Genomic DNA, 72,089 nt, shown 5'->3' with positions numbered 1-72,089 from the left:
TTATGGATGGATTTTCCGGGTATAATCAAATAAATATCCGCCCACAGGACCAGTCTAAGACTGCATTTATTTGTCCGTGGGGCACATTCGCTTATCGAAAATTACCCTTTGGTTTAAAGAACGCAGGGGCGACGTTTCAGAGGGCAATGAATTATGCCTTCCATGACATCAAGAACATCGTTCAACCTTACCTCGACGATCTTCCGGCTCATTCGCGGAAGCGGACTGATCATCCGCGGCATTTGAGAGCAATATTTCTACGTTGCCGACACTACAAGATAAGACTCAATCCGCACAAGTGTGTGTTTTGCGTCGGTTCTGGTCGTTTACTTGGCTTTGTAGTCTCTAAGGATGGGATTCGTCTCGACCCTTGTAAGGTTCAGGCAATCATTAATTTGCCTCCACCTTCAAATTTGGTTCAGATTCAGAAACTCCAAGGGAAAGCAAACTTTCTGAGGAGGTTCATTCCAAATTACGCAGAACTTGCCAAAGGTTATACTCGTCTTTTGAAAAAGGATGTACCTTTCGTCTGGGACCAGGTTGCGCAAGCTTCCTTTGACGCTCTGAAAGATTCTCTAGTAAGAGCATCATTAATGTACGCCCCGGACTATCAAAGAGATTTTAACCTGTATCTAGCTGCAGCAGATACGACCATTGCGATGGTCTTAGTGCAAGAAGTCGATGGAATTGAACATCCTATTTATTATTTAAGTAAAAACTTAAATGACACAGAAAGTAAATATTCCTATGTTGAAAAACTAGCGCTTGCTGCTGTTCAAGCGATTCAAAGGTTTCGACATTATATCCTCTTTAGGAAAACTACCATTCTGACAGATTGCAACCCCATGACGTATATACTGTCGCGACAGTTGCTGGGGGGCAAATATTCGAAATGGATAGCGATCCTTCAAGAGTTTGATCTGGATTTTGTAAAATCCAAATCGAAGAAAGCTCTAGTTTTCGCGGAATTATTGTGCGATCTCCCATCGTCGTCCAACGATGAAACATCAGAAGAGTCAATCGTGGATGAAAATTTGTTTCTGATATCAGTAAGCGATGAGTGGTATGGAGACATCATAGTTTATCTCCAAACCCAAAAATTTAGGCCTAATACCTCACACTCGGAACAAAAGCGTATAATATACCAATCTAAAGACTACATGATCGTCGGTGATACACTTTACCGTCGTGGTGTCGATACGGTTCTGAGGAGGTGCCTTACCCATGAGGAGGCCGAGAAAGCCCTGAATGATTGTCATTCAGGCACGTGCGGGGGGCATCAATCTGGATATGCAACAGCACAAAGAATCTTACGAGCAGGATATTTCTGGCCAACTATGTTTAAAGATTGCATAATAGCTGTCAGAAGTTGCCATGCATGTCAGATCTTTGATAGCAAAACCAGGAGACCGCCCGCACCTTTGCAGCCTATAGTTGCTGTTGGGCCTTTCGCCAAATGGGGCATCGATTTCATGCAATGTAACCCCACCTCGACCGGGGGGCATGGGTATATTATAGTCGCTGTTGACTATTTTACCAAATGGGCCGAGGCGATGCCTACATTGGATAACACTGGTGAAACAGCTGCCCTTTTCTTTTTTAATCATGTAGTCGCCAGGTTCGGTGTTCCGCAGGCTATAGTGACAGATCATGGATCGCATTTTCGCAATCACATGATGGTTGAGTTAGCTGCCAAACTAGGGCTATCGCACGACAGCTCTACCCCATATTATCCACAAGCCAACGGACAAGTTGAGGCAATCAACAAAGTCCTGAAGCGTATGTTGCAAAGGATGATCGGGGTTCACAAAAGAAGATGGCACCTACTCCTGTACTCAGCATTGTGGGCTTACCGAACCTCGGTAAAGAACGCCACTGGGTTCACACCATTCCAAATGGTGTATGGCCTGGAGGCAGTCTTACCGATCCAGTGCGAAATTTCGTCTCTTAAACTCGCAATTGACCTCCTCCCCGGAACCTCAAAAGAAGAGGCTCGTTTCTTGGAATTGATCCAGTTGGATGAAAACCGTCGTGACGCCGCTTTGGCGAATGAAGCCCATAAGAAACGAGTCAAAGCACAGTTCGACAAGAATGTCAAACCTCGTATCTTCTCTGAGGGTGACTTGGTTTTGCTTTACGACCAAGAATCCGACAAATTAGGAGCAGGAAAATTTAAGTCCTTATGGATGGGTCCCTATATTGTTAAAAGGGTGTTAGCAAAAGGAGCCTACGAGTTAATGGATTATGACGGGATACCACTGGCGCAACCCCGCAACGGGTTGTACCTCAAGCGTTACTATGCCTGAATAGTAACCTGAGTGCTTTTGTTGTATTTTGTTTTCGCTAAAGTGTTTGTTTCGGTTTAGTAATCCACCCTTCTCGTTTGTTGCAGATGTCGAATTATTCTGAGACATATGTGGGATATGCCGACGGAGCGAGTCGTAGTACGCGGAATTTGTCCTCCGCAGCCTGGGCCATTTTTGATCCAAGCGGCGAGTTAGTGAGTTTCAGAGGTGTGTGTATTGGACAGTCAACGAACAACATCGCTGAGTATAGCGCGTTGATTGAACTCCTCTCTGATACCATCGCTCATGGTATACGCCGACTATTTGTTAGGCTAGACTCACAACTTGTGATACTACAACTCACTGGTATATATTCAGTCCGCAATCCAGCCATTTATCGAATGTTTCTAAGGGTTAAGATTTTGGAAAGAGAGTTTGATTCAATTCAATACCAGCATATTTCCAGAAACTTGAACACATTAACAGATTCATTAGCAAACTATGTATTAGATAGACATTTGCAACATATATAAAAAGAGATGCATCGGTGCTATGCAAGTGGATCACAAATAAACCAAAATAAACCCCGAAAATCAAAATATATAAAGCTGTTTATAGTTTGTACATAATGTGCTGTAATCAAAACAAAATTGGTCGTATGACCTAGAACTCAAAAAGATGCTAGGGGGCACCCTAGCCTAGTGGTGCTCATGATAGTACGTCACGGTCTGTGCAATCATGCGCAAGAGACGAGTCCATCGTCTAGGCACGCCAATAGTGTGCCGCTGCAACTGTAAAGGTAACTCGTCAATCTGTACATCCGGAAGACCACGAGTAAGGCTCTCAACCTGCTCCTGCACAGCTGCAAGTATCTCAGTATCACCAAGGTCGCGAATAACAACTCTCCTAGCAGGCTCTGCTGCTGGGGCAGCAGCTGGCGATCGTGGACGAGCTGCTGGACGAACAGGACCAACATCTGCATGCACCCAAGAGTTTGATTAGTTTTGCACGGTAACATCATGAATAAAAAAAAAAAACAGTGATATGGTCAGAGATTTTACCAATAGCGCCCCATTGCTCGCCATCCGGTAGCACCAAGTCCGGGTCACCTCGGTAGTCCATACCCACATATGGATACTCAGAAAATGCCATCTCCTGACGCTCGAACCACCTAAAGAAGGCCTCAGTGAAAGTAATCTGAGGTTGACCAGCGTGTCGGGACATGTGGTCAACCCACCTCTGCATGCGTGGCTCGGTCGGAGAAGGCAAGTCAAGTATGATGTACTGAGGCTGCATCAATGGGATTTTCTCCAAGGCGAAGGCAGTCAGAATAGAACCAAATCCAAAGTTCTTCAGCCTCCCGTCCTTTACCTTGGTCAATTGACTTTTCATCTGAACAAGTACTGCATCACACCAGTTAAACACTTTCGGTTGGAGACACTCCAAGGCGTGCTGCATATAAGATCTGTTGGCAACATGTAAAGCTGCGCTACCGGCCATCCTACCAATAGTAAACAGAATGGACCTAAGAGACCTGTCAGTGATGTCACGGATATTGATCTTGCCGTCTTTGCTCGGCTGTGAACCTTCCCGGCAATACTGACGGATGTAGTCTCTGGTGGAATTAGTCCCTCGAGCCGTACCTGACAAAGAAATGGGGGCACCCCGCCTTGACAACCCAGTCAAGAAGTACATGTCCTCTATGGTCAAGGGGATGGTTTTCCCCCTAATCTGGAATACTTGGTTAACAGGATCCCAAGCATCAAGCATATACTGCAGTAAAGAAATCTGTGCTCTCATGCTAGAGATACGGAAGAACTTCAGTAGGCCACAGTTCCGAAGCGCGTTCACCGTGACCGGGTCATGGAGTGCAACCATGTCCTCTGCTTCATGTTCTCGTTCTCGCCATGTAAGGGACATTTTGTTCAAAGTTCCCTGCAATCAAACAAGAGAAGGAGTAAGTTCCTAATTTTGATGAAAAACTGGCGAAAAATCATCAAAAATCACATGCAGGATCAGTTTTTCTAGGCCCAGCGCAGGCAGAGAGTCTTCCCCTTGCGCTGAGGCGCAGTCTGCCTTAAGGCTACCTGACATACAGCGCAAGTTTCGAAAGGAGAACCTGCGCTGATGCCAGGGCGCCCTGATGAAACCCCTGGGGCTCAGAAACCCTGAAAAATGTGCATGAAACTGAAAAAGGAAACCATGAAAGTGAAAGGCTAAGGTTTAGCTCCTACCTGGTCCAAACGGCGCCGAAAATCGTCCACAGAATCTCCCAGAATCAGCTGGTGAAAATCAAGGAAGAAGAGGCACCTCCAGAGCTCCAACAGGCAAAATGCAAATGAAATGGTAAATGAGAGGTAAAAACACCTTTTTATGACTTTTTACACAGTTTAAAGTTAAATATTAGGGTTATAATCTCATTTTCATGCAAATATTGTCCATTTCTAACAAAATTTGTTGCAGCAATTGATGGTGAAGTACTACATTTGAAAAGAGAAAAGCTAGTAAAAGTAAAAAATCAAATTTGACCATGAATCGAGCAGTTTTACCACGGAATTTATGCTCGTTAAAAAATAGAAAAGTGTGAGCAAAAGTTTCCACCAGAGTTCAAGCTCATTAAAAAATGAACCTATCTCAGTAAATAACCATTGCGATCGTAAATTTATCAGCCTTAAAAGCCTTGGTCGTGTTTTCATCCATCACCTCCACTGTCATTTGGCCGGTCGTTCACCCCCATATGTGTGTTTACCTCTTTTGAGAAACAGCTGCGAAGAGTGATTTCACCTAGCCATCCTTGTGACACTGCCGTAATTGGAAAATTCCAACCTGTACCTGGAATCTGCGGCTATCCCTGTTTATCACTCGTTCCTCAAAAGACGAGTCTTCTTTGAGCTCTTTTCACTGACTCGTAAAATATGAAAAGTTTGCCGAGTTTTGGCCTTCCAGCTCGTTAAACGACCGGAACGCTATCCCTCCTCTAGATTTTAATCTTTTTGGACCTGAGGGATTATTGCACAAAAAGATCGAGCGCTTGTTTTATTCGGCTCGTTAAAGCAATCGAAAACTCATCCCTTCTGTATTGTTTTATACTTTTTCGGACTTAAGGGATTAGATGACGAAAAAGGAATTATGGAGTTAACTTTCTGTACCTTTTCAGACTCTCTAAAAATGAAAAGGACCGAGTTTTCTTTGTCGTTAGACTCGTTAAAATGAATAAATAGCGACAAACTTGTCTTTAGACGAGAACGAGTTTCCCTATCGCTAAGCTCGTTAAATCATAGCGATGGGCTTGCCCGAAGGGCAGGGTATAGAACAAGCATATGTTATCCTCCTCAAGCTTGACAAAAATAAAGAGGTACTGGTCAGAAATGACTGGGGAAAAATTGGGAGAACATCAAAGCTTAATGGTAGCAAGTCGCTCTTGAACATGACACTTTTCCTCCGTTCCACATCGGGTTGGGTTGTTTCATTCACCGGTCTCATCACCATGGTCTTCGCCAAACCATCCACATTTGGGGTAATGCTACCGATCCATCGCATCAGTGTCGTTATATGTTCGAGAGAGGTCATTCTGAAAGTGTCAACCGTGTCCCATCCACTGCCATACATTATCCTTCATCCACTCATGATCGCCACCCTGAATCATATGTCACAGTTTGTTTTCACCTCCACTAAAATCATTGGCTCCGTTCCGTGTCATTGATGTGGGATTCATTAAGGCCCTCCTTTGACGGATCGCTTCTTGTCGACTACAGCTCATTATCCAAGAAGTTGATCTAGGAACAACCCCATCAGTACTTTGAAGCTTGCATGCCTCAATGGCAAGTTTCTCACTTCCGGCGACAGGTATACATCAATGACCTTCGACCAGAAGATTTTGCGTGGCGTTCGACGCCAAGTCCTTTATTCACGCCACGTGAATTGTACTGCGGTACCTTGAGGGTCATTATCATTATCGGTGATTCCTCTCGCGCTTGTTAACGGTTTTCATTATTGGCCGGTAATCAAGCGATGTCTTTCCATGTTCGACTTCAGCGCAATTCTCACATGGATCGACTTGTACTTAGAGTGAATATCGAACGAGTTTGAAGACCCCGGATCTAGTTTCATCCATCCGGGCTGCGATATATATTCAGGAAATATAAAAGCATTTGTCATGTACATCATTGCAGCAGATGATCATCCTATTCAAAGGATGATAATTTCAGCAGAAAATTGTCAGTCTACCATCAGACGATCGTCTGTTATATGTACCAAAATGTATTTATAAAGCTGAGCATGGGAATGCCCGCCTCAGCTAGATCATGAAATCAGAATGAAAAATAATGTATTGTATTGTATTGTATTACAGGGCGCCTCCTCAGCACTGGAATGAACTTCGGACCCTCTAGATAAAGCATTTCACCCGATAAACGGCCTCATACTTTAGGGGGCAACTGTTATAGACATTTTTGTGCCTCGCAGCATGGAGCATGAAATGCCAATAATTACAGGGATCCTCAGTCCCTAAACATGTTGTTCTTACCCCTAGAAGAACAAGGTCAGCAAACCACAGCACTTCCCCTCAGTTCTCCACCTGAAAACACTCAAAAACAGGCTATTTTTGGATCATGTCAGCTGCTCCACTGAGCATCTGCGCTGGAATGCAACTGCTCCTCCTTGTACCTGCGCTGAAAGTCAAATCTAATGAAGGCTACCTGCGCTGGGCGAGATTGGCCAAGTGGCACAGTCATTCTGCAAGGTGTCAATTGCCCAGGAAGCTTCCAAACTGACACTTGGTTCAAGGGATTCGCCCTGTGATGAGTAAGAGGTACTTGATCTCCATGTGTAAGCAAGGATCTCCAAGTGGACTCAAGAACTGAAGTTTAACTGAAGAGGGAAAGGACACAAGGCAGCTTTATGTCAGTCTCAAGCTGACTCATCCTCTCTTCTTCTTTCCTATATATAGAGCTCTTCTATGAGGTCTAAGGAGGCTGGAATTTTGTGCAAAGCAAGGAAGTGCTGTTGGTTTACAGTTAGAGCTATTGGGTGATTGCTTTTATAGAGGTGAAGAGGAGATTTCTTGCTGCTGGGGAGGTGCTGCTGGATTGGAGCCATTGATGGTTGTAACCTTCTCAGAACCCTTTTACTTCTATCAATAAAGCTTTGAATGTTCTCCTATATACTTGTATTGCATTGATGTATTGTATTTACTTGTATATCTGATTCACTCTAATCCATGCATCAGTTATGAGTACATGTTTCTTGTAGTTTCCCTCTCTTGTTTGTGCAGGATCTGTGTGTAGCTGGGCCAGCAAAGGGAGCAAGGAGCTGGGAACAAGAGACAAAGAGAGAGGATAGGATCGACAAAAGCGAAAGACATCGGTTGGTCAATCTTTTCTTCCTTCTCTGTACTTTCATAAAGGAAAATATCAAAGCTTTACTTTCAGTTGTTGCTAAGGACTGTCACCCTTAGAGTAGGGATAGGGTCATCCGAGTCGGATACTTTTCCCCACAACAATTGCCATCATCCAAAAGGTAAGAGATGTTCGGAGTTTCCTGGGCTTAGCAGGATATTATCGAAGATTTATTAAAGATTTTAGTAAGCTAGCCTCACCATTGTTTGGCCTCTTAGGGAAAGATGTTGAGTTCAAATGGACTGACGACTATCAGGGGCCTCTCGATGAGTTGAAAGATAAGCTGGTGTTTGCCTCGATCTTGAGAGGTCCAAACTAGGCCCTACCTTTCCACATCCACATTGATGCCTCGAACAAAGCCATAGGGGCAGCCTTAGGACAATTTGAGTAGAAACTGCCATATGGCATATACTTCGTCAGCAAAAACCTATCTAAGGCAAAAATGAACTATACTGTAACAGAGAAAGAGTTCCTGGCTGTAGTCCATTCCCTAAACAAGTTCAGACACTACATCATTGGTTATCAAACATTTGTACACACTGATCATGTTGCGATTAGATATTTATTGAATAAGCCTGATGTAAATGCTCGTATCATTAGATGGTTACTTTTGTTGCAGCAATTTGATTTGACTATTGTCGACAAGCCAGGTAAGGAAAATGTTGTTGTTGACTTCTTGTCTAGATTGGATTTACCTGTAGGTGAATACGGCACAGTGGATGACCAGATGCCAGATGAACATCTGTTTGCTATCTCAGTACTCTCTCCATGGTTTGATGATATAGCAAATTACTCGGTCTCAGCATAGTTCCCTCCGCATCTATCCTCAAAGGAGAAGAGAAGAATTGTAAGGAAGAGCGCCCCATTCACTTGGATCGGGGGCAACCTGTTTAAACTTGGCCCATATCAATTCTTGAGGTGTTGTGTTAGGGAGGAGGAAGTCTTTGACATCCTCCTAACCTGTCATGACGGACCTTGTGGAGGCCACTTTGCAGCAAAAAGGATTGCCTTCAAAATTCTACAGGCAGGCTACTATTGGCCTACTCTTCATCAAGATGTCAGAGGATACATCAGCCAGTGTGACCGATGTCAGAGGATGGGGAAATCGACTCCAAGGGATAAAATTCCTCTCCAATCTCAAGTGACCTTCGAGCCATTTGAGAAGTGGGGCATGGACTTTGTGGGTGCTATAAACCATCCTTCAAAGCAAAGGCCTTACATCATTGTGTGCACCGACTATCTGACAAAGTGGGCAGAAACAAAGGCAATCAAAGCAGCAATAGAAGAAAAGGTGGTTGAGTTTTTAAGGGAAAATATCTTCTATAATTCTGGCTACCCAAGAGAGTTAGTCACTGATCAAGGAAGCCAGTTCACCTCCAACCTAATTGAATATTTGCTCGCTCATAACAAGATCAAGCACAGGACTTCCACCCCATATCATCCTCAAGCAAATGGGCAGGTGGAAGTCACTAATAGAGCATTGGAAGGGATTTTGACTAAGGTGGTGAGAAACATCAGAAGGGATTGGGCAGATCACCTGGTTGAGGCCACTTGGACCTACAACACCACTTGGAAAACTATAACAGGTTTCACACCTTATGAGCTGGTCTAGGGGAAGAAAACTTTGATGTCCATAGAGTTCGAGTACAATACATTGAGGGTGGCAGCTCAGCTGGACCTAGATCTCAGCCATGCTCAACGTGAGAGATTACTGCAGCTGAATGGATTAGATGAAAAGTGAATGTAGGCCCTCCTCCACTCAGAAGTAGTTCAACTCAAAAGGAATATATGGCATGACCAACACCTTAATGAAAAGCAATTCAAACCAGGAGATTGGGCTCTGCTGTATGACTTGAGATACAAGGATTTCAAAGGGAAGCTAAGGACAAGATGGTTAGGACCATATACAGTGGAGAAATGCGATGACAATGGTTCAGGCCTTATCAAGACCATTGATGAAGAAGCCATACCCATGCTTGTTAATGGGCATCGATTGAAAATCTATAGGAAAACCCTTTCGAGGCAAGAGCTCATTGAAACTTTGGAAAAATCAGTGCTGGTAGTGGAGCAGGGTTCTGCCTCTATTCCGCCCACACCTTGATCATCATCAAAAAAAAAGAAGGGAATAAAGAATATCCCTAGGTGAAAACCTCTTCGAGGCGCCCAGGGCAGACAGTGAGGGTGAAAACCTCACGGAGGCACTCCAGTTGTCTCTCAGAAAATAAAGAAATGGAATAAAAAAGATCCTTGGGTGAAAACCTCTCTGAGGCACCCAGGTCAGATAGTGGGGGTGAAAACCTCATGGAGGCGTCCCTGCTGTCTCTCAAAGAAAAAAAAGAAAAAATAAAAAAAAGGAAAAAAGAGAAAAAGTAAAAGAAATAGGTCTAATCTCTGGAATTATTGCAAGTTGCAGGGAATACAATGAAGATAAAGAAGGTCACGCAAAACAAGGACAGGGGTCCGTACCAAGCTACTAGACATCCTCATAGACACTCCCTCCATGTCCACTCACTTTTTCCAGGATTTGAACACATTCGGGTCGAGATTCAACCTCCTACAGGAAGTTCTGAGCTTTCTACAGGAAGTTTTAGGGCTTTCTACAGGAAGTTCTGCATTTCTACAGGAAACATCCTGTAGAGCCTTCGGGTAGGCCAAAATCAATTCTGGAAAGGGATTGAAAGCTTGAAGTCTGTTGATTAGGCCTGCAGCCACCCCTCTCTTCCATCCATCATCAGTTTCATCTCTTTCCACTGCCATTACAACACTCTGGTTATGTATTCCTGCACAATCATACAAAGAGTCCTTTTTTCCTCAGATTGAATTTTTTTTCCCAAGTGAAAAATCAAGTACACAAAGGCTCGCACATTCTACCTGTCAAAGCTCCATCAGGACCCTTCATCCGCGAATACAACCTTGTTCATTTCAACATGCATCCCAAGAGGAGAAGCAGCTATAGGATGTCCTATAGGAATCCTGTAGCAGCTGATCCGCCTGGAGCACGTACTCTGGAGTCAGTAGTAGCTGAAATCGACATAGGGGACATGTAAAAACAAATTCCGCTTGGACGTGAACACCTCCTCAACAGATGAGAAAAGACAGAGCCGTGCATGCATCATTCACAACCAGAGGATCGGGTCCCCAAGCCATGCATACAACATTAGCCAATGAAAGAAGGAGTTCTAGTGCCTGTGCACGAAGAAGAAGCGAGAAAAGATATCGTTCCGCATCTCGAAGCCTGCAGAACACGTCCACAGCCACACAGGTAAGTGTCTAACCTTATTCGTCAAATTGCATAGACTATACTCTGAAAACTGCATGTCTGTGAAATGGTGCATATTGAACGAATTCGGTGGCCAGTCAACTGGCCACCCACAGTCAGTCGAATGGCTTCGTGGGATCCGAACGAGCTCGGTTATGCCAAAGAGATGTGCAGCCGACACATGGGAAGTATCCAGTCAGGGGGAATCAACGGGATTGGCAGGGTGGCGGCAGTTAATGACAGAGAAAGGAAATGGCAGTCAGAGACATGCCAAGGAATGATGGCCATGACATTGGCTAAGGGATCAGCCTGGACACCTCACCCCCTCGCCATGAATTACGCTGTAATTCAAAATTGCTCGGCTGAAGAACTCATGATGAACCGCTGTCATTTACACTTGCAACCTTTTTCAGCAAAGTACGCGTCGTACTACTCTGCAGTTTGTTAGCCTGAGCTTCTCGGCCCGTTTCAAAATCCTCCTGCATCCCAGGCTCGTTCAGAAGTGTTGTGACGTCCTCCAGAAGCTGGCAAAGCTCTCTACAGGAAGGAGCTCTACGAGAAACATGGCATAGCCTCCCGAAGCAAAGAAACCTGGACTTTCTGCGTCGAAATTGGAGTTTTGAAGAGAGGTAGGCTCGAAAACACAATTCCCATGCATGATATTTCGAAAGATGGTGAATTAAACTGTCTGGAGTAGGAGAATTAGAAGAAAGTCTACCTGTGGGTCAAGAATAGTAGTTTTCCTGTTTGATACAGGGAATTTTTCAGTTGGTTCTGCATCAAATTCTCCTCCACAGTTCTTGTTAAGAAATTCCTTCTATAGAAACGATAAACCACTGTGAGGGCTAACCTGTGCATGAAGAATGTGACTTTTATGTGGTTGTATGCGTGCTGGGGATGAAAATTAAACTCTGCACTATGTCTTTGGGAGCCTAATTCCCTTTTGACAGTTGAGTTTTGGGCAGCAACGACATTATAACCAGGGAATTGGTGTAAAGTAAAATACAAACATCTGAGAAATCCTGTCCTGAGAATAAAAAGGGGAAACCATACATAGAATTCCCCTTTCTGATCAGAGCACAAGCCAAAACAGAGCATTCTCACCATGCCAGGAGGGTTTATCATAAAGGAACCCTCGGATTCCAGGAAATTGCGAGAAACTCCCGGGGTGGTGGACCTATTCACCCGTGCTGATTGGATGACCTTCTGTGACAGACTTCAAGGCCATGACGATGAGGTAACAGAAGAATTCTTAATGTCCCTGCAGCCTAAGTCAAAGACACTGGCTACTGTAAATTTCAGAGGGTTGACCTTAAAGCTTACCCCACAACTCATTAGTCGAGTCAATGATCTGCCATTGGGGATACCCTGGAGCAAAGAGGAGAGAACATTGGGCCAAAAAGCCAAGAAATAATTCTTCCTACCAGAGGAACAGTTTTTAGAAGATAAGAATTGGGTCTGGAGAGCCAACCTACACCATTTTTGGAGCGAGGTCAGCCTTCAGATCATGAAATACATTACCTGTGAGGGGCAGTTTAGTATTGTTTAGAGTTATCACTTCTGGTTGCTAAGTGAACTCAGACATAGGATGGATTTACCCCTAGAACAAAAGTTAAGCATCCCCTATTTCCTCCTACAATAATTAATTGAGTGTGGCACAAAATTGAAGGAAGGGACACGAGACCAGCTGGCCCATCATGGGCTTATCAAGCTTCTAGTGGAAGATGCCCTCCATACCTACACTGTCCCTCTCTCCTAGGATATTTTCCGCAATATGTCCAAGGATGATGATATTCAGATTCTGGCCGAGGAACTCACTTCATCCAGCAGTGAGGAAAGGGAGCATATTGAGGCAGAAGAGAAAGCCAAGGGTAAGGAAACCCAGGAAAGACAACCACAGAAGGAACAAGAAGAGGAACGAGGGAAAGACCAAGTTGCTGAGGCCAAGACTGTGGGTGGAAGAAAGGCACAAACACCAAGGGAGAAACGATTGCAAATCAGGGCAGAGAGAACTGAAAAATTCCAAGCAAGTGAGGGCACACCCAAGGTAATGAAAGAAAAATTAAAAGGGAAGGAAACCCCACCCAAGCAGGCCAAAACAGTGAAAACCATTTCTATAGGAACCTAGAATACCGTTTCTACAGGAAGCCAGAAAATCGTTTCTACAGGAAGCCAGAAAATAGTCAGCACAGGACTTTCTACAGGAAGTCTGGAAAAAGGGCAACAGAAGGAAAAATCACATGAGATTTTAGCCAGGGATGCAACAGCTGTGCTGGCCACTCTAAGCACATCTCCAAAGCAGAAAGGGAAGCGGAAGAGGGATCCTTCCATGTATTTTAAGGCAAGAAGGAGCGTGACGATAAAGACTAGCAGACCCCAGCCACCGTCAAAAGAACCAATCACAATTGTAGACACCCCAGCTACACAAAAGGAGAGGTCTCCCTCAAAGGCATCCATCACTTATGAACGGGGAAGCCCGAAGACATCCACCTGGAGAGAAAGAATGAAAATGTTGGACACAAAGGCCTCTCTACAGGATGCTGAGACTATTCTACAGGAAACACTGTCTAGGCTAAAGGAGACTGAAGAAATGGAAGGTGAGGCAGCGAAATCACCACAGGAGGAAGAAAAGGTGGAGAACATTGTGGAACCTAGTCTCCAGCCTAGTTTGGGCTCCTATTATAACTTCTTAGAGGCTGGAAAGATCATTCCCCAAAAATTCATAGTGCCACTTTTCCTTGCACTAGAAGAAGAGAGAGTGAGGACCCACACTTGGATGAAGATCGCTAAGTCCAAGGGTGTGGAAGATATACGTCCTCTGGAGGAACAACTCAAAGAGGCAAGAAGGGATTGGCTATGGTAAGACATGTGGAGAGCGGCCAGTGGGTCAAGCTACAGGAAGAAAATGAGCTACTTAAACAACAACTACAGTTACAAGGATAGAGGAAGGAAGACAGGCTTCACATCTTGGGAGAAAAACAGCAATAGGAGGAGCCCACAACAGCCAAAGATACCCCTGATGAATAACAGAGAAGGGAAGGGATGCAGGCTGAAATTGAGACACTGAATCGACAGCTACAGGAAAAAGAATTGCAAGGAGGCCTGGAGATATAGTCTCTGAAACAACAGGTACAAGAAGAGGAGGCCCAACTGGGCTGCATGGCCAGCTGGGCAATGGAAGATCTGCAGAGTAGGCAGCCTGCCAAATTGTATGCCCTATACCTTAAGGATCAGTGGTTACAGTTTCAGATCAACACCTTAGCCCAAAGGGGCATCACCCCATTCCAAAATTATCATCAATTTGTAGCTCTATGTGGCAGTAATTCATCAGAGGATAGGGCCAAATTATTAGAGTTTTACTTGCACAACTTCTCCCTTCCGAACATGAATTCACGGGATCCCAACACTATGATAGGAGATGTCCAAGTTATGGCCATGGCCTCTTGGATGAATCATGAGGAAAAGAGAGCAGAAGAGGTCTGTAGTATCATAGGTAGAGAACTCAGTGAGCCATTAATGATCAGAGTAGAGCCGGATGACCCCTCAGCAGTGATAAGTGCCCACCAGCACTTGGCCACCAGCCCTCAGGATTTACCAGAATACATTGAGCAACAGGCTCAAGCCATTGCCCACTTTGAGAACATGGAGAGACTGTTGGGAGAAAACTGCCTGCATGCCTACACAAGTTAGTGGAACACACTGCCTCACAGCTTGAAGATAAGGGAATACCACTCGCTCACCAGGATGAGGGAGGCCTTGGCAAGGGTACGTCTCTACAAACAGTTGATGCAGAATCTGCAGGTCAATTGGATTGGCCTGAAATTCAGTCCTCCTTTGCTTTTGGGATTGCTAGAAGGAGTTAAGGAGGAGGAGGAAGACAGATAGTGGGAGGATGTGGAAAGGAAAGTAGGATTCCACGGCCGGGAAGAAGATATCACCCCAGAGGCCTGGGACATGAGGGAGGCGATCAAAGCTATAAAGGATGATGAGCTGGACTAGTTGCTCAGAGGATGAGCAACCCATTATGCAGGGGGGTGATGATGAGCCCCGAATTCGGTAACTTATTGGGCTCATTTTTCCTAATTGTCCTTGTTCAATCCTCCATTTTTCATAGATTATGCATGTTTTTTTTAGTATTTTTATATTATTTGAATGAATAAGGGTGGTCACTCTACCAAGGGGGCTAATACATGGTTATTTCAGGTTTTTTTGGACAAATGTTGGAGCAAAACCAAGAAAATATGTGCCAGGTCACAGCCAAACTTGAGGTGAGGATTCGTAGGGAGTTTGTCTCTTGCATTAAATGGCCCTTCCTCGAAATCTCCACCCTCAACTCTGAGCTCAACAGGCCACCAAAACGAATCCTGAAGGCAGCCGAGAAGCTTTGGAAAGAGTGACTGTTTACTGGCAGTTTGAACAACCGAGTCCCTTGAATTAAGGAGGGCTTCTAGGCCCCTCGTAGCGTATAAATAGGAAGGCCTCATCCTTCGTAGTTTACTTTTGGAACTGTTGGTATTTGCACTATAGTGCTATCATTTTCTCAGCTCATTTTCTTGTATCTACTATTGTATAACTTTCTTGTGATGATTATTTTTGAGTAATGAAAATCAACTTTACTTGGCATCAGATCTGAGTTCTTTATAGGATTTGGCAGCTCTTGTGGTTGGGCCCAACCCGAGTGCCAAGGCCTCCTTTATGTATTGTTATTTGTTATTTATGTATTAGCAAAATCATTTCCGTTCAGTAGATTAAATCTTGTTGATTAACTAAGTCATGATGATTAGAAAGATTTTTGATGTTTCGATTGAGTTGATAGGTTATTAACAGGGAAAATCTTCAGAAAAGGGCCATCAAGCACCTCTGATTTCACCTCTCCCCCAGTGGGATCAGGAGCTGGGATCAAGGTGACCTTGCTGCCCACAAAAACACTGACTTTGCTTTGCCATGCAATCATTAGTGTTTGATTTTTATTTGCATAAATTGGTTACATGTTCAGATTCTTGATTTCTTCGTTGCATAGTTAGTATACATGGTTTCATTGCAATTAAAACTTCTATTCATTCTCTTTACTGTCAGCTAGATCATATTAGGTCAACGTAACTAGGTCTCTGATTTTACAAGTCTTCATTGGTTCAGTTGGAAAAACAACTTGCAGAGCACCTGTACCACTTCTCTATCTGCCCATACTCCATCAATCCCATCTGCTCCATCCCCTAACATGGATTCTTGCCTCACATTTTCCATTTGCTCACATAACCCTAATTTTTGTGCAACATTGCTTCATTCCTCCTTGAACAAATCGAGCCATCTTCATCTTTCCTCAACTCCATCCACCAAGTCCTGGACCTCCTTACACCCCCGTCCTACCTCCATACTCACTCCTTCACCTTTCTCTCTCCATCCATCCTCCAAAATTCCATTTCTGAACAACCTATAGAAAATTACAGACATCCTTTAGAAATTCCAGAAAATCCTATAGAACCCCTGCAGACTTCCTGTAGAGGCTCACGAATGAGGTTTCTTGATAGAAAAACTCTGTGAAACTCTCTGGAAGGGTGTTAGGGACCCCTTAGGCCCTCTTTGAACCTTCCTGACCTCCTACAAGCATTTCCTCTCGCCAATCCACCTCTGCACAGTCAAAAATAGTCAAATTGCATGCATGATAATTCTGGAAACTAATTAAAAAATACAAAAAGATGTATTTTCCAGATGTTACTATAGAAGTAGCTTAGATACATGTATTTACATTCCTAGAAGTCAATGGCATCTCTTTCAATAGCTTTCACCCTCTTTTTTGCATCAGTAGGGCTAGCTGATAAAATTAGGGTTTGATAGGGTTTACGTTTCCTTTCAGCTTTCCAGTTTCTTTCTTCAAGTAGATCAACCTTCTTTGAGTTAGCTCTCGTCCATCAATTAAAAAGCTTCTTCTCAGAGCTCATAGAAGTTGGCTTAAGCTCCTAGCAGACTTGTGCCAGCTGATCAAGTGACAGCTGCCACAAGAGCTAGTACTTGTGCATACAATACCGTCGCTTCCAAGTTTGTTACGAACTACCAGGTTGATAAAAGTAAAGAAGGGAGTCCCAGGAGTTGCAACATTATTGCTGTAATACTGGAGCCCACCAACATCTGGTCAAGTTAAATGGAGAACCCTTCCTAAGAAAGGTGAATGGCAATCACTTGAAGCCATACACGGGTGGTCCGGCCATGTGACTGAATCAAAGTAGCACAGTCTTAGCACTCCATGTAGATGAAAGGAGGCATGGGACTATAAACTACACTACCCGGGTTGGAGAAATATGTGATTGGAGGATGGTGCAAAGTGAGGACGTTTCACTAGCTCTGTAGCAGCTTGGAGGGAGCTGTGCTACCCAGGGAAAAATCACGTAGGTCGTCTGGAAAGTGACTGTGAAATTCATTGTTCATGAAAAGACGACAGAAGTGAGGCCAAATGGAGCGGGCGGCCGACATTTAAGATGAAATTTATGGCTTATATCCTTGAAAGTCTACTGCCAATCTGGTGTTAATGAACTGATTTTAGGGTGAATGATCAGAATGAAATTCAAAATGCCCTATAAATTACAAGTGGTTGTCCAGCGAAAGACACTTGGCATTTTGAGTATTCAACGGTTGAGCTCTGAAGTTCCTATGAATCGTGAGCCATACGAGCTTCTGATAGTGTCTAGGGTATTTGCAACTTTGCTGGCAGACACACAGGAATTATTTCGGAAGATCATGTCTAAGCCCCCATAAGTTATCAATACACAACAAGTAGTGGAGGACCTAGTACAGGGAATGGAGAGAGAGGCAAAAGTAGCTGACCCGAAAGTAGTTGAAGTATTGGTGGAGGTTCCTAAATCCTTGAGAATGTTGAGGTCTAAGCCAACCTCAACCAAGGAGACCATGAAAGACAAGAAGGCAATCAACCTACCATCCCGGTGTGTGCATCATCGAAACGAAACCCACCAAAACCCATTGCCCAGGAGAAAAGCAAGGCTATAAACCTAGAAGCAGAAGAGGAGGATATCGAAGACATCCCCATGGACGATGAGGATATGGGAGTGGAAGTAGAGAAGGTTGAAGCCTAGGGTGCGGACCCTATTACACGATTTCAAGAGTATTTCCCTCTTCAAAAGCCTATGTCCAAGGTCCCAAAGGACATTGATGAAAGTAAGACTCCCCTACAAACCCCTCTACTATGAGATGAAATCACTTTTGATGGTCTGCATTTGGCACGGGTGTTGATTTTGAAGCTTAGAGACTAGGACTTGGTGGACCATGAGAAGTTCCTGCACCTGGCAACCATATAGTTAATGCACTGCATCATAGACACCAATATGGGGATGACTACACTGGAGCAGTGGAAGTGGCTCAGAGGAGTAGAGAAGGTAGAATTTGTTAAAATTGGAAACCAGGGCAAAACTTCATGTGAGTCATCTTATTCATGGCTATTAATATTTTTATTAGATTACTCTCGTCGAGAGGTGTAGGATTGATATAAAGATCATCCAATTCCGATAAGTATTCATGGAGATATGAATTTATTTTGATTATGGAATTATTATCAAGCCGACCTACAACTCATGTAGGCTCAGAAGCCCAACAGTCGCATCTATTCACCCACCAACGTTGTGTATAAATATAAGAGGAATTTTCCTCATTTGGACTCACTCATCTCATCACATCTCTCTCTCTCTACTGCGCAGATATGAGTCTCTTCTCTACTACGCTGAAATGGGTCTCTCTCTCTCACACATGTGAAGCCGGAAGCTGTTGAATTTGAAGCTGCAACTGCAGAAGTAAAGATTGACTTCCGTGGCCTAGAAGATCTCCTCTTTGGAACTACGCTGTAGGTTCATCTGAACCTCCTTTGAAAGCCGCAACTTTTGGTGGTGGAATGAAGTCAATCCGACGAACAGTTTGCAAGATATCGACTGCCCTAGTTTGAAGCCGGAAACTGCTGAAATTGAAGCTGCAACTGCAGAAGTAAAGATTGACTTGTGTGTCCTAGAAGATATCCTCATCTAAACTATGCTATAGGTTCATCTGAAACTCCTTTGAAAGCTACAACTTTTGGTGGTGGAATGAAGTCAATCCGACGAACGGTTTGCAAGATATCGATTGCCCTAGTTTGAAGCCGGAAACTGCTGAAACTGAAGCTGCAATTGCAGAAGTAAAGATTGACTTGCGTGGCCTAGAAGATCTCCTTATCTGAACTGTGCTGTAGGTTCATCTGAACCTCCTCTGGAAGCCGAAACGTTTGGTGGTGGAATGAATTCAATCCGACTGTCGGTTTGTGAGATATGGTATGCCCTAGTTTGATAATGAAGTCGCTACTGATCTAGGGTTTGCTACTGCTGATATGAATCAGATTTATTGTACTGTTTCTCTCTGCTGAATTATTGAAGATAAAAGAAGATTTGATCAAAGGGTTTCCCCACACATTGTGGGGTTTGTCCCTGGCTAGTCGCCACATCTTGTGTCTCTTGTCTTGGCTTGTTTTCTATCGATCGTTTAATGTTCTATCTGCACTTTACTTTATGTATATGTGATTGCTAATCGGTGGAATATAATAAGAAAAAGAAGTAAACTATTATAAGCATGGAACATACCATAACTTAACATGGTATCAGAGTTGAGGTGAAGACAAAGCCCGATCAAGAGCAAGAGCAATCATTGAAGAGAATATTGGCAAGGCTATCCTAAAAGAACTATGGGGTCCTCAACACTCTTTCCTGCCAAAGACAAGCTCCGTGAGAAAGCTGACTATCACGGATGGAAGATGTCTATCAATCTAACCCTTGAAGATCAAGGAGTGCTGGACCATGTAAGAGGCAATATTGTTGAGCCTCCATCAAATGCATCTGCTGCTGCCTGGAACAAATGGAAAAATGGAGAAGTCAAAACAAAGAAGATCATCCGGGACTCTATCAACAAGCGCTTGGTGGCCTACATCTCTGATCTAGACACCTCCAAGGAAATCTACGATAGACTGGTGAGTTTATTTAAAGTTAATGATGCAAATCAAGTTTTGTTTCTTAGAAATAAGTTGAGGGAAATCAAGAAGGGTAAAGATGAAAGTATGCAAGCATACTTCTTAAGAATCACCGAGATCAAGAACGATCTCCTATCTATTGGGAAACCATTACTGACAGAGAAATGGCACTCACAACTCTCGGAGGATTACCATATGAATGGTATGTGTTCAGGACTACTCTTTTGAACAATAATGTAATTCCTAGTTTCGAGGAATTAATGGCTAGATGCATTCAAGAACAAACAAGGGTAGAAGAGCAGGAAATGCCCTTGCCTAAAGGTCCTCCTACTGCTTTTTCTTCTCATGCTAAGAAAAGAAATAATTCTAGGTTTAAATCAAAAAGAAAATTTGGATTTAAGGGTGGAAGAAAAGGACGATGTTTCATTTGTAATAAAGCAGGTCACTATGCAAGGGAATGCCCTGATAGAAAGGACTCTCACCGTGACGATGATCAAAATCCCTCTCATGGTAATTGAAGGAATGGAAAATTCAACAACAAAGGAAAAAGGAACGCGGGAAATCAAGGAAGAGGGCAACCATTCAAGAAGGCTAGAAATTCCAGGTATGAATCTAACACTGTTGACGATAAGCAGGCTGAATATTATCTACCAGCTGCTCTATCTACCTCCGCTCCTTCGGAATCAATGGGAATTTGGCTCATTGATAGTGGTGCCTTAAGACACTTCACTGGTTACAAAGAAGTACTCTATAATCTGGTATAGAAAGAAACTAACCTGGAAATTGTCCTTCGAGATGACATGAAATACCCAGTGAAAGGTGTAGGCAATGTTTCTCTTAAACTGAATCAAGGTAATACGATTCACTTACAAGATGTATTATATGTACCTGATCTCAAAAAGAACCTGGTATCCATCTTGGCAATGGAAGACAAAGGCTATAAGGTAACCTTCAGTGATGGTAAGGTACGCATATGGAAAAATAATGTTAAAGATGTTTTCACTCTTGGGTTTTGAGTTGATTCTTTATATCAAGTCGGTGGAAGTCCGCTAGGAGTCATGTCTTGTGACACAACGCTTCAGTTCGAACTTTGGCATCGGAGGTTTTCCCACCTTCATTACAAAGCTCTACCCGATGTAAGACAGATGGTAATAGGGATGCCTGAATTCCAAGTAGAGAAAGAAGGTGTATGTCTGAGCTGTGCCGAAGGAAAGCTCAAAAGGGGACCATTCCATTTAAGTCAAAGCAAGACCTCCAATATATTACAACTAGTTCACTCAGACATATCAGGTATGATGCCTGTGAACTCCTTGGGACGATACTCATATTATCTCACTTTTACAGATGACCATTCTCGAAAGACCTGGATATACTTCTTGAAAAAGAAGGATGAAGTGTTCCCTTGGTTCCGACACTTCAAAGCCCTAATTGAGAATCAAATCGAAAAGAAGATCAAGATCTTAAGAACTGACAATGGGACTGAATATGAATCTAATGAGTTCCATGATTTTTGTAAAGAGGCTGACATCAAGAGGGAGACTACTACACCATATACTCCTGAACAAAATGGTGTGGCAGAAAGGAAGAACCGCACAATTATGGAAGTTGTCCGGGCCATGCTTCATGATCAAAGTCTTCCTAAGTTTCTATGGGCTGAAGCTGCAAACACTGCCGTATATGTACAAAATCGATGCCCTCATCAAGCATTGGGTTCCAATACTCCTGAAGAAAAATTCACCTGTAAGAAACCTGATGTTTCTCATTTTAAAATTTTTGGAAGCCCTGTATACTTTCATGTGCCGAAAGAGAAAAGAAATAAATTAGGAGCATCTGGAAAGAAGGGAATTTTCGTGGGCTATGGTGAAAATACTAAAGACTATAGAATCTATGTAGCCGTTCAAAGGGAAGTCATAATTAGTCATGATGTCACCTTTGACAAAGATATGGCTCTCAGCAAGGTGATCAATCTTCCGACTTTGAGGAGCTCTCAAGAAGCCGACACCAGGGAACCGAAAGAAAAGGTGATGAATCAATGCCTGATGTAGAAGAACCCCTGGATCCGATTGATCCTCCTCCATATGAGCCTTACTCTTCTAGGAATAGGCCTTCATGGCTTAAGGGGTTTCTTGATGATGCTGAAGGACATGTTGCACCCTGAGGAACCTTTCGTGAAAGTAAGAAACCTAATAGGTATCAAGGATACTTGACCATCATGAGCACGATCATACAAAATGAGCCTTCGTCATTCTCAGATGACGTCGAGCATCAAGTATGGAAGGATGCTATGACCGAAAAATATGAGTCTATCATAAAGAATGATGTTTGGGAAGTAGTTCCCAGACCCCAGGACAAGACTGTTGTTACTTCCAAATGGCTTTACAAGATAAAGCATGCAGCAGATGGAAGCACGGAAAAGTATAAGGCTCGTTTTGTTGCTTGAGGTTTCTCCCAAAAGGAAGGTATAGAATATTATGAGATATTTTCACCTATTACTAGATATACAACCATCTACTCGATCATAGCCCTTGCCGCTTCACAAGGATGGAACCTACATCAGATGGATGTCAAGACTGCGTTCTTGCATGGATCAATCAAAGAAGAGGTCTACGTGGAGAAACCCAAAGGATTTGAGATTTATGATCGAAAATATCATGTATGTAGGTTGAAGAAAGCTCTTTATGGGCTGAAGCAAGCACCCCGAGCATGGTATGAGAGGTTCGATAGCTACTTGATGAAGCTGGGATTCACTAGGAGTGAAGCCGATCCTAACCTTTACTTTAAGGTTGAAGATGACAAGCCTCTCATACTGGTGTTGTATGTGGATGACCTCTTTCTAACAGGTGCAAATCCTCTCATTCACAAATGTAAGAGGGAGCTGGCCTCTGAATTTGAAATGAAAGACCTAGGACTGATGCACTACTTCCTAGGACTTGAAGTGTGGCAAAAGCCAGGAGAAATTTTCCTATCTCAAGGAAAATATGTGGTGAAGATATTGGAAAGATTCGGAATGGTGGACTGCAAGCCTGTAACTACTCCGATGGAGCTTGACTTCAAGAAGTTAAGCGGTAGTGCTGCTAGACCTGTTTTACGAAATGCTACCGAGTATCGGCAACTCGTCGGAGCATTAATGTTCTTAGTGAACTCCCGTCCAGATATATGCTTTGCAGTCAACGCGTTGAGCCAGCATATGGTTGAACCCCACCACATACACTGGATTGGCGCTAAGAATCTGCTGAGATATCTTCGTGGCACTATCACTTATGGGTTAAGATACATTGCCAGAGATGTGAGACTATTTGGATACACAGATACTGACTGGGCAGGCAATGAGGAGGATCGTAAGAGCACTTCCAGGTGTTGTTTCTCCTTGGGATCTGCTTCAATATCCTGGATGAGCAGGAAACAAAAGTCGGTGGCTTTGAGCACTGCCGAAGCAGAGTATATTTCTACTAGCATGGCTTCTTGTGAGGCAGTTTGGTTGCAAAAGCTCTTCAGTGAATTGTTTGGATTCACATTGGATACCACTATGATCCTTTGTGACAACCAAAGTGGGATTCGTTTGTCAGAGAATCTCGTATTCCATGATCGCTCCAAGCATATTGATATGATTCAGATACCATTATATTCGAGACATGGTGCAACGGGGAGCTATAAGGCTCCATCATATCGGTACAGATGAACAGGTTGCCGAAATTCTGAAAAAAACCCTTGGTAAAGTTAAATTTCTGACTTTCCATGAACAACTTGGAGTTGTTCAAAGACCCTCCAATGAGGGTCATGTATGATGCATTGAGCTCTGAGAGCTCCATGGGGGTGCAGGGTGCTTCTTGGAGCGGCATTTGACCACAGGATTATTCACTATCCCCTGGTGGTATACATGTACACCCCGTGGCGACAGTGTAGCAGGATTGATGTGTTCTCCTGTGAGGCATGGATTGATGTGTTCTCCATGGCAGCCTGGATTAATGTGTTCTCCATGGCAATTGTAGCAGGATTGATGTGTTCTCCTGTGAGGCCTGGATTGATATGTTCTCCATGGCAATTGTAGCAGGATTGATGTGTTCTCCTGTGAGGCCTGGATTGATGTGTTCTCCACGGCAATTGTAGCAGGATTGATGTGTTCTCTTGTGAGGCCTGGATTGATGTGTTCTCCACGGCAATTGTAGCAGGATTGATGTGTTCTCTTGTGAGGTCTGGATTGATGTGTTCTCCATGGCAATTGTAGCAGGATTGATGTGTTCTCTTGTGAGGATAGGATTGATTAGTTCTCCTATTGAGGCATCCTACCGATGCAGTTTGAGACTCATGGGAAGTACCTCTCATCTGATCAATGAGCAGGGAAATAAAGTTAGGGACCATAGTAGTACCGATGGACGCATCGTTGTAACTATCGTACTCCCTACGCTAGGATGACCTCCATTGATCTGGGATCAATGATACTGGTCTGGGACCAGTGGTAGGAGTTGTACCATATTATGACGCTGAATTTGGGTTGGTTGAGACTGGTCTGGGATCAGTGGTACATACTTTGAGACTGACTTTGAGTCAGTGGAGGATGACATTGGTCTGGGACCATTGGAGTTGCACTCACTATGACGCTGACTTTGGGTTGGTTGAGACTGGTCTGGGACCAGTGGTACATACTCTGGGACTGACTTTGAGTCAGTATGATACATCCTCGATCATTTCTTCTTCTTCATAATTCGAACAAAAGTAGAGTAGAACAGAACAATGCAAGAGCAGAGCAGAACAAAACAAAACAGTACAGATCAGTGCAGGGCAAAACAAGACAAAGAAGAACAGGAAAAATAGAGCAGAGCAAGGCAAGGGTCAGGCTGTACAAGGCAGTGCATTTGATGGATGAATAGTAACGACCGATAGACAGATTACAGATGAAGTTCTCCATGGTTGAGAGGGAGCGTTAAAATTGGCAACCAGGGCAAAACTTCATGTGGGTCATCTTATTCATGGATAATAATATTTTTATTAGATTCCTCTCATCGAGAGGTGTAGGATTGATATAAATATCATCCAATTCCGATAAGTATTCATGGCGATATGAATTTATTTTGATTATGGAATTATTATCAAGCTGACCTACAACTCATGTAGGCTCAGAAGCCCAACAGTCGCATCTATTCACCCACCAACGTTGTGTATAAATATAAGAGGGCTTTTCCTCATTTGGACTCACTCATATCATCACATCTCTCTCTCTCTACTGCGCAAATATGAGTCTCTTCTCTACTGCGCTGAAATGGGTCTCTCTCTCTCACACATGTGAAGCTGGAAGCTGTTGAATTTGAAGCTGCAACTGCAGAAGTAAAGATTGAATTGCGTGGCCTAGAAGATCTCCTCTTTGGAACTGCGTTGTAGGTTCATCTGAACCTCCTTTGAAATACACAACTTTTGGTGGTGGAATGAAGTCAATTCGACGAACGGTTTGCAAGATATCAACTGCCCTAGTTTGAAGCCGGAAACTGCTGAAACTGAAGCTGCAACTGCAGAAGTAAAGATTGACTTGCGTGGCCTAGAAGATCTCCTCATCTGAACTGCACTGTAGTTTCATATGAACCTCCTTTGAAAGCCACAACTTTTGGTGGTGGAATGAAGTCAATCCGACAAACAGTTTGCAAGATATCGACTGCCCTAGTTTGAAGCCAGAAACTACTGAAACTGAAGCTGCAACTGCAGAAGTAAAGATTGACTTGCGTGGCCTAGAAGATCTCCTCATCTGAACTATGTTGTAGGTTCATCTAAACCTCCTCTAGAAGCCAAAACTTTTGGTGGTGGAATGATGTCAATCCGACTGTCGGTTTGTGAGATATGGTCTGCCCTAGTTTGATAATGAAGCCACTACTGATCTAGGGTTTGCTACTGCTGATATGAATCAGATTTATTGTACTATTTCTCTCTGCTGAATTATTGAAGATAAAAGAAGATTTGATCAAAAGGTTTCCCCACACATTGTGGGGTTTGTCCCTGGCTAGCCGCCACATCTTGTGTCTCTTGTCTTGGCTTGTTTTCTGTCGATTGTTTAATGTTCTATCTGCACTTTACTTTATGTACATGTGATTGCTAATCGATGGAATATAATAAGAAAAAGAAGTAAAGTGTTATAAGCATATAACATACCATAACTTAACAGAATTACTCAACCTGCTTTGGTTGCCGCACTATAACCAAACCCCCATAATATTTTTAGTCATCAAGTAGCTGTTGTGCTTGGTGCATGATGGGTGTCTGTGGTTGGAGGAGCTAATAACCATCACTGATATGTTGATTCACCGCATAACACGCCTGCCATATACAGGAAAAAATCTAGCTATGATCTTTGGTGGCAAGGATGGCGAGTTGATGCTCACAGAATCAATGAAAGAGAAGTTCAAACTGGTGAAGAAGCCACACAGGTATGCTATCTCTAGCATCTGTGACCCCACTGTGAAGGTGGCAATGAAGATCCTTGCAGGGAAGGTGATGCAAAAGTGTCGCACCGCCGAGGTATCGACGCTTGTCATCGCGCTCGCACAACAGTGTGTGGAGGGAGTCCAATTTAATTGGTTAGACTACCTTCGCAAAGAGTTCCTGGCAAATTGTCATGAAGCGCAAGAGCAAAGCAAGACATTCCACTATGCGTGGCTCTTATTGTAAATTGTGCTCGTAGCATGGGAGCTACCAGAGGAGAGCCAATTCCCCTCGGTCATGCCAGGCCTACCTGAAGCAATGAAGTACGCCTCACTGTTGGTGACCAATGATGCATAGCACGTTTTAGACAGCAAGATATTTTGGATCTTGATGGAAATGAATATCAGGATGGTCATCAATTGTAAGCCACGATTTTCACCCACGGTATATGCTAACCTGCAGAGCTATGCCAAATTCAAAGCTAATTTCCATCAGATATCAATCAGGGCACGAAAGGACCTTGCGTAGAAGTGGTACAATTTGTCGTACCTATCCAGAGCTGATGTCATCAATGCAGTGTTGGATAAATGGCCAGGGGAGTGGCACATTGCCATCAACTTGGCGGTGGGTGGAAGCATGTCCGCCGCACAAAAGAAGAAGGAGGATGCAAAGTTGAAGATGGCGTAGCTGGTCGAAAAGAGGAAAAATGAGGCCACTGAGAAGGCCTAGGTGGAATAGGTAGGAAAGGAGGTAGGAAAACAAACAGGTGGCGTAGAGAAGGGCTCTAACAAAGGCGCACAGTTTCCTTCACCTGAAACTGAATAGGAGGACACAGATCAACACAATGCGGATCCTCAGGAGACGTCTGCCTGCATTAAGCACCCGAGAGAGCTGGAGAAGGGAGGGTCCAGAAAGAAATCCAAGGTGACCAAGGCCTTGTTGGACCCTATCACACTAATAGAGGGTGACTTATATGACATCGGTGACATAGTCCGAGATGTCACTGTGGAGGCCCTGCAGTAATTTGAAAAGCAACAACAAATCATCCTAGGGGCCATCTAGATAGGACTGGAGGAATTATAGACCTACACATTGCACATCGGTACAATGTCTACCATCTTGGCTATCGACTGAATAGTATTTGACCTATGGACCGTAGGTCAAAATTAGCCATTGGTCGATTTAGCCGTTGGAGTCTCTGCTCAGACTATTTAACATGCTAAGCTAGATCTGTTTCTTCAACTTGTCCCGACGATGAACCACACTGGTTGGTTCAAAACGCGTCGACAAATGATGTCTCATGTGATCTTCGCCGAATTTTTTTTTTTTGTAAACATTAGAGGTTGCCGATATGCTACACACGAAGGCTTCCAGTGTGTTAGTGCTGCCAGATATAGCACTGACAATAGAAAATGAGGTTGATAGGCCCATTGTTAGTGCCTTGAAGGGAGTGGTATTAAACTTGGCAGTGCTCCTACGTGAAGCACTCCACCTCTTGTAGGATGGAGTAATTTCAGAGATGAGGGCCTGCGAGCACCACATGCTCCAAGTGATAAGTGAATAGAAAATAAACAATGAGCAGATGGCCTTATAGAGTAATGCTGCCATCGCCACCGAGGCCGAGGTGACCAGCCATAGCAAGAAGATCATACAGGTCTTGGAGGAGGCTTGCAGAATGGTCCCGAAATTGGCCATTCCAGAGGAGGAGCCAGTTGAGGTTCGCATCCACAAATTAGCCACATGGGTGTGCAAAACTTGGACAGGGATGTCATAGGATTAGTTGGAGTTGAACCTGCAGATTACAGAGCTCTAGTTGAGGGCTCAACCTTCAACACCACCAGATGTAAAGGAACACTAGGCACCTGCTATCACAAAAGCAGTCGCGGTAGTGGAGAGTGTAGTAGCAAACTGCACACCATTGTTCGAAGAATTGTTTGAGTTCCTGACTGGCTTGCATGAGGATGAAAACATCCAGAGGCTAGAAATGAAAGAGCACGAACTGCAATAGAACTATGACGATGTTAACGGTACAACGTGAACCGTCATGCTGACACATAGGTTAGCCAAGCTACATGAAGCCAAACAGCTGAAGGAACAGGTGGATGCAACACTGCACAAGGAAGCATTTTTGAAGACGCGGCTAAAGCCCTGGCTGGAGGAAGCTTATGCAATCATAGGAAAGACTAAGGGCAAGCTTGTGACTTGACAAGAGACGCAACAAAAACTCCTGGTTGACAGTGTAGGGGCAGTAATCGAGAAGACAGTCAAAGATGAAAAGCAGACAGTAGCTCAATGCATAGCCAAAGTTGTGATCATTAGGGTCGAGCTGGACGGGTGTAAGAGAGTCATAGCTTTAGAGAAAGAAGTCTAATTCTTGGGTTGTAGTGTAGGTAGAGGCTCTACAGCTAAGTGCACAGAGGCCTAGGGTAGAAGTCTGCAGCTGAGTGTGCAGACCTCAATAGCTGTGTGCGCAGGGTGAATAGAGTCTATAACACTTGGAAGATATTAATAAAAGGAGTTATTTTGCAAATTTTTTGTATTTGTTCTATTGATGGGTTTGGATATTTTGTGTATGAACTTACTTTATTATGCTTCTATATACGTGAATGAATGGAGATACATTGAATAATTAAACCAATTACAAATATATGATTACGTGGTGATAACTTTAAGTCTTTGGAAAGATAGGAAAATCACTTAGGGTAATTGAGGAATTTGCACGGTGCGCTACCATAACAGCGCAAAAGTACCTGAGCCCCAGGTTCAGGTTGTGCGAAGGTCGATAATATACTTTCACAAAGGTATTGAAAGCTGGAATAGAGGGTTTGTCTTAAAAGACCTAGAGCGAGATCACCCGCGTGAAGGCAGGGATAGAAGAAATCAAACGACATCACAACCATCTTAGGGTGCAGAAACTTGGTTCCAACATCCCCACATACTGCTTCGAGTGAGACTTTGGTCCATACTCTGCGGGTTGATGCTGAAGGGCCAGTAGTGTAGGGATTTGTTTGGCTAATTAACGTTGAACCTAGGTCAGGCCCCCTCAAGCAAACACTCCCAAACTGCCAAGATTACCTTTTGCATAGTCCTGGTAGCCAGTCACCCAGCCTCCCAGAAGAAATTGTGTAATTATTGTCTATCAATCCCCAGGTATGTGTTATGTCATTCCTCCAATTTTCTTTAGTTTTCGCTCAAAAATTTCTTGCTATGCATGTCGCTTCGTCTCTAGATCTAGCAGGTGTTCGTATGCCTCTTTACAGTTCAGCATGATTGGCCTCCAAGAGAGTAGGATCAAAGGACACTGATGGAAGTACAACTGAAGAAATAGTTGAGCGAGTGTCCGCAAGTCTACTGATCTATGAAGATACCAAATTGACTATAGACAAGGAAATCAAGCCGAAATGGAAATAGGTCAATGATGCATTTACATGAACATTTGGGGAAGATTGCTATAGGATAAAATGCACGGTGTATGGAGAATGGAGAGACCCCAAAGGGTCTTCCCAAGACCCTTGGAAGACTGTAAGATTATTTCCAACTATCACAAAGTTACATGCATGTCCATAAACAATAACTAACTATCAAAGCAAGACGGATTCATTACCTCAAGCCTTTGTGTAGATTTGTTGGAGAGCACAATGCAACTAGGTGGAAATCCCCTGAGTTGGCTCTATATCAAGTCCTACACATAGAAGAGACAAGCATAATCAAAACATACAATCTTGATAACTAATACATGAATACATAAAAGACATCTAGTTACACATAACTAATCTACTCATGCAAAAAGGTATTAGACAAACAAATAAATGAATGATAGTACTAACACCACGAAGTAGACAGTACAACTGCAGTTCTATATTAATGTCAGAAGAGTGATTACAACCAACTATTGCATCAGCCTTCCCTTACCCTCTAGCTCCTTTCTCTGCCTTCTTACCAACTTCTTATGCTTATATTTGAGACTATGCTCGACAATCAAGTAAGCTATCCTTTCAAATGATCTGACCTCTTTCACCATAGCCCTAGCTTTATGTAGCAATTGAGTTATGGTTGACAAGTTCCTCCATGAGTCTCTTAGGGTAAAAGCAATGATGTTGCCATGCTTTTGAGCTCTTTCCTATTTTCCTCCTTTCTTAGGATTAGAAATCCCATAAATAGGTCGAACTTTAGATGTTTCCTTGATTTTCTGAGTAGATTTAGGAGGGAATATAGAGATATTTATGAGTCAATTTGCTCCGCTGACCTCTAGATTCTCATTAGGATCCACTAAGATTATCCCCAAACCAACAAGTACAGTTAGTAGGGTCACTAATGCTCCCTTAGGCTTACAGAGAAGCTTTATAAAGCATGTTGGGATAAACTGGCATCACATCCATGTCAAGGGTGCGGAAACTTGGCTCTAGCATCCCCCCATACCGCTTTGGGTGAGACTTCGGTCCGCACTCCATGGGCTGATGCCAAAAGGGTCAGCATTGTAGGGATTTGTTTGGCTAACTAACATTGAACATGGGTCAGGCCCCCTCAATGCAACAAATGGTTCCATTGCCGGGGCCAGAATCTGCATGAGAGATGTGTGATGCCGTATCACTGGAATCCAACTAAGAAAGAAATAGAAGGCTGGTTGGACAAAAGGATTCATGAGTTTGTGATGCAGAAGAACAAAAACCTATGAATATCAAAAGAACAATGGTTGGGCGAATACCTAGATACAGAGATCCATGAAATCTTTTTTGTCTCTTTCCCTACTGAGCTATACGAGTGGATCGTGAAACTAGCAGATAGCTAAGGAAGGTGGAAACTTGACGGTCCTATTGTGTGGACCCAAGAGCTAGTGCGAAGGTTTGAAGCATCAGAGGATAAGTGCATGCCGTCGATCATTGGCTCGATCGCATTATAGGAGGATTTGTTACTAATTTTGTGGTCGACACCTCAGTCAAATATAGCGAGGTAGAGTGACGCTTTTTCAAAGGACCATGAGGTTAGTACATAAAATATATGAATACTTGGATTAAAATGTTTTTTTTCAAAAAATGGGTTATGAAGTTACCTTGATGTTTGTGACTATGCAAAGTGGAAAAAGTTACAGAAACAAAGGAAATAAGGGTCTGGAGTATAGCCCCTTGATTTCACCTCCACGGGGGGATGAAGAAGGGATAACGAAGGTCTCTCCGTGAAGTGCTATTCAGTTGATAAGATAATAATTTCCATGAATAACACCTCCACCCACACCACCTACATCTTCATCGCCATCACCTCCAACTTCACCCATACCACCTCTGCCACCATCACGATTTAGTATGGCAAACACAGTGAAGTTGCCTATGTTTAAAGGCTTGGGAAATGAGGACCAAGACCAATTCTGGTTCGTTGTGAGGGTTGTATGGGAAGCTCAAGGTGTTATAGATGATAACATAAAGATGGCAACACTAGTTAGTGTTCTACAAGATCGTGCGCTAATGTGGTATATTAAGTACTCCAGCGATAACCCGAATGCTAGAGTAGCGGACATCCAAGCAACACTGAATAGGGAATTTAGAAAACCTAAATCTGAAGCACAGTTGATTGTCATATTCAAAGAGATCACAATGCTACCAGGTGAGACACGTTGGGAACTAGATCAAAGGCTGAATGTATGATCCATGAAGCCAACATGAATTTGATAGATGGACAACATCATGAATGGTTTATGGCTTCGCTACTACCACACCTAAGAAGTGCACTGTCGCAGCAAAAGGTAACAACTCAGGAAGAGGCCTTGGAGATTGCCATGAGACTACTTGAGACCCTAATGCAAGATCCTAATCTAGGAGTTCAGTGGATCGACGTGCAACTAAAAATTCTATGCCTTGAGATGCAAAGATTGAAGTAGGATAGGACGATTTGGCCAGAGGTACATGAAGAAGTATGGTGCGTGAAATGCAAGAGTCAGGGTCATGACAAATACCACTGGCCAATCTTTACAAATTACCTTGTAGGAGGATGATCGATGCCTTTAAGGCCGGAAGATCAAGAAGGACCTAGAACGATGCCTACTTTGTGGTGCGCTATTTGTCAAATAGCCGGAAAACATGCCACAGATAACGGCCACTTGTTACAGAAGTATACACAAACTCCACAACAGTTGTTCTGCAACTTTTGTAGATTAGTGGGACATGATGAGCGTACTTGCAGGAGCTATGAATTGGTGATGGATAGAATGCCTACCTACAGAGCTCAGGCCCAAACACGGCTCCTTGATTAGAATGTAGGGATGGCGTGGACAGGATTTTAGGGGCGTAGATGAGGCCGAGGTGGAGGAGGACCTAGTAGAGGTCGAGGATAGTTGATTTGCTACAATTGTGGAGGATTAGGATACTATGCCTGTGATTGCACTAATCCAATGTGCCCATCATGCAAGTATTGCACACTGTTTGATCATGAAACAAAATATTGTTCTACGCTGATAGCTAGGATACGTGACAAAGGAGTGCTACCACCTCCCTCGACTCAGAACCTGCAGATGATGAGGTCTGAGCTGCGCGAAGAAGATCAAAACATAAATATAGTGCTCCGAAGTGGAATCGTGACAGGATATGATAAGGGGAAACAACTAGAAGACAATACCTGGGTTCGCAAAGCCCCGATGAAAGAGGCTAAGTTTGATTTGGAGTGCGCTCGAGAAATCTTCATGGAAGCTAAGAAGAGCTTCACCAAGGCCTTCACTTCAGGAAGCAAGGATAAAACAGAGCCGAAGATGGACCCCTCCATGCTCACTACTTTCCTGGAAACCTATATGAAGTTAAGGCACGACAATAAGGCTATGAAAGGGTTACAGGAACTTAACAAAAAATGTGTTGGGACCATGCCAGGAGAACTACATGTAGTATGGAAGATCAGAAAACAGAAAACAAGGATGGGGTGTGAAATGAGACTCACTGCGCAGATCGAAGAATATGAGATGGATCAAGTCATTATGGATCTGGGATCTGATGTGAATGTTTTACCAAAACAAACATGGGAGAAAATGGGGAAACCTATGCTACAATGGTCTGTGATTCAAATGAGGATGGTGAATTAGAAGAAATCATACCCATGGGGTGACTGCAGGGAGTAACGTGGATATTGAGGGAGCAAGTGCGCTAGTAGATTTTGAAGTAATAGAGATTGTTTATGACAACAATCCCTACACTGCGCTCTTGGGAATTGACTGGGCTACCGATATGAATGGGGTAATCAACTTGAAGAATCGAAATATGATATTTGACAAGAAATCACTGCACGTAATAATACCCCTAGATCCTGCTAAAGGATCGTGCTATACAGAACCAATCTACGACTATGAAAGTGATGATCATCTGGACTTCATCTATAAGATAACAATGTGAGGCCAAGACTGGGTGAATTCCACCACGGATGGGTGGACTACATGAGAGTGTGAGAGTTCCTGCACTTTGGATTTGGATGGAGAAATAGAACACTCGCAGAATCGGTTACATGAGGTAACTATGTTGAATTGCAACATGATGATCCGTTCTGTGTGTTGTGTTTCATCAGAAGTAAGAAATCTGCCTACTTATGATGGTCTAATGGAGGTAGATACCTTATTAGATGCATTTGAAAGGGAGGTGCCAGAAAATCAATGCTTCCAGGCCTTGGACTGGGTACTGCGTGCTACGCTCGCAAGATGGTGGGGTATGCACAAAGGAAGCTTTGATGATTGGCGTAAATGTAGGAGAATGATGCGAGCATGATTTGGGAAACCTAAGATGTGACTGCAAGACAAGTACAATGGGCAGGATGATCCATGTGCACATCAGGCTAAATGGATGTATGCTTATGGAGAAAAGCCACAACCTTAGTGGGTTCACTTGTTTTGTTAGACCCTAGATGTTGTCGCAATGAATTGGTATATAGAAATAGAGCTCTGTCATGGGACAGGTGAAAGCAACCATCTTTAGGATACCGTAGGATCCTTTAGACCTGATGCAGCTTGAATGGGCTACTCAGCTGAGTCGCATGCTAGAATGTTATAATGTAACTGTTGAAGAGGAGGACGAGGATTCACGAAAGATTAAAATTCTAGAGATAGAAGGCCACTGCGAGGTTTAGGGACCACAGATAGAGAATCCTGATATAACTGTGTTGGTGAAAACTAAACAGGTGAACATTGGTATGGAGGCAAAACCCAAATTCACAAAGATTGGAGACTACTTGGACGATGCGACGGTGGATAAGGTTGCTGAATTAATCCACAAATATCATGACTTATTCCCTAACCAAGTTTATGGATTTGAAAGGAATAATCTGAGATCTGGGAGTGATGAAGATCATGTTAAAGCCTGACAGGAATCCAGTCAAGTAGAGGCCTTACCATCTAAACCTAAAATACAAGGAGAAGGTTTGCTTAGAGCTAGACAAAATGTTAGCACTCGACATCATTGAGCTAGTGGAAGAATCCAATTGGGTAAGCCCAATGGTGGTGCCATAGAAGAAGTAGAAGGATGAGATAAGGATATGTGCGGATCTTAGGAATCTAAATGACACTTGTGTGCATGATCCTTTCCCAACTCTGTTCACAGATGAAGTGTTGGACAGTGTAGGTGGCTAGGAAGCATACTCCTTTACTGATGGGTTCTCTGGGTACCACCAAATCAAAATCACATCGGAGGATAGGAGCAAGACAACCTTAGCAACTGAGTGGGGTTGCTTTCAATATACTGTAATTTTGTTTGGGTTGAAGAATGCGCCTACTATCTTTTCATGCATGGTCATTGCGGCATTCAAGGAATTTATTCATAAGTTCTTGGAGGTATATTTTGATGACTGGACTGTATTTGGACTGGTTAAGCGCCATGTAGTGAGCTTGCGCTTGATGTTGGATACCTGCCAGAGATAGCAGATCACGCTCAACCTCAAGAAGTGTTTGTTTTGTGTTCCTTTTGGGAACCTATTGGGGCATGTGGTTCACAGACACGGGTTGATGGTAAACCATGCAAAGATCATGGTAATTTTGAAGTTGGCATTGCCAAAAAGTGTGAAACAGCTGCACGCTTGATCTAGGTGGATGTTGGTGGCCACCCACCTATCCCACTTGGACCCCCACAACTATCTTTTTCAGTTTTTTCAGTTTCCTTATTTGTAGCACAATTTACTATTTTTAGCAATTGTTCGGGTCCTGAACTTCTGGAGCTGTTTTGAGGCCCTAAACGATGTTAATTTGGAAATTTGGGAGAAATGGACAGATGTTTCTCTTCCCAAAGTTGTAGTCCTTGGGTAGATATTTCTAGCAAGTTATTATGTGCCTTAAATGGATGTCGTATGCCAAATTTATGACCTCGAGAAGTTGATGTACCAATTTGCCCCGAATGGGACCCACAGTTTGGCATTTCATCTCGTAGGGTTACGTTTTTGGACGTTTAGGGTTTTCCATTGTTTCTCAACAATAAATAGGCCTTTGCGCCTCATTATAACATAGTTTATAAGCATGTAGCCACCACATCTCTTATTATAGATAAGCTACCATTGCCCTAGCTGGTTTATTTCCATTTCTGTTTGTAAGTATATTTCAATATTTTATAGTAATGAAATGAAGTATTATTTCTACTACATCTTTGTATTTATGGTTATCTCTGTAATTTGTTGCATTCTTATTTAAATCCAGATCAACGCTACTCTGGGACATATGGGATATTACAGAAAGTTTATCCAGGGCTATGCCCAGATCACCGCGCCATTGGAAAAATTGTTGAAGAAGGATGTCTCATTTTGCTAGAACAATGACTGTAAGAAAAGCCTAGATATATTCAAAGAAAAGATGGTTACCACATCAATTCTAGTCTTCGTAAACTAGAAGAAAGAGTTCCATGTACATGTTGATGTGTCATGTATAGCACTAGGAGCAGTACTAACACAGGTTGGCAGAGAAGGCTTGGACCACCCTATCATGTTCGCAAGCCACATATTATCCAAAGTAGAGAAGAACTATTCCACCACTGAGCGCGAAGGGCTAGCTATGGTGTATGCACTCCAGAAGTACTGAAACTACTTGTTAGGAGGCCACTTTAAGATGTATACGGATCACTCCGTGCTAAAGTACCTGGTCAATATGCCTGTGTTGTGGGCGAAAATTTGCAGATGGCTTTTATTATTCCAAGAATACGATTTTGAAGTTGTTGTAAAGCTTGGATGATTGAATGCGGGACCTGACCACTTGTCGTGCATTGAGACAAGGGAGGAACCCACTAATTTGGAGGAAGGATCACCTAACACATAGCTTTTTGCTATGCATATTGCAGATGGACATTTTGAGGATATAACACACTTTCTAATGACTGGAACTGCACCGGAAGGATACTCTGTCCATAAAAAGAAGGAATTAGTGGTGCACGCGACAAATTTATTTATCATTGTTGGGCATGTATACAAGATGGGAACTGATGAGATACTTCGAAGGTATGTACCTAAGTTTGAATGAAGCAGCATCCTTGTGGACGCTCATGGGAGCGCCACGGGAGGACATTATGCAAGGAGAGCAATCGCGCAGAAGATTCTACGCGTAGGGTTGTGGTGGCCACATCTAGCATCTGTGACCCCGTTGTGAAGGTGGAAACAAAGATCCTTGTATGGAAGGTGATGCAGAAGTGTCACGCCGATGAGGTATCGACGCCTGTCATTATGCTCACACAACAGTGCATGGAGGGACTCCAATTTAATTGGTCAGACTCAGTTCCCGGCGAACTGTCACGAAGCGCAAGAGCAAAGCAATATGTTCCACTACGCGTGGCTCTTGTTGTAAATTGTGCTCGTAGCATGGGAGCTACCAAAGGAGAGCCAATTCCCCTTGGTCTCGCTAGACCTACCTGAAGAAATTAAGTATGCTTCACTGTGGGCGACCAAGGATGCGGAGCGCGTTTGAGACAACAAGATATTCTGGATCTTGATGGAAATGAATATTAGGATGGTCACCAATTGCAAGCCATGATTTTCACCCACAGTATATGCTAACCTGCAGAGCTATGAAAATTCAAAGCTGATTTCCATCGTATATCAATCAGGGCACGAAAGGACCTTGCGCAGAAGTGGTACGATTTACCCTACCTAGCCACAGTTGATGCCATTGATGCGGTGTTGGATAAATGGCCGGTGGAGTGGCACACCTCCATCGACTTGGCGGTGGGTGGAAGCATGTCTGCCACACAAAATAGGAAGGAGGAGGCCAAGCTGAATATGGCGTAGCTAGTCAAAAAGAGGAAAAGGGAGGCCGCTGAGAAGGCCTAGGTGGAATAGGTAGGAAAGGAGGCAAGAAAACAAACAAGTGGCATAGAGTAGGGCTCTAACCAAGGCGCACAGTTGCCTTCACCTGAAACTGAAGAGGAGGACACGGAGCAACACAATGTGGATCCTCAGGAGACATTTTCCCACATTAAGCACCCGAGAGAGCTCGAGAAGGGAGGGTCCAAAAATAAATCCAAGGCGACCAAGGCCTTGCTAGACCCTATCACACTAGCAAAGGGTGACTTATATGACATTGGTGACATAGTCCAAGATGTCACCATGGAGGCCTTGCAGTAATTTGAAAAGCAGCAGCAAATCATCCAAGGGGCCATCTAGATAGGACTGCAGGAATTACAGACCTATACGTCACAAGTCGGTACGGTGTCTACCATCTTGGCTATCGTCACATTAGAGGTTGCTAATATGCTACGCATGAAGGCTTCCAGTGCGCTAGTGCTGCTAGATATAGCACTGACAACAGAAAATGAGGCTGACAGGCCCACTGTTAGCGCCTTGAAGGGAGTGGGATTAAACTTGGCAGTGCTCCTGTGTGAAACACAACACGTCTTACAGGATGGATTAATTGTAGAGCAGAGGGCCTGCGAGCACCGCATTCTCCAAGTGATAAGTGAATAAAAAATAAACAATGAGCAAATGGCCTTATAGAGGAATGCTACCATTGCCACCAAGGCCAAGGTGACCAGCCATAGCAAGAAGATCATACAAGTCATGGAGGAGGCTTTCAAAATGGTCACGGAATTGGCCATTCTGAAGGAGGGGCCAATCGATGTTCGCATCTGCAAATTAGCCACATGGGTTCGAAAAACTTGGACAGAGATGTTGTAGGTTTAGTTGGAGTTGAAGATACAGATTACAAAGCTATATTTGAGGGCTCATTCTTCAACACCACCAGAAGTAAAGGAATAACGGGCGCCTGCTATCACGGAAGAAGTCATGGCAGTGGAGAGTGTAGTAGTAGACTGCACACCATTGTTCAAAGAATCGTTTGAGGTTCTGACTGGCATGCATGAGGATGAAAACATTCAGAGGCTAGAAATGAAAGCACGTGAACTGCAATAGAACTATGAGGATGTTAAGGGCACAACGTGAACCGTCATGCTGACACAGAGGTTAGCCACGTTGCAGGAAGCCAAGCAGTTGAAGGAATAGGTGGATGCAGCACTGCACAAGGAAGCATTTCTGAAGGCACGGCTAAAGCCATGGCTAGAGGAAGCTTATGAAATCATAAGAAAGATTGAGGGCAAGCTTGCAACTCTATAAGTGACACAACAAAAATTTCAGGCTAACAGTGTAGGGGCAGTGATCGAGAAGACAGTCAAAGATGCAAAGCAGGCAGTAGCTCAATGCATAGCCAAAGTTGTGGTCATTAGGGTCGAGCTAGACAGGCGTCACGCAAAGATCTCTGTGCCTACTGAGTGACTCGAGGGTGAGTCACGATGTTTGTGTTGGGGGCTTGTTGGGAGTGGGATCCCCCAAGGGTAGTTTTGGGGCTAAAAGCCCATGTTTAAGTCTATTTTTGTAATATTATTGTAAAGACTACACATTTTGTGGTTGCGGAGCATGAAGGTGTTATGTGTCGTAAATGGTAGTTTTCCCTTAGTTTTGTAAAGTAAAGTCAGCTGTAAGAGACCTACCCTTGGTCCGTGGACCATGGGATTGTATAAAAGGAACCAATCTCTAAGTAGTTAGAGGCATTGCACATGTAAGAGAGTCATAGATTTAGAGAAAGAAGTCTAATTCTTGGGTTGTGGTGTAGGTGGAAGCTCTATAGCTGAGTGCACAGAGGCTTAGGGTTTAAGTCTGCAGCTGAGTGTGCGGACCTCAATAGCTGTGTGCGCAGGGTGAATAGAGTCTATAACACTTGGAAGATATTAATAAAAGGAGTTATTCTGCAAATTATGTGTATTTGTTTTGTTGATGGGTTTGGATATTTTGTGTATGAACTTCCTTTATTATGCTTCTATGATGCGCAAATGAATGCAGATACATTGAATAATTAAACCAATTATGAATATCTGATTACGCGGTGATAACCTTAAGTCTTCGACGCGATAATAAAATCACTTAGGGTAATTGAGAAATTTGCATGGCTGCTACACAGTAATTTGTCATCGTCCCTATTACCTAGTTCTCCAGAGTAGTCACTTTTGATCCTTTTCAGACTCCCTAAAAGAAAAGGCTCATCTGAGCATTTGTCACTTCAGGCTCATTAAACATTCGAAGGCGACTAGAGTCATCTTTTTGTCCTTTTCTCGACTCTTAAAAAATGAAAAGGTCAAGTTATGTCCTTGCATCTTAAAATTTATTCGGCCATGATTAAAATTTACCCGGTTAGATCTTGTTTGCATTAGTTTGATCAGGGTTCTTTCTCGTTTGTGATGGCAACTTTTTCGGATTTTACCAACCCAGGCATCCCCTCTGATGGGAATCCTGGTCATTTCCCTCCTTTTGGAAATGTTGGTGCTCCTTACATGGAAACGTTGTCCCTTCCTAGCTTAACTGTTGGGTTGCCCGTTTGGTTGTTCTCAACCTCTCTGGTCCCTACCATCTCAACTGCTGGTCAATCAGTTCCTCCACCCGAACAACATCATGTTGATTCTAAGGTGGACCTCTCCCCTTCTTCGCCTGTTTCTACATCCTCATCTTCTACTTCGCCTGGTGAAAGTCTGGATTTAAGTAACCAGGTGGCTAAGAAGAAGAATAAGAAGACGAAGAAGAAGAAGTCTCCTAAGCGAGAGATTAAAAGTACAACTCAAGTCGAGCCACCTTCTGCTCCTCCGAGGAAGGTCAAATTTCCTTGTAGATTGTGCAAGGATGACCACCTTCTTCGTGATTGTCCTGGAACTCCCAGGATCCTTGAAGTATGGTCTCACGATCTGGCTCGTCCCTCATTGTCCTCTAAAGTTCATGGCGATGCCACCCTATCAACTGACAACATTCAGAAGAAAGGGAAGATTCGAATCCCCTGTAGACTATGTGAGAGCAATCATCCCCTTCACCTTTGTCTGCTCATGGATAAAGCTTCCACTGTTTTGGAAAGTATTACAGCTTCTCCACCCCAAATTCCTATTGGTAATCAGAGGCTCTCTTCAGACCCTCTCCCTGTTGACAAAGAGATTGACTTAGATTCTTCTCTTGTCCAGGCTCCTCTTCCCGAACCAGGCTGTGCCAAGCCTGTTCCAGACCAACCATTGGTCGAAAAGAGTGTCGACTCGAGCTCATCATCCGTCGATCAATCTATTTTGGAAGAGCATCATGCCCATGTTCTTCTCGTCTCCTCAGATTCCCCTGAGTCCAGAAATGACTCTCCTATCCCAACTGCTCCTGAAAGTCCTTCTTCGGTCCCTATAGAGCATGGGGGCAATCATACGATTCCCCCACAAAGTAGTTTGGCCATCTCCTTCGACTGGAGTCACGTGAATGCTTTCTGCCTTCCATCCCATGTGCCTTTCCATATTACAGTACTTGCCTATGATAAGGCAGTACCTGGCACTGTTTTGGATGAAGGTGCGTCGGTTAGTCTTATGCCATCCACTACTTGGCAAGCTTTAGGCTCCCCGCAGCTTGGGCCAGTCGCATAGAATCTGTTAGCATTTGACGGGGGAACCAGTCAACCTCTAGGGGTCCTCTCGAAATTTCCTATTACTTTGGGAGGCAAAACCGTCTATATGGACTGTTATAGACATTTTTGTGCCTCGCGTCATGGAGCATGGAATGTCGATAATTACAGGGATCCTCAGTCCCTAAACATGTTGTTCTTACCCCTAAAAGAACAAGGTCATCAAACAACAGCACTTCCAATCAGTTCTCCACCTGAAAACACTTCAAAACAGGCTTATTTTGGATCATGTCAGCTGCTTAACTGATCTTCTGCGCTGTATTGCAACTGTCCCACTCTGTACCTGCGCTGGAAGTCAAAAACAATGAAGGCTACCTGCGCTGGGCGAGATTGGCCAAGTGGCACAGTCATCCTGCAAGGTGTCAATTGCCCAGGAAGCTTCTAAAATGACACTTGGTTCATGAGATTCGCCCTGTGATGAGTAAGAGGTACTTGATCACCATGTGTAAGCAAGGATCTCCAAGTGGACACGCGAACTGAAGATTAACTGAAGATGGAGAGGACACTAGTCAGCTATATGCCAGCCTCCAGCTGACTCATCCTTTCCTCTTCCCTCCTATATATAGAGCTCTTCTATGAGGTCTAAGGAGGCTGGAATTTTGTATAAGCAAGGAGGTGCTGTTGGTATACTGCCAGGATTATTGGGTGATTGTTTTACTAGAGGTGAAGAAGAGAGTTCTTGCTGCCGAGGAGGTGCTGCTGGATTGGGGCCAACATCATTGGTTGTAACTTCCTCTGGAACCTTGTTACTTTCTATCAATAAAGTTTGCATGTTCTTCTATATACTTGTTTTACATAGATGCTTTTGTGTTTACATGTATATTTGATGCAACCTAATCCATGCTTCAATTATGATTGCTTGTATCTCGTAGTTTGCTCCCTTTTGTTGTGCAGATTCTGTGTGTAGCTGGATCGGCTTGGAGAGTAAAGAGCTGGGAACGGGATACAAAGCGAGAAGGACAAGGATCGACTAAGCGCAAGACACCAGGTTGGTTGATCCTCTTTCTATTCTCTCTGTGCTTTTATAAAGATGAACATGAAAACTTTGTCATTCAGTTGTTGCTAAAGTCTGTCACCTTTAGAAAGGGTTAGTGTCATCCGCATCGGATACTTTTCCCCACAACAAACTGGCGACTCCGCTGGGGAGCCTAGTATCTTGTTGGTGTTTGTAGTATTTTGCTATTCATTTCTTGAAGAAAAGAGTACCAAATCGAAAAGCTTTTGACTATATCAAAAGCGAAGTAGAGGGTCTGTTACTCTTGCTCATTTGCTGAGCAAATTCAAGATTTAAAGAGCTTATCTACAAAAGACTCTTTACTCTTTGTGATAGCTTTTCATCCTCTTGATCATCCCTTAGCCTGTACTTGACCTATAGCTTTTTATTTCAGCAAAAACAGTGCATTTTTGAGCTTTTTATGACCCGGAATTCTTTGTAGACGAAACTCTCGTGAGTCAGTGCAGGCTGTCCACAGGCAGTCTGCATTACAGCGCAGGTGCTCCCTTCGGGAACTGCGCTGAGAGTCAAACTGGCAGACTAGAACCTGCGCTGGTCCAATTAGCCATTGTCTTTCTCAGCTTTCCCTTTGTGTCTTGGCCCTGTTTTCACTTGTTTTTGCTGATTGCTTGCTGGTCATTGTACTTGCTGTAAACCACTTCTCCTTGACATTATTCTGCCTCAGTTGTGTGATGAAACTGTGAATGTTCTTTCAGTATTTCTTGTTTCAGTTACAGTTTCCATTGTGAAAAGCGAACCAGTATAGCTGTGGCCTCTTAGATCCTGAACTGTAAAAGTGTCTTTGTGATCTTATGAGCTAGTTTTATTACTGTTCGTAGCTGTTTGAGTTTGTTTGTTTTTCACTTTATGGTTTGAATTCATATATTTTGAGTGTTGAAACAAGTACTTGTAAAGCGTCTTTTCATTTAGACAAAGCTTGTTTGTTTACGCTTCAAATTGAATTCGAAAGTCATACAACAGTTTTCCTTTTGTCTACATCAACATTAAAGGGAAAGAAAAGAAATACATGCATCTTGCATTCGCATTTTGATAAGTTTGGGTGTCTGATCTAGGAGAAAGTGCATTAGTTTGTGCTTGGTGCTCTGTGTGGAAAGATATTGTTTTTCTCTCCCCTCAGTAGTTAGGATTTTCAAAGCTAAAAAGATTGTGAAAGCTTGCTTATCATTTTAGCTGCATTTAGGAATTTGTACCAATACATCTCGTGGTGACTCTGAAAGACAAACTGCTAAGCAAGATCAACATTAAAATAAACCCAATTTACGTAACAACGCTTTGTAACATAACGCAAACATCTAGAGGTCTAGGTAGAGACGTGTTCCGGCGTCGTTAAACATAGTGACTGTCGATCTCTACGAAGGTGGGTGATTCCTCCTGAGAGTCGGTGGCACTAATACGGACTTGTGCTCCCGCGTACCGTCGCGTATATTGGGAGACCCCTATAGGCATTTATCCTTTATCCTTAGGAAGCCGTGTCGGCCGCCCTACTGATCGCGATGCAGTGAACACAGCATTCACGAAGATCGACCACCCGTACTGTAAAACGTATTCTGTGGTTTCGCGAAAGGTTTGGCACACCCTCTGCCTAGATCTCCAGAGCAGTTTCTTTTGGCCTTTTTCAAACTCTATAACTAAAAAAGTCCAATCGAGCATTTGTCACTTCGGGCTCGTTAATACATCGAAGGCGACTAGAGTCATATTTAGCTTTTTCTCGACTCTTAAAACATGAAAAAGCAAGTTGTGTCTAAAGCGTCGTTATAAAATTTATTTTAAGCGGAATAATCATCACCCTTCCCTCGTTGATCTTCGAAGTTAGTCCACCACAAGTGGAAGTTCCTGTAAAATCGCTAAGAAATCTTTTGGATAGACTAGATATGTCTGAACAACCGTCGACATCTAGGACTGTGTCGTCCGACACAGCAGCAGCAGAGGCTCCTACTGCTACTCCAACGATGTTCGCTGGTATACCATCTGTCTCGGCAAATTGTCAACAACAAGCCGGAGTCCCCTCAGGGACGATGACATGGTTAGTTCCTATTTCTTCGTCCGGATTATCATCTGGTATTTCTTATGTTGAAACTCGCCAAATTGATCCATTTGGAGGTCAACCTGGGCAATCGATCCCCTTGAGTTCCGGATTGATACCATATGGGGGGCAGTATGCCTTTTCATTACCTCCTCCGGGAGGATGCCCATCCGTGAGTTCACAACAAAGTTCAGGTCAAACTGGAATTACATCCAGCAGTTGGGTACCGATACTGCCTCAACAACCAGGAGTTGTATATTCTATGCAACCAGTCCACCCTGTGTCGAATATTACCACCACACCTGCTATGGCGAATGTGTCGCAAGTACAAGCGTTACCTGTTGTAATACAACAACCTCTTGGCTCAATGACTCAATCACAATCTCAGGGTAGTGCCTCCTTATCTGGAGCGACTCAGGCCCAAACAAGTACTGTGACTCCTCATCCTGGTCAATCATCCAGTATTGGTCAACAGCAAATGGTCCAACAACCAGAGCTGCTTCAATCTCAACAACCGCCTTTCCAGCAATCATATCAAGGACCTGAGCAACAAGTCTTTGTAAGTAATGGGCAACCATACTATAATGGTTACGCCCATCAACCTTGTCTAAGTTGTCGGCATAATGCTGGTCTGCAAAGACCCATTGCTCAGGCGATACCATCTTATCCTGGATATGCTTCGCCTAACCTGAATCAACAGTTGCCCTTTGTAGCAACTCTAGAATTACCAGATCTAAACCGGCTGACAAATGATCCAATTGCTTATGCCCCTTGGTGGCCAGCGATTCCACATAAACTTCCGTCAGATATTCCTAAATTTAATGGAAATCCGGGTGAAGATCCGTCGAATCATGTGATGACATTCCATCTATGGTGTTCATCGAACACTCTGAATGATGATTCGATAAGACTTCGCCTCTTTCAGAGGACGTTAACGGGTCCAGCGGCAAAATGGTACATTGAATTGCCTAGAGCTTCGTTCGACAACTTCAGTACCTTAGCTACTACCTTTTTAACCCATTTTCAATTACCGATAAGGTATGAAACGGGGACAGAACTCCTTACCAACTTCAAACAGACAACGGCCACTCACATATCCGATCATATACATGAGTGGCGACGTCGTCGTAGGATGGTGAAAACTTACGTTCCCGATCAGCTGTTAGCTGAATGGTTTATAAAGTCGTTACTTCCAGCTATAACGGAAGATGTGGCCAAGGGAGGAGTCGTAACAGAGGAGCAAGTCATTGCTCGTGCTCAATATTTAGACTTAGTATATACTCAGTCGGGCACGCTCTACGACAAAATACCTGACGCCCCTAGACCTGAATTTTCAATTCCTCCCCCTCCTGGATCGAATACTAACTCTCACGCCAGTAATGGCGTGACTGGCAAACACAAAATTTCTAGTCAAAATGCAAATGAGCGACTTCTTGCCTCAGAAGTAAATGCCATGTCGACCGACAAGGGCAAACAACTGAAGCAACCAGGGGGCAAGAAGATAAAGAAAAGGAAAGGGAGACCCCCGACAGGGTGTCATATATGCGATGAGGATCATTGGACGAAAGATTGTCCACATATAGCTGAAGTTAAGAAACTCTTCAAGAGTTCAAAAAACCCAGCAGTATTGACTGATCCGTTTCCTAATCCAGGTCAAAATATGGTTGCTAATCAAAATGCTTCCGGATCCCAAGTGCTTATGTTGTCTACCTCGAAGCAACAGAATAATGCTTTGACAAGGAGTAAAGATTACAGGAATCCAAAGCTGTCGAACAACAAGGTTAATGAACGACCTAGTAGTTCAACAACAACTTTGAACGAAGTTGTGCCACCCATCGTTCCTAAGCCAATGATAAAGTCGCCAAAGGGAGTAGTACACAAATCGACATTTAATCCTCGTGACAAAGGAGCACAAAATTATAATATAATAAAGGACCTGGCCCAATCGCCGTCCACTATGTCGACACTTGAGGTACCACAAAATTACCCCTCCCAAGAGCAAGCTTTATTATCAGCAATAGGTGGGATTGGCCCAATGGATTCCAATCTTGTGACCTTTGATCATGAAGGATATGACCCGCAATTACCAGCTCAACTAGCTTTCCTTATTCAAGTGAAAGCCCTCAACAAAACTGTTCATCGAACAATTATTGATGAGGGGGCATCTACATGTCTTATGTTGATGAGTTGCTGGAAAGAATTAGGATCACCGCCCTTGTCGAAATCGTCAACGACGTTAAAAGCATTTGATGGACGATCATACACTCCATACGGGATTTTAAGTAACTTGCAAGTTGAACTGGGGGGCAAAACAGTAAGAATTGATGTTGAAGTAATTGATGGAAACCTCGATTACAACATCCTACTAGGAAGGCCCTGGATCTATGCCATGGCCGCGGTTGTGTCAACCTATTTCAGGAGGATTGCATTTCCCTCCCAAGAAGGAATTACAATCGTCGACCAACAAACTTTTCTCCCCAACAGTTCACAAGTTACAGGAAGCATTCCAATGATCCATGCAAGGAATCATTTTTTCCAAAGTATCGGAGTAGGTTTCCTAAAAGACCCTGCCTTAATGGGTACTTTCGCCCTACCGCCTCCAAGTACTCTGGCGGAAGTGGCCACAGTTGAAACCTACAAAATGAAATCTAATCCAATCTTCTGGTTAGATTCGGAAGATTCCTAAATATTTTGTCGACATGGATCATTCCCGAGGACGGTTCTTATCTCGTGTCAACCTCGTTAAAAAATGAAACAAGGAGTCATGAGGATAGTTCTTTTACTATGTCAACCTCATTAAAAAATGAAACAAATCCCCTTTTCAAAATTCAAAGGTAAACCTTCATTCCAACCACCAAGTTGATTGCAATGAAGCTTGGGGGGCACCCTCCTTTGACATGCATCATTATGATGCTGGGGGCATGCAAATCATCGAGCAGTTTTAGTCATAGTTCATGCTCGTTAAAAAATAAACATAAAGCTTTTGAGCAGTATTTTGGTGCATTCAAGCTCTTTAAAAAATGAACCCAGTACCGGTAAATAACTTTTTGAGATCGTAAATTCATCAGCCATAAAAGCCTTGGTCGTGTTTGTGCACCGTCACCTCCACTTGTCATTTGGCCGATCATTCACTTCCATTTGTGTGTTTACCCATTTTGAGGAACATCTGCGAAGAGTGATTCCACCTAGCCATCCTTGTGACACTGCCGTGATTGGAAAATTCCAACCTGTACCTGGAATCTGCTGCTATCCTGTTTTTCACTCGTTCCTCAAAAGACGAGTCTTCTTTGAGCTCTTTTTCACTGACTCGTAAAAAATGAAAAGTTTGCCGAGTTTTGGCCTTCCAGCTCGTTAAATGATCGGAACGCTATCCCTCCTCTAAATTTTAATCTTTTTGGACCTGAGGGATTATTGCACAAAAGGATCGAGCGCTTGTCTTGTTCGGCTCGTTAAAAGTACCGAACAGCCATCCCTTTTGTATTGTTTTATACTTTTTCGGACTTAAGGGATTAGCTGACGAAAAAGGAATTATGGAGTTGACTTTCTGTACCTTTTCAGACTCTCTAAAAATGAAAAGGACCGAGTTTTCCTTGTCGTTAGACTCGTTAAAATGATTAAATAGCGACAAACTTGTCTTTAGACGAGAACGAGTTTCCCTATCGCTAGGCTCGTTAAATCATAGTGATGGGCTTGCCCGAAGGGCAGGTTATAGAACAAGCATATGTTATCCTCCTCAAGCTTGACAAAAATAAAGAGGTACTGGTCAGAAATGACTGGGGAAAAATTGGGAGAACATCAAAGTTTAATGGTAGCAAGTCACTCTTGAACATGACACTTTTCCTCCGTACCACATCGGGTTGGGTTGTTTCATTCACCGGTCTCATCGCCATGGTCCTCGCCAAACCATCCACATTTGGGGTAATGCTACCGATCCATCGCATCAGTGTCGTTATATGTTCAAGAGGGGTCATTCTGAAAGTGTCAACCGTGTCCCATCCACTGCCATACATTATCCTTCATCCATTCATGATCGCCACCCTGAATTATATGTCACAGTTTGTTTTCACCTCCACTAAAGTCATTAGCTCCGTTCCGTGTCATTGATGTGGGATTCATTAAGGCCCTCCTTTGACGGATCGCTTCTTGTCGACTTCAGCTCATTATCCAAGAAGTTGATCTAGGAACACCCCCATCAGTACTTTGAAGCTTGCATGCCTCAATGGCAAGTTTCTCACTTCCGGCGACAGGTATACATCAATGACCTTCGACCAGAAGATTTTGCGTGGCGTTCGACGCCAAGTCCTTTATTCACGCCACGTGAATTGTACTGCAGTACCTTGAGGGTCATCGTCATTATTGGTGATTCCTCTCGCGCTTGTTAACGGTTTTCATTATTGACCGGTAATCAAGCGATGTCTTTCCATGTTCGACTTCAGCGCAATTCTCACATGGATCGACTTGTACTTAGAGTGAAGATCGAATGAGTTTGAAGACCCCGGATCTAGTTTCATCCATCCGGGCTGCGATATATATTCAGGAAATATAAAAGCATTTGCCATGTACATCATTGCAGCAGATGATCATCCTACTCAAGGATGATAATTTCAGCAGAAAATTATCAGTCTATCTTCAGACGATCGTCTGTCATATGTACCAAAATGTATTTATAAAAGCTGAGCATGGGGATGCCCGCCTCAGCTAGATCATGAGAATAATGATGAATGAAAAATAATGTATTGTATTGTATTGTATTACAGGGCACTCTCCTCAGCACTGGAACGAACTTCGGATCCTCTAGATAAAGCATTTCACCCGATAAACGGCCTCATACTTTAGGGGGCAACTGTTATAGACATTTTTGTGCCTCGCGTCATGGAGCATGGAATGTCGATAATTACAGGGATCCTCAGTCCCTAAACATGTTGTTCTTACCCCTAAAAGAACAAGGTCATCAAACAACAGCACTTCCAATCAGTTCTCCACCTGAAAACACTTCAAAACAGGCTTATTTTGGATCATGTCAGCTGCTTAACTGAGCTTCTGCGCTGTATTGCAACTGTCCCACTCTGTACCTGCGCTGGAAGTCAAAAACAATGAAGGCTACCTGCGCTGGGCGAGATTGGCCAAGTGGCACAGTCATCCTGCAAGGTGTCAATTGCCCAGGAAGCTTCTAAAATGACACTTGGTTCATGAGATTCGCCCTGTGATGAGTAAGAGGTACTTGATCACCATGTGTAAGCAAGGATCTCCAAGTGGACACGCGAACTGAAGATTAACTGAAGATGGAGAGGACACTAGTCAGCTATATGCCAGCCTCCAGCTGACTCATCCTTTCCTCTTCCCTCCTATATATAGAGCTCTTCTATGAGGTCTAAGGAGGCTGGAATTTTGTATAAGCAAGGAGGTGCTGTTGGTATACTGCCAGGATTATTGGGTGATTGTTTTACTAGAGGTGAAGAAGAGAGTTCTTGCTGCCGAGGAGGTGCTGCTGGATTGGGGCCAACATCATTGGTTGTAACTTCCTCTGGAACCCTGTTACTTTCTATCAATAAAGTTTGCATGTTCTTCTATATACTTGTTTTACATAGATGCTTTTGTGTTTACATGTATATTTGATGCAACCTAATCCATGCTTCAATTATGATTGCTTGTATCTCGTAGTTTGCTCCCTTTTGTTGTGCAAATTCTGTGTGTAGCTGGATCGGCTTGGAGAGTAAAGAGCTGGGAACGGGATACAAAGCGAGAAGGACAAGGATCGACTAAGCGCAAGACACCAGGTTGGTTGATCCTCTTTCTATTCTCTCTGTGCTTTTATAAAGATGAACATGAAAACTTTGTCATTCAGTTGTTGCTAAAGTCTGTCACCTTTAGAAAGGGTTAGTGTCATCCGCATCGGATACTTTTCCCCACAACATGGACGTGCTGGTTGTCCAAGGTGCTTTAGATTTCAGTCTTCTCCTTGGCCGTGATTATGTTTATGCCATGGCGGCCCTTGTCTCTTCGCTTTTCAGTGTGGTTTGCTTTCCACACAATGGAAGAATTGTGACTATAGATCAATTATCATTCATTAGTCCCTCGGTGCCTCCTGCGCAGCTGCCACCCCCTCCTAGTTTTTATCCACCAGTTGTATCTGCCCCACCGCAGGTCAACTACGTGGCTACTTATCCCATGCCTGTATCCAGTGATGATGCTGTCGTGCATAATGTCCTGGCGACATTGGGTCCTGACTTCCAAGACGTTTTCCTTCCACCGAGAGTGACACTCTTGGAAGCAACGACTTCCTGTTCATTATGATGAAGTTTGGTTGGAGCATAATTCCTTTCCTGTGTCAAGCTCCTTAAAAAATGAAACTAGGTCTAGTCGGAGCATAGCTCGCTTTCCTATGTCAAGCTCCTTAAAAAATGAAACTAGGTTTGTTCGGAGCATAGTTCGCTTTCCTGTGCCAAGCTTCTTTAAAAATGAAAATGGATCTGGCCGAGGATAGTTTTGATCTTGTGACGACCTCATTAAAAAACGAAACAAGGTGTCTGAGGATAGTTTTGATATTGTGACGACCTCATTAAAAAACGAAACAAGGTGTTCGAGGATAGTTTTGATCTTGTGACGACGTCATTAAAAAACGAAACAAAGTGTTCGAGGATAGTTTTGATCTTGTGACGACCTCGTTAAAAAACGAAACAAGGTGTTCGAGCATAGTTCCTGATCTTGTGTCAAGTAAATGAAACAAGGGTTACAAGGATAGTTTTGATCTTATGTCGACCTCGTTAAAAAATGAAATAAGGGTTATGAGGATAGTTCTTTTCATATGTCAACCTCATTAAAAAATGAAAGAACTCCTCCTTTTCCAAATCGAGTCTTTGATTAAGATCTCATAAAATCCAAGTCGAGTCTTTCCAAGATCTCGAAAGTGAACCTTCATTCCATCCACTTTGTTGAATGCAATGGAGCTTAGGGGGCATGTACCTCGTTTTGCGTCATTATGTTGGGGGCATGCGAACTTATAACAAGCATAGTTTTTCGTTTCAAGCTTGTGTAAACATGAAACTGAATCCAAGCAGAGTTCTCCATGGATCAAGCTTGTGTAAAAATGAACCCATGCCTAATTCACATCTTGTGATTACCGCTTTATCCGCTAAATTCTTCTAGATGAGCCTTGGTTGTTTCATTCCATTGCTACCATCTCTTTGGCCGATCATATGCTCTCACTTGGTTGTTTTTCCTTCCCAGAGGAACCACAACGATGAGTGGTTTTATTAGCCAGCCTCTTGACCATTACATGTTTTGAGCAGTTCCACCATTGCCGGAACTAGTTGCTACCCTTTATACCACTCGTTCCTCTAGGATGAGTCACCTTTAAGCTCTTTTCTGACTCCTAAAATATGAAAAGATCGCCGAGTATTTCCCCTTTTTGACTCGTTAAAGAGAATAAAAATGGAGGTCTGCTTTCAGCTCTTTTCCGACCGTTTAAAGACGAAAAGATTGCCGAGTTTTTCCTCTTGACTCGTTAAACGTAAATAAGGGGTGGTCGTCTTTAAACCATTTTCTGACCATGTAAAGACGAAAAGTTTGTCGGGCCCCTTGTCATTTTAGGCTCGTTAATGGTTATGAAACGACGTGATTTCAATCGCTTTTTTACTTTTTCAGGTCAAAGTCACTAATCATGAAAAGTACTCCTCAATCGTAATGGTCGAGCGGTTCTTTCAAGTATTGTTTTATACTTTTTCGGGCTCGAGAAACACAAATTTATGAAAAAGGACCACCCTGGAGTTTACTTTTCTGTTGTCTTTTCAAACTCTCTAAACTTGAAAAGACGTCGAGTTTTTCCTCTGTCAGGCTCGTTAAAACTTGATGACATTGGATTCCGTCGAAATGATGCGTTACAAGCATATGCTATCCCCGTCAAGCTTGTTGATAAAAATAACTGGGGTACTCTTCAGAAATGGTGGGGAAAATGAAACTAGAATTATTGTCGTGTTGGCAGTATGTCGCTCTTGAACATGGAACTTGTCTGCATTCGTGTCTGGGTGGGGGCATCTCATCTTGTTTTTACACTTGCCTCCATGGGTTTGGGTTATCGTGTTTGACCTCTCATCTGCTCATTACCTCGTCACCATGACCCTTGATCATTTGATGTCAAATACTGCCAATTCCATTGTAGTGCTGCCAATATGTTCAAGAGAAGTTGACCTCTGCAGAATACTCAACCTCCCTATGATACCTCACATAAAACATCTTATCCTTCTCTGTCTCATGTCGATGATATGGGAAACATTATGGCCCACCTTCGATCAAGGTCACTTCCTGTTGAATTCAGCTCATTATCCAGGAAGTTGATCTAGGGTGCCTTGGAGCATGCATGCCTCAATGGAAAGTTCTTCGTGTTCGACGCAAGGTTTTCATCATTGGCCTCCGATCAAATGATTCTACGGGTGTTCGACACCGGCTCACTGATTCGCACGCCGTAGATTGTACCTATAGTACCTTGAGGACCATTGTCATTATTGGTGGTACCTCTCGCGTTTGTTAACAGTTTTTCATTATTGACTGGTAATCAGACGATGTTCTTGCATGTTCGACTTTGACTCCCATATTCGCATGCTTGAACTTGTACTTGTTCGGGTCGAGATGGAGCGCAAGACCCTGGATTTTGCCTGTTGAGATCCAGGTTGTGATTTTGTGGATTATTATGATCATTACATGACTCATTCACTGGATGGCTGCGACCATGCCTGAGTCTGTTTATTGATCCTCACTGGATGGCTGCGCCCCTACCTTGGATCTGGATTTTTATGTACTCTGCTATGGATGGCTGCGCCCATACCACATACGTCATGTACTTGAGATATCAGTTGTACTTATTCATGCAGGTTCTCCGGCGGCAGTGTTTTCAGTTGGCCATGTTCTTGTAAAGCATTTCACCCCTCTCTCTCTCTCAGGCTTCATGCTTTAGGGGGCATCTGTTACACAGTAATTTGTCACCATCCCTGTTACCCCTTCTCCTGCACATTGGAGGACTTATTCCAGGACCTGTGAGAAGTGACATATCCTGAAAACACTTGCATTGTATCCCCTTGAGTATGTACTTCATATGCCCTGAAGACACCTTATGCAAAATACCCATAAAAATAGCCCTTTTTCCATTGGCGCGATTCCACTGTGTATCACTCGCGCCAATGGGGGAAATCTTCCAAAGAGGGCGCGCCAGCTGGCGCTCTATCTGAGAGTCGCACTCGCACCAGCCCAGTTGGGTAAATTTTTTAACAAACAAACTTACGAAGGTTCTTCCTAACCTATTCATGAACTGATTCCATCTTGAGTTAGTTCAGTTGGGCTTCAAATCTCCATAGAAGGGGAGTATTTCTCCACATCTCATGGAAGCTTCTTAGTGATAAAGTCAATCCCATGAATCTTGTGGATGATCCTAACTCCTTCCCCTCTACCTATAAAAGCTTGTCCTTTTGCCTTTGACAAGCTAGTCTCCAAGTTCCAAATTCTAAGTCCCAAAGTCTGAGAATTGCCAAGCTCATGCTACAAGAAGCCTTCTTCATTCCCATGAAGCTAAATCTAAAGTGAGGAGATTCTTGTCCAAGTAACCAAGGAGAGAGAGGCTTGTTTCCCATTCCCAACAAGCTTTGCAAGGCATGTGCTGCTGATCACCCAGCCAAAGGAGGATTTGACGTCAGAACTATGGTTGTATTCTTCTTTGCTGTTTATCAATAATAGACGACTATCATTATGGTTCCACTCTGATTGTCTTTTGTCATGATGATTGAGTTATATCCTTTCTAACTGATATATAGTTGCATATATTAGATTTTATGCTTGTATTTGTGTCATTCTTTGCATGTGCAGGTGTCCGTTAATGAGGATTGTGGGGATTGTGACCAGCCGGAGCAAAGGAACGGGAGCGACGACTCTTCTACAAGTACTAGCATTGGAATCCAGGTAGGCCCCCATCATCGGTATTTGATTTGCAATTAGGAACCTATTTGTTAGCGTTGTTTGATTATTGCTAGACCCCATTTGGCCTAGTAGGGATCGCCTCTGTCCACAGAGGGGATTTACCTCCACTAAAACGGCGTGTTGCCATAACAGTGCGGTAGTACCTGAGCCCTAGGTTTGGGTTGTGCGAAGGTCAATAATATACTTTCAGAAAGGTATTGAAAGCTGGAATAGAGGGTTTGTCTTAAAATACCTAGAGCGAGATCACCCGCACGAAGGCAGGGATAGAAGAAATCAAACAACATCACAACCATCTTAGGGTGTGGAAACTTGGTTCCAATATCCCCCCATACTGCTTCAGGTGAGACTTCGGTCCACGCTCTGTGGGCTCATGCTGAAGGGCCAGTAGTGTAGGGATTTGTTTGGCTAATTAACTTTGAACTTGGGTCAGGCCCCCTCAAGCCAACACTCCCAAACAACCCAGATTTACTTTTGCTTAGTCCTAGTAGCGAGTCACCCAGCCTCCCAGAAGAAATTGTGTAATTATTGCCTATCAATCCCCAGGTATGTGTTATGTCACTCCTCCAATTTTCTTTAGTTTTCGCTCAAAAATTTCTTGCCATGCATGTCGTTTTGTCTCCAGATCTAGCAGGCGTTCGTATGCCTCTTAACAGTTCAGGATGAATGGCCTCCAAGAGAGTAGGATCAAAGGACACTGATGGAAGTACAATTGGAGAAACTGTTGAGAGGGTGTTCGCAAGTATACCAATATATGAAGTTACCAAATTGATTATAGATAAGGACATCAAGCTGAAATGGAAATAGGTCAATGAGGCATTTACATGCACATTTGGGAAGATTTCTATAGGATAAAATGCATGGTGTATGGAGAATGGAAAGACCCTGAAGGGTCTTCCCAGGACCCTTGGCAGACTATAAGATTATCTGCAGCTGTCACAAAGTTACATACATGTCCATAAACAATAATTAACTATCAAAGCAAGACAGATTCATTGCCTCAAGCCTCTGTGTATATTTTCTGGAGAGCACAATGCAACTAGGTGGAAGTCCCCTGAGTCAGCTCTAGATCAAGTCCTACACATAGAAGAGACAAGCACAATCACAACATATAACCTTGATAAATAATACATAAATACATAAAAGACATCTAGTTACACATAACTAAACTACTCATGCTAAAAGGTATTGGACAAACAAATAAATGAATGATAGTACCAACACCACATAGTAGACAATACAACTGCAGTTCTATGTTAATGTCGGAAGAGTGATTACAACCATCTATTGCATCAGCCTTCCCTTACCCCTCCAGCTCCTTTCTCTATGTCCCTTCTTACCAACTTCTTATGCTTAGATTTGAGACTATGCTTGACAATCAAGTAAGCTATCCTTTCAAATGATCTAACCTCTTTCACCATAGCCCTAGCTTTGCTTATGTAGAAATCAAGTTAGGGTTGCCAAGTTCCTCCATGAGTCTTTTAGGGTAAAAGCAGTGATGTTGCCATGCTTTTGAGCTCTTTCCTATTTGCCTCCTTTATTAGGATTAGAAATCCCACAAATAGGTTGAACTTTAGATGTTTCCTTGCTTTTCTGAGTAGATTTAGGAGGGAATATAGAGATATTTATGAGTCAATTCGCTCCTCCGACCTATATATTCTCATTAAGATCCACTAACGTTGTCCCCGAACCAACAAGTACAGTTAGTAGGGTCACTAATGCTCCCTTAGGCTTACAGAGAAGCTTTATAAAGCATGTTTCCAGTGTTTAGCCAGCGTTAGTGTGGAAACAAGACTTGTGATCTTGGTCTTTTCTTCAGCTATCATGTCTTTCCCCTCTGAGCTGATGAGGGGGTCATTTTGTTGTGTAAAAAATTCCCCCTAAAGTGTGAGATCAAAGGCTATGACAATGGTCAGAATACTTTACCTAATTGTAGTTTTCCTTCTTCGACAAAAAGGGAGAGGATCGGAGCTTCGGGCGGTATGGGAAACCTGATACAACACATATATATAAAACAACTAAAATCATGTCCTGAGTCGGGCATTCCCATGCTTAGTAGATATGTCAGAGTGATTTTCTCATAAAAGAGATATGACGATGCTAGCCGCTGATAAGCACAATGCGTATCTGGTGTCATAATAGGATAATTCTGATGAGGTATCTCCAAAAAACAATATATGCAACTTGGGAGAGTAAACAAGGCTGAGTGATGCAAGCCTCTACCCAAGGTCTTGATTTCCGCTTCACCAAACAACATAGATAGATACATGTGAATATATGCATTGATGTCGAACATGCACGAAATCATTTGATTACCGGTCAATAATGGAGACTCTTAATAGACATGAGGAAGTCCACCAATAATGGTGATGGTCTCCAAGATGCACAGTACAATCTAGCGAGTGTGAAAAATGTTTTTGTCGTCGAACACTTGTAGAATAGCTTAACCAGGGTCCAATAATGAGAACTCCTGATCAATCATAAGGTGACCTACCACTAATGTCTGCAAGTACCAGGGCACTGAATGTGTTTGTAGGTTGTCTTCCTAGATAGAGTGTTTAAGTTGATAGGAAGATACCTATTGAAAGGTAGGCAATAATGTGTCCTACATCAACCGACACAAAACGAGACAAGAATGATTTGTTTTTTGAGGAATCTTTGAACATTGGGTCTAAATGATAGAGGGCATAATGAAAGGATATGCTTGATGGGTTGATGGAGGAAAAACAAGGTTAACCCTTTGAACAATAGAAAGCATGACAGCGGTTTTAACCATGCAACACTAGACTCATGAACACCAAAGAGTATTAGGATACAGAGATGCAAGAACATTAGAGTATTTAGGCTAAACTCATAGGATGGTAGGATTCATATTGAGAGGCCATCACAAGGAAGGTTTATCTGAGGGAGTTCCATGTTCAAGGGAACGACTGCTACCAAACCATGCTTTCTAATACTAAAATACAATTGTGTTGTCCAATTTCCCCATATGATTAGTTTAGTGAGTCTAGATGGGTAAACTCATTGATCTTTTCATATTTTAAGAGTCTGAAAAGGATCATAAAAAGAGTGAGTCTATGCCCTATCTGATTAGTTTAATGAGTCTAGATAGGCAAACTCGTTGATCTTTTCATGTTTTAAAAGTTTGAAAAGGATCGTAAAAAGACTGACTCTATGCCTTGTCTATTTAATTTAATGAGTCTAGACAAGACAACTTGGTGGTATTTTCATATTTAGAGAGTCTAAAAAGATCATAAAGAACGACTCCATGGTGGTCCCTTTGTCATATTTGTTAACCGGGTGTGACAAAAGGTTAATAGTATACCTAGATCGGTTACTTTTCCATGAGTTAATTTATTGAATCTGGATAAAGAGAAGCCTATGTTCAATAGATGTTGACCTCATTTTTTTACGAGTACGAGGAGACAGACTAAACACGTTTTTTGTTGTGAACTTTTAATGAGTCATGCGTCGACAAACTCAATACCTTCATCAAATTTTAACAAGTCAAATGAAGAAAAGTTAAGATATCTTTTTCATTTTATTGAGCGAGGAAAAAGAGGTAAAAGAAATATTGATTCCTTCTTCATAGATTTAACGATCCTGAAGAAGGGGAAAAACTCAGGGATTTTTTGATTTAAGAGCGAGAAATGGTCCCAAAAAAGCAAGTTCTCTGGTTACTGCCGTATATTTTTAATGAGCCTGGTGATAAAAGCTCAGGATTTTTCACTTTAACGAGTGAGAAAAGTACCTAAAAAATGCTCGGGTCATTATAAATGTTTGACAAGCCTAAAGAAAAAAATTGATATTTTTTTCAGTTTTATGAGAAAGAAAAAAGTGCCTAAAAAGAATGCTCTAATGATCCTTTTCAGTTTAATGAGCTAGAAAAAGAGCGAAAAAGAGTTTCTCGAACCACCGTTGTATGCAAAAACAAGTCCAACGATGAAAAACTTGGGGATTTTTCAATTCAAGAGCAAGAAAAAGTCCCAAAAAGAACATGCTCATATCTTCTTTATAGTAGTTTAACAGGCCCAAAGAAGGAAACTTGAGTTTTTTTGGATTAACGAGCATGAAAAATACCATAAAAATAATGCTCGCTCTTCTTTGTGGTAGTTTAACGAGCCCGAAGAAGGATACTTGAGGATTTTTTGGATTAACGAGCAAGAAAAATAACATAAAAAGAATGCTCGGTCTTCTTCATGGTAGTTTAACGAGCCCGAAGAAGGAGACTCAAGGATTTTTCGGATTAACGAGCAAGAAAAATACCATAAAAAGAATGCTCGACCTTCTTGATCTCATGCGTGGCAATAGAAGGGTCTATGCCATGCCTTTACAGATAAGACCAAGGAAAAACATTGTGGAAGTCCTTAAAAGGGTAGGTGAAGCTCGTAATTTCCTTAGGATTTCAATTGGCTCCAATCTGTAAGTTTTCCACGATGCCTGTCTTGACTAAAATATCAATGAGCAATGTCTTTGAAAGATTGCCCATGTTTCGCTCTGAGTCCAAAGTTTGGATAATCATATATGGTGAGGAAATGATTTCAGGTGTGTCATATGACAGGATTTGAAGAGGCATCATGTTTGAATCAAATATTGAAACACAATGGTGCGAGTCCTCCAAAGGTCGCTCTTCTAAACTCACAATCTCTCTAATAGCTTTGTCCATAGGTAGGACTTGATTGAGGGGATCAAAAGAAGGAGCTGTTATGTGAGGGACAGTGGTACTGATGGTCGTAACCAAAGTGACTGGAGACTCTGATGTAGATTGAATGGCCTGATAGGCCAATTCAGCTGGTGATAGCGGCATTTGTTCTCTGTAAGTGTCAATGTTTGAAGGGGTTAGGAGGATCCAAGGATTGTTCGGTTTGTGAGGAATGGATGAAACCATAGAGATTGTCTGTGGAACTGCGGGTGGTAGAAGAGGGAAACAACCCATCAGGGAAGAGCCCTTCAATAGATTGATACTGATATGGACGTAAGAGTAAGGTACACCACCCACTAAGGTTACAGAGCTGCTAGGTAACGAGGAGTAATCTGGGCTGCAAAAGGACAACTGGTCCACTGTGGCTATCTTTGCATCTAAGGGAAATAGGATGATATGGAAGACTGAAAACACAATGGCATTCATGGCATAAGTCGAATTGTGGCCCAAATGTAGATTATAGTTGAGTTTATGATCCACAACTTCGATATCCACCATTACCATTTTCCCACTCAAGGTGATGGGGTAGCTAGCTAGGTAACATTTTGGGATGAAATTGTGGCCGTCGAAATCTTTAAGGGAATTCGACGGTGGGGATAGGGTTGGAGAACCCAAAGCAACCGAACATGAAGTGAACATGACACAGGTAAAAGCACCTTCGTCGATGACAGTTCTATGTATACCTTTACCTTTCAAAAATATTTGCACCTGAAATGCAAGCTGGTGAGAAAGGGGAGGTTTACACTTTTCCATGTCAAAAATTGCAATCATGGAATCCTGTGGGTTGATACCACCAATAGCTGAAATCAAAGCTTTCCTTTATGCTAAACATGTTTGTAATACTTTGAGCACCGACATAGTCGATGGCACTTGAGCCAAGTCTTCTACAATGTTGTAGTTTTGGGCAACACGTGTAGATGTATTGTGCATTGTGCGTCGAAGTGCCCTTTTATGGGGGGAGAATCACAAGGTCAGTAACCGACCTTTCAATATGAAAATCATTAGGTAGTGGTGGGTTTTGACTTGAGGAAGGTTCCTCTACATGAGTGACAGGAGCTCCATAATATTTGTCTCTAGTTTGTAGGTCTAACATTTCAAAGGTGTAAATGGTAGAGGGTCCTTCACCAGCTAAAGGATGTTGCGAACAACCATTGCCCCTTGCGGGGGTTGGGGTTGGTTTGCAATAAGTTTTTGTTGCTATTGAGTGGGGAAAGGATTATTCAGGACAATTTGGGTCCTACCAGTATCCTTTTTAGCAATGAAATCTATGCATTCTTGAAGACGCAGTGACAGATATGTCATGTGGTATTGTGCACAAATTTTGCAAGGGAATCGGGCAAGTTTATCCTTTCCATCATCAGGAGGTGCAACAACCTTTTACTTTGGGATTTTTTGCTTTGTTGAATGATCCTTAGAAGGATCAGTCTTTTTATTATTCTTCTTGTTCTTACCACTTGGTTTTTGTGTAGACTGCACATAGTTTATCGTGGTGGTAGGAAGAGAAGTCAATTTGGTAGAGGGGTCCACTAACATCAAGGAAATGTGACCGCTGAGTTGTTTTATAGCAGCCCTGATGTTGCACCGATAATCCCATCGGCGTGCGCTCTGGGGTGCTGAGTAGTGGAAGCATTGGAGTTGCAAGGGGCATTTGGGATTATGTCGTAAAGAGTGCCAAACTACGAATATATTAGATCTAAGTGTTGGGCGTGATGTATGGATTGGTCTTTTGTGACCGCACCACCTAAGGCGACATCCTTAGCGATTTGGGGGAGTAGAGACTTGCAGAACCAGTCCCCTAAGAGATAGCATGGGATGGGAGCTTTGAATAACCTCTGCCTATGTCTCCATTCATGTATATGATCAGAGATGTGGGTGGCGGTATCCTGACGTAATGAAGTGAGGAGTTCCGTCCTAGTCTCAGAGCAGATGGGTAGCTAGAAGTTCTTTAAGAATTCCATCGCTAGAGCGTCAAAGGTATTTATTGACGTACATGGTAACTCAATGTACCACTTGGCTACGTTTCTAGTAAGGGTGTGGGGAAAAAGACGTAATCGAATACTTTCATCCACCATGGAGTTAGAGGCACACCAAAGATGATAGGTGGTGATATGGGTACCTGGATCCTCCCCTTGTTTCCCTTCGAATTTGGGGATGTCTGTCAGTATTTTATGTGGGATTGGCGGCCATAGTAATTTATGATAGGTGGGGTGATTTGTAATTTTGTACAAGTTGAGGATATTGAATGTTGCCAAAAAAGACAAAGTGTGTGATGTCCCCGACTCAGACCAAGGCAATGACGTATGACTTGAAGATCCTTGCAGTCCTCCCATCATTTGAGTCCCAATATTATACATAGGTTAAATGGTAAGTAGTTTCCTTGGGTTATGGCATTGTAGTGTGGATTTCCATGGGGATTGTGATGCTATGGTATAGCATTGCCCCGAGGATAAGTAGTTCTCGCTTGACTCATTTGAGGTTGTGAGTAGGGTGCCCCCATGGATTGGTTGGGACGTCCTTGAGGATTCTTACCCACCACATAACTAACCATATGTCCTTGACTGACATAAGGAGTGCCCATGTTAATCAGTGATTGACCATGCATGCCTGAAAATGGAGGGGGAATTGTTACATATATTGGAAGTGCCCCCAGATACTTGAAATTTTGGGTTAGAACTATACAATGGATGCCAACCATATTGTTGGTTGAAGGGACCCATGCTAACTATGCTATATTGAGCGTTATAAGGAGCGTTTTATGTAGCACTTGTTGAAGGTATAGAGTTTGACACTAAGGGGGTGGAACCTCACATAGGCTGGGTTCCACTCATGGAGGATGTCATGTAACAGTTTGTACCTGGGAAAAATGGGATAACAGGGTTTGCCAACAACAATGTGATAGTCATTGTCGATTAGGGAAGTGGTGGGGGACCAAAACCATCCAAAACGTTCCATGACCCATTAGTCATCAACGGGATGGATGGAAATGTTCCAACTGAAGACATAGGGGGTACTAGTGCCACGTGAACCAAGCGTGGGTCCAACGGATTCATGATCGGAGGGTTATAGGGAGGAAGAAATCCTACAGTAAAGAAATCCTCTGGTAATCTTGAATCATTAGTTGTCCAAATAGATTCTGTGTGAGATCTTAGAGGCTGATTTCCCAAAGATGGGGAATCTGATTCACTGGATCTCAACGGACCTTCCACAATGAGTGGAGGAAGTCCTAACATTCGTCTAGATTGACGAAGAGGGTCGGATGTAGCCACGGTGACCGTTAATTTTTATCAATAAATTTTATCGTGATATTTGTTAAAGTCTCAATAATAACATTCGGGTGCCTAAAAAATAGAAAATAAAATTAAAAAATACATTAAGTGAAACAATCAGCAAACATAGTAAAATGACCTTGTCTGATAAGCATCGATCACTGGAGATGAAACCCAGTATCACAATGAATAACAGAGAGGGTTGGCCAAATGTACAGTTACGGTTACTCTAGAGCTTTGCCTGAACCTTAGATTGAGGGGCCAAGTACTCTCGTGAAGACGAGCACCCTCCCAAAAACTAAAGACATAGTAGGTCCGTTTTTGTTAGGTAACAGGGTAGTCCACCCCAGTCACCTTGTGTAAGTCCCTAAAAGTATGGCCACTAAAGATACCTCAGATCACAAACACTACCAGGGGAGACATAGTTGCAGAGAGTATGTTGTGTGGGAAGGATACATGTGTCCCTGAATCAACTCCGAAATCCCCGAAGGGATCCCCAATACACAAAATACCCAAAGGAGTTGTAAGCGAAGGTGGGCTACCTTCACCTACAATCTGATGTTGTCTTGTATTTGGCTCCACTATGACTGGAGTGGTCCCGGTAGTATGAGTACAGAAGGAATTTTCTCTCTTTTAATGACACTAGTTTTGATTTCTGATCTTGAGCGGTTTACTCACACTGCCTATCCCAAGATACTAGCCTAAACTAATGTTTGTTTGCTCTATAAAGAGTTACTGATTGATTTTAGGTAGATTTTATGTGTACTTTTTGAGTTTCTTCGGTAGGGTGTTGAAGTATGATATTTGGTGGGACTCTGACTCAAAATCATGCAAAAGACAATGCTTGAAAATATTCAATTCGATGAAATAAGTTGTATTCTACAAGTGAGAGTATTTCATACATTTGTATTTGTTCCATGAATCCTAGTCATTATAACAAATGCATAACCAACATAAATCTTTCCAATGCTTTCTAACAACTATTTGAAACCAAAATAAAGCAGATTTTAACTAGCTAAGTAGAAGAATGAATAAAGAAATGTTGATTTTTCTTTTATAAAAACTTTTTAAAAAGAAAAAAAAAAAACTATTTCCTAAAAAAAATATCTTCTAGGCCACAGATCTTGCTAACAAACTACAACTGTAGATCCTTTTTCAGTCCATGAGCAGGTTTCCCATCCCTTTGAGTTTACAGACACAGCTACATGTCAAAATTTAGGTGACTAACGCTCTACAGTAGAGGCCACAGAGAGTTACGGGTTTACTAATGCACTGTTTGTGCAGACATACAGCTTTATAAAGCTCTTTTTGCTCTGCCAACTTGCATTAGTGTGGGAAAAAGGTTCAAAACAGGGCTTTGAGTATCATATCCAAAGATAAATGTATGAGGGAAGAATGTAGCAAGGTCTTGATGGGCCAGAAAAGAAATGCAGAAGTATAGGGAGGTCTAGAAGGAGGAGGAAAGTGAGAACTATCTAGGTGAACCAGGAACTAAATGTATAGTCCCTAATGGAGTCACCAATTCTGCTATAGGAAAAAATGAACGGTGCATGGAGAATGGAGATGCCCTCAAGGGTCTTCCTAGGACCATTGTCAGACTGTAAGATTATCTGCAGTTGTCACAAAGTTACATGCATGTCCATAGACAATAACTAATTATGAAAGCAAGTATGATTCATTACCTCAAGCCTCCGTGTAGATTTGTTGGAGAGCACAATGTAGCTAGGTGGATGTCCCCTGAGCTAGCTCCAGATCAAGTCCTACACATAGAAGAGACAAGCAAAATCACAACATACAACCTTGATAACTAATACATGAATACATAAAAGACATCTAGTTACACATAACTAAGATACTCATGCTAAAATTTATTGGACGAACAAATAAATGAATGATAGTACCAACACCACATAGTAGATAGTACAATTGTAGTTCTATATTAATGTCAGAAGAGTGATTACAACCATTGGTTGCATCAGCCTTCACTTACCCCTCCTGCTCCTCTCTCTCTCCCCCTTCTTACCAACTTCTTATGCTTAGATTTGAGACTATGCTTGACAATCAAGTAAGCTATCCTTTCAAATGATCTGACCTCTTTCACCTAGCCCTAGCTTTGATTATGTAGCAATTGAGTTAGGACTGCCAAGTTCCTCCATGAATCTCTTAAGGTAAAAGCAATGATGTTCCCATGTTTTTGAGCTCTTTCCCATTTGCCTCCTTCATTAGGATTAGAAATCCCACAAATAGGTTGAACTTTAGATGTTTCCTTGCTTTTCTGAGTAGATTTAGGAGGGAATATAGAGATATTTATGAGTCAATTTGCTCCTTTGACCTCTAGATTCTCATTAGGATCCACTAACGCTGTCTTTGAACCAACAAGTAGAGTTAGTAGGGTCACTAATGCTCCCTTAGGCTTATAGAGAAGCTTTATAAAACATGCTGTCAGTGTTTAGGCAGCGTTAGTGTGGAAACAAGGCTTGTGATCTTGGTCTTTTCTTCAGCTATCATGTCTTTCCCCTCTAAGCTGATGAGGGGGTCATTTTTCTGTATAACAAAGACCTCAAAGACTGCCAGGTATACATGAATAATCGCAAGTCCATCTTGTACTGGTTTGCATGCAGATATCCCATGTTCCCATGCGCGAACATGATACACTGGATCATTTTGCACACTAGTCTTGAGATGATGACCTTGAGTAATGTCAGTGGGACAAAGATTGCAACCTTTAGGGAAGAGGATTAGGATGATATGTATCGAATTTCAGAGCCCATGACTATCATGGAGACTCCCTTCAGCCTACCCAACAACAATGCCAACTCTAGAGAAATTCTGAAGAACTGGGTAAAGGAGCCGGCTAGATTTAGGATGACACCCAACTAGATCTACAAGACGAAGACACTGCAAAAGGTATATCAATACTTGGTCATATTTACATGTCGACTATATGGTCGAGATAGCATGGAAACCTTCCCACAAAGTTGGGTGATCATGCTTTAGCAACTAGGCAGAGAGGGAAAACCATGCAATTGGTCTGGCATGTTGGCTCATCAGCTGAAGAAATAGGTAACGAGGGAGCGACAACCACCCAAAGGTATGCAAGAAGAAATGTACATGTTCGCCTACATCTTGGATGTAGTTTGTGCTCAACATGAGTTCATGGGCTTGAAGTTGGCATGGTCATCGGTGGAGACTGCTATGAATACTTATTGTAAGATGTTGTCTGAATGCAGCTTCAGAGGAGTTATCACATGGATGTCCAATCATTTTGTCACCCCAATTTACAAGATTATATTCAAATAGGATCCACCCTGCATGTCAATAGAAGCAATGGAGGCACTGATAGACATCGTTGATTGGTTTGTCTCACCGTCCGACACCTTCATACAGATGTATAGTGCGGAGAAGCCTCTACATGTTCTACCGAATTTTGCCTTCAACATGCTCGTCATTCAGGAAGTAGCATATCACATCTTGGCAGGATTAATAGCTGGATTGCACTGGAAGAAGAAGGCACCTTGATGCACTCTTCCACTACGCATTGGGTTATATGAGATTAAAAGTTTCAAGCATGCGGATGTCAAAATGGACCAGATAAAGAAGTATCCATTCGACCTCCAAAGTTACAACCCGTATGACCCACGTTGACTTGTGAAATATCACTACATGAGAGTACAGTTCAACTAGATCCACAGGGAATTTCATTGGGTGGAGGAGGACCCATGGAGATATTGCTATAGCTTCTCCAAACCCAATGAACATGTTGGCTTCGCTGTGGAGTGGTTAGTGAAGCAACGTGAAGCAACATTGCGGAGAGCATGAGTAGCAACAACAGTAGTAGAGATGAACATTCAGTGCGCAACAAGGGCAAGAGAAAGATTGTTGATCGCATGGAGGAAGATCAAAGTTGCAAGTTCCGAGTAGATCCACTTGTAGAGAAGGTAGTTATAGATATAGAGGCAAAGAGAAAACAACGTGATAAGAGAATCGCACAAAGCCAAAGGGAGAAACAAAGAATGGAGGAAACAGAGAAGGAGTTGCATGAGTTGAAGGGGCAACTCTTAAAGGAACAAGAGTTGTTCAAATAAGAGAGGGAAGTGCAACAACAATAGGTATAACAGGGGGTGCAACATGTGCAGACAGATGAAAAAGTGGCCGTACAGGTAGTGGATTCATCAGAACAAATGGCATCAGGTGGATAGGGTGAGCCATCGCAGGAGCAAGACTTCGCTCAGGAGATAGATTAAGCACTTGAATGGATGGATACAGACACGAAGTACCAAGAGCTAGAGCAGGACATCAACCTCATGCCTCACCACCAAGACATTGACCCACCAGTTTCACCGCATCCATGAGATGACCAATTCCCAGGCGACCAAGGAGACACTGAGATCCTTAGAGATCAGCTTGAAGGAGAGATGCACAACATCTCATTCGATGAGTCTCAACACAGAGTTGTGAAATCTCACAGAGTGTCAACTCCAGAAGATGATACATCTTCTGTGGAGTATGAGGAATGAGTTATCTTGTCTGATGTGCACAAACATCCAAAAACCTTTGCTGATGCTACCAAAGCATATTCTGAAGCCATTAACTTAAGTGTTTGCTTTCTGATAGCTAAGAATGAGCGAATGGCTAAGGAACTAAAGAAGACCAAGCAAGGAGGAGAGTTGGTGACAACATTCGCCTGAGCTGAACTGAAGAAGTAAATAATAGATGAAGTATTGTCCCTTGACACAGTTATGCAAGCGTTGTATTCCAAGTTTAGTGCCATGCACAAGGCAGTAGTCCATCTCAACGGATGGAAGCAATGATGTGCTAGAAGAGAACTCATATTGTCAAACATGCATGCTGCTGTTGATTACATGAAAACATGGATGATGAGATACAAGGGAGTCCCACCTCACTTGCCTAAGACGATGTTATAGACATTTTTGTGCCTTACAGCATTGAGCATGAAATGTCCATAATCCAAGGGATCCAAAGTCCCTAAACATGTTGTTCCTACCCCTAGAGGAACAAGGCTAACAAACCACAGCAAGTCACAGAAGTTCTCCACCAGAAACTGCTCAAAAACAAGTCAATTCAGGATCAATTCAGAGGCTCCACTAGCTGTCTGCGCTGAAATGCAGAGATTGCACTGGCTAGGTGCACTGCAACGCAGGTAGAAGCACTCCCAGGGTGCGCTGAGCAGGAAGTGACAAATGGCAAGTTCATTCAACGAGGTGTAAAGACCCTGGAAGCTTCCAGAATCTTCTCCAATGACACTTGCCTCAAGGAATTCGACTAGTGATGAGTAAGAGGCTCTTAGTCTCCAAGTGGAAGCAAGAACTGACAGAGGGAGAGGACACTAGTCAGATCTCAAGCTTACTCATCCTCTCTCCAAACATCTATATATGGATCTCTCCTCCATGAGATCTAGAGGCTGGAATTTTGTTATTGCAAAGAATTGTTGTTGGTTTGAGATTGGAATCATTGGGTGATTAATGCTTTGAAGGAAGGTGAAGATAGGAATTTCATTTTCTGGGAAGGAGATGCTGGATTGGAGCCCTCTGGGTTGTATCTCTTCCTGAACCTTTTTATTCATCAATAAAGCTATCTTGGTTTTTCCTATATACTGATGTATCTTTGATGTATGATTGCATTAGTATGTTTAGTTTATTTCTAATCCTGAACTAGTTATGAATATGAATCCATGTCTTTGTGTAGTGTTCTCTTCTTGTGATCTTGCAGGGACCTGTTGAAGCTGGGCGAGCGAGAAGGCAAGTAGCTGGGAACTCCCAAAGAGAAGAGAAGCTGGATCGAGGGACAAACGGAAGACACCGGTTAGTCCATCCATCTCTCTTCATTCTTAATTCATAAAGGAAGAATACTAGAATAGTTGTTTCTGTTTGTTGCTAAGGCACTGTCACACCTTAGGTGGATAGGCTCGTCCTGCATAGGCATTTTTCCCCACAACAAATTGGCGACTCCGCTGGGGAAATCTGTTTAGTCATTTTATTTGTGTCTCTAGCATTGTTTGTTTCATAGACTCAACAACAACAATCGAACTGCATCTGCTATTCTCAGATGCAAAGTAGACAGCTGCTGCTTTGATCCAATCACTGGATTTGTCTATGATTTGAACAATGGACTCACAAATGATTTGATGATCCTTTGTGATAGATCTTAGCCCTCCCTCAAAGCATCCCTTTGATTGTACCTTGCTTGTTGCTTTAATTTGGCCTGAAATTGTAGATTAAATAGCAAACTGTGACCCAGAACCCAGTGAGGAACTCTCATTTCTCCTTCAGCGCAGACCCTGTGAAGAGGTTCTGCATTTCAACGCAGGTCCCGTGAAGGCTACCCGCGCTGAATGTCAAAACCTCTGTGTTGAGGGTGCGTTGATCTAGTTAGGCCTTGTGCAGCTAGGGTTCTCTGCTTTGTTTTGCCTTGTTTTGATCTGTGTTTTTGCAGCCTGTAACCAGCATAGGTACCTGTCTGATAACTCCTTTTCTCTGCTTAAATTCCGCCTCCTTTTGTACAAAAAGACTGTGAGTGTTTTTATGTGTTTGTGGCGTCATTTACAGTTTTCCTTTGCAAGAGTGAAATAGTCATCCTGTAGCCTTTGATTCAAATCTGTTGATTGTGATCTTAGGAGAGAGTTCATTGGCTATTTACAGTTGGTTATACATTCATTTTTGCTTTTGGTTTGAGTTTGTCTCTTTTAAGTGTCGAAACAAGTGTTCATTTCGAAAGTCGTAAAGTGTTGTATTCTCTTCTATCCTTTATGATTTCGAAAAAAGTAAACTTGTTTGTATTTGTCATTTAAAAGCAAATTCAAAGTTGTACAAAAAGCTTTCTTTTTAGGCATCAATATTAAGAGAGCAGAAAACAAACACCTGCATTGTGCATTTGCATCTTGATAGTTTGCATGCTTGATTTAGGAAAAGTGCATTAGAGTGTGCTGATTGCTCTTTGAGAAAAGATGGTGTCTTTCTTTTCCCTTTGTAGCCAGGATTTTCATTGTTGAAAAGATATAAAAGATTGCTTATCATCTTTAGACTGCATTTAGGAATTGTATCATACATCTCGTGGTGAACCTCAAAAGGCAAACTTCTAAAAAGATCAACCTAAAATAAATTGAATGAACTTAACAACGCTTTGTAACTTAACGCACAACATAGAGGTCTAGGCTAGAGACGTGTTCCGGCGTCGTAAAGCCTGGTGACTATCGATCTCGCTGATGGTGGGTGATTCCTCCTGAGGGACGATAGCGCCAGTACGGATTGTGCTCCCACGTACCGTCGAGTATATATTGGGAGACCCCTATAGGCATAAAACCTTTATCCTTAGGAAGCCGTGTCGGCTGCCCTACTGATCGCAATGCACTGAACACAGCATTCAGGAAGATTGACCGTCCGTACCGTAAAAAGTATTCTGCGGTTTTGCGAAAAGTTCGGCACACCCTCTGCCTAGAACACCAGAGCAGTTCCTTTTGGCCTTTTTCAGACTCTATAACGGAAAAATTCCATCCAAGCATTTGTCACTTCGGGCTCGTTAAAACATCGAAGGAGACTAGATTCATCTTTAGCTTTTTCTCGACTCTTTAAAATTGAAAAAGAAAGTTGTGTCTAAAGCGTCATTAAAATTATTTTAAACGGAACAATCACCCCTTTTTCCTGCGTTGATCTTTAGGTTGAGAAAATGGAGCACACCAACCAAGGAATTCCCCTTGTTGGAAATGCTAGTCCCTTCTCCTCTTGGGGAGATGTTGGAGCACCCCATATGGCCACATTGTCACTTCCAGGACTGATAATCGGCTTGCCTGTCTGGCTCTTCTCAACTAATGTCGTTCAGAACACCACCATTCCTGAATAGTCGAATCAACAGTTAGACCAGACCAGAGTTGCCCACCAGCCTTCCACTTCCTATAATTCTTCCTCTCCTCCCTCCTCTTCGCATGATGGAGCTGGCCAAGCCAAAAGCCAAGCTCCTAAGGAGAAGAAGGAGAAGAAGAAGAAAGAAAAGTAGAAGAAGGAGCCAAAAGCGACTGGGGGCAAACAAGTGTCGTCTGACAAAAATCCACACACAACAGTGACTAGGCCTAAATCGCCATGTGTCATATGCAAGGGAGACCACTTCCACAGAGATTGTCCCTGCATTCCTCGGATACTAAGGGACTGGTCTCCCCGTTTGCACAATTCGGTGGCTTCAACCTCTGATAGCCATGTTGACAGCACACCGTCAACTAGTGAAAGTGAAGCCACAGGACAGAGAGGGAAAGCTAGATTTCCCTGCAAACTGTGTGAAGGCGACCATGCCATCCAGCGTTGTCCCTTCTTAGACGAGGCTAAAAGAGTTTTGGAAGATCACCCGGTTTTACCAGTGCAACTTCCTCCTGGATATCAAAAACTCCTGCCAAGTCCTTCACCAGTTGAGAACCCGGCTGGCCTGCTCAGGTGGTCAGCCGAAGCACCTATCATTGAGGATTAACCGTCTGAATCCATACCTGACGAAAGTCAAAAGGTTGAGGCGGCAGTTGACCCGGTCTTGCCTTCAGAGGTTCTATCTTCGAATGATACCATCACAGAAGAGAATAAAGACGACACCGTCCAAATTCTCTTCATCAACACAGAATCCGACGAACAAGGGGGAAATTTGCCCATTCCTTTATCGCAGGAAGGAATTTCGTCAGAGTCATACCCGGCCGTCTATTCGGTCCCACCACCAAGCAACCTAGTTGTCTCGTTCGACTGGAACCATCTAGGCAGACCCCGTTTGCCAGCAAGCATACCATTCAGAATTATCATTCAAATATACAGAATGGTAATGGCTGGCACCATCATTGATGAGGGGGCATCTGTGAGTATCCTTTCCTCTATTGCTTGGAAAGCGCTTGGTTCGCCAGCGCTTTTTCCTGAAATGAGAAATCTGACAGGCTTCGATAAAGGAACCAGCTGACCTTTAGGGATCCTCCCTAATGTGCCCATAACATTGAAAGGGAAGACCGTTCAAATGAACGTGATGGTCGTTCAAGGACCCTTGGATTATAACCTACTCCTTGGATGAGACTATATATATTGCATGGTAGCTATTATCTCCTCAGTCTTTAGAGTAATGTGTTTTCCGCACGAAGGAAGAGTGGTCAAGCTCGTGGACCAGCTTTCATTTCCCGGATCACGCATCGCAAATAGTCATATACCGTCCCTAAATGGTCTCTTCACACAAGAAATGTCTCAACCCACGACCCATCCTCCTGATGAGCGCGAGTAATCCGGGAGGATATGACTGGAACCCAGGGGGCATGCGTCCTGGTCTGCTTCGACAGGAAAACCTTGGGTATAGGGTAGGTTTCCGCGGGAGAATATGACTAGTCTGTACCCCGTCCATCTAGGAAGAGGGGTTATTCTAGAATAAAATTCTCTTGTCAAAGCTACGTGTTTGGCACTGAGGTCATTCACCTTTGTCTATCTCGGTAGACACCGCCGAAGAAGTGTTTTGTTTGAAAGATTAACGAGACAATCTTTGGGTAACCTGAAAGAGGTAGGCCTCTCTCGGTAAAACAAATGTTTTATTGGACTAAGAAGGGGTAACCCTGAAATCGTACTTTATGCCTAGGGGCATGCAAACCTTTTGGAGTGCAAGCAAGGGGCGGCTATTTATTTTTTAAAATTTTAGGTCCTCCCTTTAAACCTGTAGGTCTAACCCTTTAAACTCGTAGGATTGGTCGTTTCCAAACTTGCATAACGAAAGGATCCGGAGCAAAGCTTTGTGAGATGAAGCTCCATAAAAAATAGAATCTTAATGAGACATTCTTATCATATGACTGGATTATTCGAGCAGTTTTAGCACATAGTTCATGCTCGTTAAAAAATAAACGCAAGATTCGAGCAGTTTTAGCACACAGTTCA

Source organism: Pinus tabuliformis, chromosome 7 (assembly GCF_031772625.1).
Source record: "Pinus tabuliformis cultivar Carrire ecotype Pingquan chromosome 7, CPIR1, whole genome shotgun sequence".
Classification (NCBI taxonomy): Eukaryota; Viridiplantae; Streptophyta; class Pinopsida; order Pinales; family Pinaceae; genus Pinus; species Pinus tabuliformis.
Note: the sequence above shows the minus strand (reverse complement) of the source record.